Raw genomic sequence first — 72,089 nt, 5'->3', positions numbered from 1 at the left:
GATCTAAAACTTTTCCCACTTCATTTTATAAACCCTAGCCGACCCATTGACATTACAACACTCTGATTTGTTAGTTTGTACATCAATTCCTTTGTTTGTTGGACTCTGGTAAGTGATCTGCATACCCTATCCTTAGTATGTTCACATTTCCTTTGTTCAATTCGTTTTAGGGCTTATGTATCCATGTTTTCCATTGTTGTGTGAGGTCTTAAGCATACCAATTCTGATTCGCCTCGTTCTTGGATCCATGTGATGTTTTATCCGCTTATCTTCGTCGGTAAGTGCCGAATCTTGTGTTTTAAGGTTAAACCTATACCTTGGGTGTTGTGATGATTTGATTTACTGTTTTGGCATGCTTAGAACTGATTATGTATAGTTAGCTTTGGTTTAGAGTGTTTGTATTGGATTTTACCTTGGGTATTATGAATTGAATTGCTAGGTTAAGTGCTAGCTTGCTTGGTATGATTATTTCATTGCTTACCTACTGTTTGAATGTGTTGATAGTGGCTGGAAATACATGTTAGGGCTGTTTGTAATGTCATTGGCATGATGATATTGTTCAAGATTGTTGCCCATCGATTCTTGATTGTTTGTACACGAGTTATGTTATGTATGCCATAGTTATTCGATTGATATATGGTTTGATTGTTGGTTCATTCTGAGTAAATGATTTAAATGTGTTATGCAATCCTTATTGGATTCATTTAAGTGTTATAGCATGCTTGTAATGTTGTTGGCTTGTTTATCCAAATTTTTGCTAAGTGTTAGCATCGTTTAAATTTGGAAATAATATTCTTTTTGATGTTAATCGAATTGGATAATTTCAATCTGAATACGATTTTTATTTTATAATCTTTAATCACATAATTACTTGGGTAATTATGGGTTTTGAAAATATTGGCTTGATGTGCCATTTTGGATAAAGTTACGTTTTGACATAAAACGTTTTCTTAAACTTTATTGTGGTTAAGTTTTTGTTAGTAACTAATGGTTACTTTTGTTTAAAGATATTGAGTTCCGCTTTCAATTATAATTTATTATTTTATCAAATCATTATTCTTGGGATTATAAACTATGGTTTATATTTTGATAAAATGATTGGGTCGGGTTAGACTTGGGTCACCTGACATGAGAGGTTAGTTTGGTAGTTATCAGTAACTCGGCTAACCCACTATTTGGAGATTACTTGGTTTATTATTTAACAATTGCTTGAAAAAGTATTTTATGAAATGGATTTTAAAGCGGGAACTCAATAGACTTGACTTGTGTGGTTTATTAATTAATTGAGTATTGTGTTTACTCTGGTTGGTTTTACCTTGACTTGTTGTTTGTGCTAGTCCTATGTGGTGTCTAGTACTCTCTAGCTGTTTGTATTTAGACTCGTCGATTGTTCGTGCTTTTGAGGCGAACCGAGTCTAGGTTGCTTGCCAGGAGTTTTTCACGTGGATTCGCAAGGAGTGAGTTTGTACTTACTATTTACCGCTTTATTAAGTAAATTGTTATTTTAATATCTATATATATATTGTATACGTACAATTGCGAACTGTTTTTCCATTATGGCTCTTAGTTGGAACATGCTACCTAATGGGCATCATTAGGACTGCGTGCGCACCGGTATTGATCTAGATAAGGTATGTGATATGTGGTGGTAACTCGGTGTGAGCATAGCTCTCGGGACCAGTAAAGTAACTCGGTGTAGCTCAGCTCTCGGGACTCTGGTTATGGATTAAGAATGGTCGGTGGTAACTTGGTGTAGCTCAGCTCTCGGGACCAGGCCTATCGGATTATGGTTATATTTAGTATTGTGGATTAGGGTTCCAACTATTATACGTAATGTTTATATTAAATGTTTTAAAAGGGTTTTAAAGGTTTTCCACTTGATAAATGTAAATAGTGGTATGAACTCATCTCAGTATATCTGACCCCGTTGTTTTCCCAATTTTTCCAGGGTTATGATTTGAGCGAGTCAGCTGCTCTCCGATTCTTTATTTCCTCGGAGGTTTTACTTTATTTAATAAAGTTATTAAAACTGATTTTATTCTTAGACCGCAGTAGTGATTAGAAGTCTTATATGTCTAATACTTGTTATAAACTTATGCAATGGATTATTGCTGTATTGGCATTCTTTAATTGACTTGGGTTAATATGTACTTTTTCCATGTTTAAGACTTAGAGTTGGCTGAGCACTTATTAATAAATGTTGTGTATTATGAACTGCTAGAACTAGGCTGAAGTCTCGGTTGCCCCTGAGCATTGGTTTTCTTGCAGGTTCATGTATTTGTTGGTTATCCGCAAGGCTAGCTACGGGTTTTGGTACAACCATACCCACACCCTAGCGCCGGTCGCGATTCATGAAAATGGGTCGTGACAAAAAACCATGGTTGTCAAACCCGAACCGGACCGGCCGGTTCGACCGGAAAACCTTCGAACCGGTCATATCAACGGTTCGGGTTGCAATAAAAACCCTTATAATTACAAACCCGCGGTTTTTTAATCGAACCGGCCGGATAACCGCTGAATTGGACCAATTAACCGGTCAAATAACCGGAAAATCCGGTCCGGTTCGGTCAATCACTTAAAAACTCAAGCCCTTATTAAAAAAAATAAGGAATTTAAATATCATTGCTGGGATTTGAACCTTGGTTGTTTAGTATTTTTTGTGGAAGCATTCAATACCACCAAGCTAACTTACTATTTGTGTTTATGTTTCTTATTATATAATATATATATGATTATTAATAGTTATAATTTTTTATTTTTTTATTTTTATAATACGGGTTTAATTCCGGTTGAATCCCGATTGAACTCCGGTTGAACCTTTAACCCTTGACCCTCTAGTCTCACCGGTTTTATCACCGGGCCGGGTTTAACAACCATGATAAAAACTCTCCTCCCACTTCAACAGTTTTTTAAAATGAATATCTTCTCCTCCTCAATACGCAAGGGTTTAGAAGCTTCAATTGAATTTTATTCTGAACCTCATCTAACATCTTTTTAGAATTCACAACTCTAACAGAGATATCACTAAAATTAGACCTATTTAAGCTTATTTAAATCTGCCTTCAACAACTTCAATTTCTTAACAACCTAGTACATTTTAAAGCCCTAAACCGTAGAGGTATGCAAAACTCGACCGAAACTGAAAAATCAAATCAAATGAAACTTAAAATCATGGTTTTGTTCGGTTTTTAAAACTTTTGGTTTGGTTTTTAAAGTGGGAAAATCAAACAAATCAAACCAGACAAAACTTTTTATATATACTGGACATTGTGTTTAAAATCATAGGTATATCAAGTAGCCTAGTGGTAGTGTGTGTTTTGTGTCGTCTCAATATGTTAGGTTCGAATCCCAAAACTTCACTTCATAGCAATTTTACTTCTTTTACTATTTGATTTCAAAACAATATTATAAGTGAGGTTTTTTTAACTCAATCCCGAGATGTAAACACCGCGAGAGCACGTCCAAATTCATTGAGTTAGAGGCGCTTTGAGAAACAATTACACACTAAGTAGTATATATCGGTTTTTGACTGAACGGAACCAAATTTTGAGCTCTATTTTGGTTCGGTTTTCTATGGAGCAAAAAATCGATCGGATTTGGTTGCAAAGGTTGTTTCGGTAATCGAACTAACCGATGCACACATCTGCTCTATAGGTATATTCCAACCACGTCTGACAATCTCCATATACTCATCACCCTTAGTCCACATATTAAAAAACCTAAATGGTTTAATCTCATTATTGTAAACAACTATAATATGAGTATTGATAAGAAATACCTTGGTTTGAACTTTGGCCTCTGAAATATCAAATCTGCTCATCCACATTTTATCCACTGGCAATTTGTCTAGCTTCCTCCAAACTCTATTGTTGTCCATCTGGTTATTTGTCCAGGTGAAGAGGTTGCCACTCCGCTTCACTCAATTAGATTAGCCTCATCAATTCACTATGGGAAGTGCTCACAATCATTACTATTTGCAATAACTCCACCACTTCTTTCACACTCCCTATGGATAGCACTAAAATCCTCCATGACTATCTAAGGCTCATTAGCTATACTAGTAATCGTAACCATAATTATCCATAGCTTCTTCCAGTTTATAGCTTCATTTTCACCATAGATGAAAGTACAAATGAATTTGTATTCACCAAAAGAGACCATACAATCAATAAAAAAATTATTTTTCCGGTTGCCACATCATCGATCAAAAGTGACCGGAAAATGTTTAAAAAACCATTTTAATACAAACATTAGAAGGTTGGGTACCATTTTGATACTAATTAAAGGTTAGGTACCATTTTGATACAATGTGTAAAGGTTAGGTACCATTTTGGCTAATAACCCACCAATTTGCATAATCACTGTATTATTTTCTTTAGTATTAAGAGTGCTTCTACCCTTTTTTAGCATTATATACATTAGCTTCAACATTCACAACTTTATTAGGAACTTTCATAACTTCCTGTACATTAACATTCGCTTGTTTATCACTAACATGAATCACTTCCTCTATTACTTTTGATTTTCAAACTTTTTGGATTTGCTTATCATCTTTACTCTGCATGTGAACCTAGAGTCATGAATTTGGTGCAAGCTTGAGGTTTCCATTCGTATACAATTTTCTGAACAAGCTCTTTTTCCAGTTCATCTTCCATGATTACATCTTGGGGGTACTCACCAAATACATCCATTTCAAACCAAAATCCCGAAAAAAATTTAATTTCAAAATATCATTTGTGCACTAGTCCGTGTACATAGGCATGCCACACACACTAGCCATCTTTTCCAACATTATTGGAGATCAAAATTTCCATGAGAGATCAGGAAATTGAATCCACACAAGGATTTTCAGGATCTCATTTACCATGAATTTTTCATTCTTCTCTACCATGCTTTAATTACAATTAGTCTTTTATAAAAATAATACAAGTCCATCGTATAAAGCTTTTATTTTCCCTTTTTCACAATGAAACTACAACATGAACATTTTAGAGTTTATTTGAATAACCTTTAAAACTCCAACATTCCTCCATCTATTAATTAGGAAACCTTTTAATCTAAAGTATCTAGGGTCCGTACCAATTGCTGAACAAACTAGATCATATTTTTTTCTCTTCCTTCACCTCAGTAGAATGGAATTTCAATACTTTTTTACCATTGCTCGTTGAAGGTTGACGATATTGCAATTTTGCCCGATTATCTTTAATCCTATTCGAGATCAGTAGAGATTTACACAATCTATCTTCTACATTAGGAACTTCATCCTCTTCGCCTAGTTTCTCCGCTAGACAAAATCTAGTTTCAGAAGCTTTCATTCTATTACTCTTCAAACTCCTTTTACTAACAACAAATTTAACACTCTCCACGTCGTCCCTTCCTCCATCTTCAAATTTATCTAATGATTCTTTCTATATACTTTTTATAGTTCGATAACCGTTTTTAACCTTTTGTTAAAATACACGACCCTCTAATAGTTAATATTCTATAAATTAATAATTCTAATAATTAATAGAAAATTGAGAGAACCAACTTCGTTCCACGTCGGATAATTAATAATTATTATTTAATGATTAATAAAATTTAGAATATATTCTACATGAATATTAATTACTAGAGAGATTTTTTTAAAGAAATATATAACAATTGATGATTTATTTGAGGCAATACTAACCTTAATTCATAAGGTGGAAGTTAAAATACCATCAAATTATAACTTTTTTATTCTTTTGAAAAATTTTAAAAGAAGTTATTAGATAAACAAATTAAAGTAAGTAAAGTATCTCTAGTATAAAAAATATTAAAAATTATTTTACTTTATGAATACAATTATTTTTTGGTTTGATATCAATTGATATTTTTTAAATTGAATATAAAATTATTATTTTTAAATTGAGTGATTGTAAAGTGTATTTAGTTAGTTTTTTTTATAATATAATATTAATATTAGGTCTATTAATGTAGATGTTTTAAAATATTTTTTATAATTTTTTTATACAAATTTAATAAATTAATAATTCTAATAATTAATAAATTTTTGATCCACCATATGTATCAATTATCAGAGGATCGACTATACTATAGTTTTGATTAGAGTAGAAATATATAACATTATGCAAACAAATTCTAAAGGCATACTGTCATTAGGACCGAATCCAATGAACTTTTTGGCGTCTAATGCTCGTACTAGTAATCCAAGGAGATATGGAATTGATGAATTCAATAGTCACCAAATATACATAATTAAAAGACAAAAAAATAACATAAAATTAGGTCTATCTCCCATCTCCATAAAACAAAGCACTTCCAGATAAACAAAAACACAAATGAAAGTCATATCTAATACTACAATGAAGAAGACGAAATTCTTTTCCATCCGTCACAAATCCGTCACTAGAAACTTATTTACAAGATTTAATAATGAAATGATGAGAAATCAAGAATTAAAATACAGGAACATTAAGAGGAACATAAGCAAATCCAGAAAGAGGTGGTAATTCTTGATTACTTTGTTGGGCATTGAAATCAAATGAAATTATGTGAGGAGAAGTTAGAAAATGAATTGATGAAGAAACTATAAAGAGGAAAAATCTTGTGATGGGAACCATTTTTATTTTTTTGATTTAGTGTATAATCCATCACTCTTCTCTTTCTATTTATAATATGTAGATATACATCATTTATTCTTATTTTAATATTATACAATGGGCAGGTGTTCGTTTATTATTAGAAAAATCATAATGGCTACCTAGGCTAGTGGACCTACTGAAATGAAAATAAAAATATATAAAAAAAATTAAGTGCTAATATGGTTGTGCTGTCTGTTAATTTGTCACTTTAAGATTGCCGTCTTGATTTATAATGCAATTTCTTGGTGGAAGCCACTTTTACCATTTATGCATGTTCTTATTCTTTTTTCTTGGAATGCTCCGAGATCTAAGATTTGTAATTGATTTTAGTTTAATTTATTGGCCTTTAATTTTAATTATGCTCTGGTTTTTATGTTTCAGGTCTACAATTTTTTTTAAAAGAGAACAAGATCTATTCTTAAAAAAAATGGAAATTAACGATATTATTTTAATTTATTATTGATGTATTGTAGAAAATGTTATAGAAAAATACAAAAATGAATTCATCTATTATAAATAAACTGTTTATATGTATATAAATATTATTGTTGTTTCTTCTCATTTAGATTTCTTAGATTTAAATTTCTTTGAGTTAGATTTGTTATTGAAATTTTGTGTTTATGCTAACCCGGTTAACTGGTTAGCCGAATCAAACTAAAAATAGACTATTTCGATTAGCCGAACCAAAAAAATCCAAAACTATATTTGTAAATTTGATTTTAAATTTTATAGGGGTGGTTTAGTTTGATTCTCTTAAATAATTTTTAAGAGAATCGATGAATTACATTAAAATAAATTATTTTATAAATAATTTAATATGGGATGTGGTCTATTATTAAAAAAAATTAATTAATCGAGATTGTAGAAATGAAAATAATAATAATTAATAATTTAAAAAAAGAAATAGTAAAAAAATCGTAATTAATAATGAATTTTGATTGGTTATTGAAATTTAGCGTATCAAGATATAGCATATATTAAATTTAACTTTAAATATAGAACTGCATTGTAGAGAAATTTCAAGACTCAATGTTAAATTATATAGAATGGTAATTTAACATTGTATTATGACTATTCTGACAAACTACTTATTAGAAATATCGGAGTAATTAATTATAAATTAGTTGGTGGGAGTAATTAATTATAAATTAGTGAGAATGTGATAATCCACCCACATGCTTATGAGAGTGTTTAGGTTCAACCATGACCTAATAACTAGAACTAGTTAATAGGTGGTTGAACCTTTACACTTATAAACTCCTTTATATTTGTTCTCCTAAGCAATGTGGGATTATCTTTAACACTCCCCCTCAAGTGCAACCGGGACTGGACATCCGGTTGTCACTTGAAATTGACTCCCCCTGAAACTGAAACTTTTTAATTTAACAAGCAGCGGCAACACCGGATCGGGCCGCTGGGAATGAACATCCAGACGGACAACCGGCAAATTAAGAATCTGGGCCAGACCCACTGAAATTTTTGATTTAATACGCAGCGGCAATACCGGACCGGGCCGCTGGGACTGGACATCCAGACGGACAACCGGCAAATTAAGAATCCGAGCCAGACCCGCTCTGATACCATATTAGCAATATTGGTGTGAGTAATTAATTATAAATTAGTGAGAATGTGATAATCCACCCACATGCTTATGAGAGTGTTTAGGTTCAACCATGACCTAATAACTAGAACTAGTTAATAGGCGGTTGAACCTTTACACTTATAAACTCATTTATATTTGTTCTCCTAAATAATGTGGGATTAACACTACTCTTCCCAAAAATTAGTAAATATGGCAATCTCCTTTTTTTTTTAATTCATGGTAATCTCCTTATGATCTCCTTTTATACCATTTGAGAACTTTTCATATTTAGTGAGTTTGCGGTTATTTTTAAATCTGATCTTTAATAAGAATAATTAGACTCTTACAAACGTTAAAAAATATCTAAAATTATAAATACAAAAACGCCCTTCTAGCTTGACTTATTTCTTTGATAAAAAAACATGGCAGCTAAGTCAAGTAAATATACAAAATAAATAACACAATGAGATATATACTGGTTCGGCTTTGTAGATCTATTTAACCCAGTCAAAGTTTAATGCTAGAATTACACTTCCAGATTTCCCGAAAAACTATATCTAATTTCTCCAACTGCCTTTGTTTTAAAAGCTTCTAGGCTATAATATTTTTTTATATCTAATTTATTCTCAACCAAACATTAGATGAATACTTATTTTAGACTTGTTATGATCTAAATATTTAGAATTAGATTATTCAGGATATTTAGTCAACACTTAATTATAAACATAGTGCCCTCTTGTTTGCTAAACTCTTGATTTATATTTTGAATTTATCATAAATTGTAGCCAACACTTAATTTATAAACATAGTGCCCTCTTGTTTGCTAAAATCTTAAAATTATTATTTAGAATTTATCATAATACTTAATATATAAACATAGTGCCCTCTTGTTTGCTAAAATCTTAAATTATTATTTAGAATTTATCATAATACTTAATATATAAACATAGTGCCCTCTTGTTTGCTAAAAATTTAAATTATTATTTGAATTATCATAAATTATACGAAATAATGTCTACATTATTATTTAATTCTTTTCAGTTCTATGATCGTAAAAATATATTATCTAAATTTAGAAGTTATTTATTTAAATTTTTATGTTGTAATTAAGAATACATTATAGCATATTGATTAGGTTAAGGCATGGTTACATAAAACATGGTGTGCATCAAAACGTTGACATGTTTTAATTTATTTTGTTTAATTATACTATACCAAATATTCCTTTGGCTCTATGGCAGCACTCGTATGTACTCAGTACTCAACTTATAAATTTATAATACAAGATTTGGTACAACTAACTTGAAAAGTCACTCATAAAAAAAAAAAACTTGAAAAGTCACTCATAAAAAAAAACTTGAAAAGTCAATTAAAGGATGACTAATTTATTTAAGCGCATATATCTGATAAGAAAGTAAATAGGTTGCCCAAGACAATTGAAGAAGGCCAAATGTCATAAAAAGACCAAATTTTTCATAAAAGTTTCACAAAAGTTCTGACCTTTCAATTTTGTCGATTTTGGCCAAAAACAAATTATTTGGTTTCAATTGTGGCCAACTCTCAATTTGATCGCCTATGTGGCATGCATATATATTGAAAGGTCAGAACTTTTGTGAAACCAAATAATCCATTTTTGGCCAAAATCGACAAAATTAAAAGGTCGGGACTTTTGTGAAACCAAATAATCAGTTTTTGGCCAAATTCGACAAAATTGAAAGGTCAGGACTTCTTTGAAATTTTTATGAAAATTTTGGCCTTTTTAAACATTTGGCTATTGAAGAAACATATAAAATGGACAATATTGATGTTTTTTTTAAGGAGTGTAGCTTTAAGCTTTGTGTTAAATCCAAACCAACTTACCGACTAAAAAAATTAATATCCGATTAATTTGAAGGAAAATTTGTTTAGCTAAACTTTTTTTATCATTGGATTAGGAGAATGTTTTACTATCGTCTATCGTAAGAGAATTTAAAAACACAATTTTAACAAAATACTACTTGGCGTACCTATCCCCAAAATGTTTAGCTCTTTGGAGGTTAAACATTTTTTCAGAAAGTTTTTTTATGTTGCATGAACAGGTTAATTTTTTTTTCATGAACCAGATTTAAATAAAAAATTTATTTTTACGTTTCATTGAATGTTATAGTAATGTTTGTAGATATGGTATTAATACACTGTCAATGTTAATTTGTCATGCATCCAATATAATTTGTTTTTTTAGATTTCAAATCATGAGTTTGGAGTTTTAGAATTTAAATATTGAATTTTAGGTTTGAATTTTGAATCTCTGATTTTTTTAGCATTCGATTCAAATCATGATTTGAAATCTTTTGTGGGTTTATAATTGCTAGTTAAAACTTTTGCGGATTAGACGATTAGCAAACTATGTCTAGAGAAGGTTTAAGAAAATTGAGACATAATTTTATAGCGGTTTGGTGTAAACTCAATGCCTTTATCCACTTTCATCCAACAAGAGTTTTCCACAATTGGGAGTTTTTACTAGCTCATTTTCGACTTAGATGCAACTCAAACTAATACATTCGGTTAGTTTTTCAAAAAGGAAAAACTAACGAACCAACAACAACCTATTTTTTCCATTAAGGCAAAACTAGAAATCAAACGACAACTATGAGTATCAAGGGATTACTCACAACCAACAATAATCAAGGGTTTTTCACACAAAAATTGAAGTTTGCTTAAGCATTTTAATACTGAGTTTGTTAACCTTGACACATACATGATGGTACCGTATATATGGCATTCAAAGAAAATCTTCACGTTGCTCCTTTTGTATGGATAAAAAAACTAACAAAAGTTGCATTCTATATTAGTATAATCTAGCAAAAGTTCACATCCGCAAACTCCAAATGAGGCACAGCCTCAATTGTCTCTTATTGATGTGTCAAGCTTTTATTGGAAAGGTTAAATGCTCGTTGCATTTATCCTTTAGTTCAAACGCACTTCCCACTCGCCAAGGTCAAAGTTCGCATTATCAGAATTTAAACCGAAAATAAAATCTATATATTTATTGAACCTTGAAGATTACTAGATTAACCATTAACAATAACCTAAGTCTCTATTCATAGACAATTGAATAACCGTTTTACATATGAAAATAAGCATGTTACTGAGCTGGATTCCAATTGTTATACAACTGTTGATGAGCTGGATTCCAGCTAGTAATGAAGGCGACAGCTTGAGTTGCATTTGTTTCTTCATATTCTGTGTTACCCCCCCCCCCCCCACCCCCTCAAGCTAGGCATAGGTATCAAACATGCCTAGCTTGATAAGGAAACACATAAGCAGCAGACTTAGCCCCTAAATTAGCAATTCCTCATCCAACATATATAGGTAACACCAAAAGCGGAAACAGCATTAGCAGCAAAAGAATAGCTAGCAATGAAGGCAGAGCACCAGTAGAAGAACAACAACACCAGTAGAGCATCATCAATATAAGAATATCCATAGCATACTTCACAGTTTTATGCATAAAACTAAGCATCATAAACAGAATTTAATGAAGCCTTAATTAGTGTTGGTCATTTACCGCAAGTATACACTATCACAACTAGTAATAAAATGGACTAAAGTCCGGGTATCGAATCCCATGAAGATAATAGTGTTCAATGAGAATGATTTTAAACTAATCGTTCATTCGGTTAGCAAAAATCAAAACAAGAATCAGAACTTTAAACAACAAAGCTCAACTTAAACTGCAATTATCAAAACAATAGAAGACAACTAATATTATTATGCAATTAAAACCTAAACAAGTAACAGATAACACAATAAGACAAAGACGCTTGGAGATTGATACGATCAAATAAATGTTGCATAATCGGAAAGGTATATCATGGCATATACACGAACCGAGGTATTCTTGGAGCGCCGTTCCCGCTCTCTCGAGCCTCAAAGAACGACAAAACCGGCAATTGAACAACCAAACATAACCTAACTCACTCTCATGATCATAGGGACATTCAATTAGGTGATGTACAATTAATCAATTAACTCGCGGCTACCTAAACCCTAACCCGCTCTCACGAAATCAAACTCTAAGTTCTAATCACATAAATCCATTCAATCAATCATTTCTCAATGCATCAATTAAATGTATATCATACTTAGGATAGCTAAACCTAATCAAGAATTAGGTACTATGATTAGAACATGTAATGAGCCACAACCCACAAAACCAATTCAATACAACATCTACAATCTCATATCAACCACCAAACATGGAGGTTTAGCTAACTATACTAATCATTATGCTAATAATCGACAAAATATTAAAGGAAGGCATAAATGAGGAATGATTAATTAGAAGAAATAGATCCAAAAGAGAAACTTGCATTAAAAGATAAATCTTGACTAATATTCAATAAAATACTTGAGAACTTGAAGAGCACCACCAATGGTGGAATATCCAAAAAGGAAAATCTTTATTACTTTAATCCCAACAACTATGAACTATGCTAAAATTATCAAGAACAACTAATAGAATATTCAAAAGCAATAACTAATCTATGATGCACAAAGTGAAAGTCAATAATAATGTGATAAACCCTAAAAATAGGATAAAGTGCCTTTTATATGCCTTACAAAAAAGGTAAGTAGAAACATCCTAGTACAAGTCTTGTTTAGCCAAAAGCGAAAATAAGCCTTGAGCCTTGTCTCTTTTTGTTTGAATTACCTTGTTCACGATCGAGACATTCATTTAAAATGAATGTCTTCATCAAGACATGCTTTAAAAAAGCATGCGTCATGATCGACCAAAACATGTCTCGATCCTTAAGACTTGCTTCAAAACCCTCTGCCTAAAAAGGCCTTCCAGTCTCGATCGAGATCCTCATTTAAAGAGTGGATCTCGATCGAGACAAGAGCAAAACACCCAATTCAGCTCGTTTTTTCACTTCACGACTTCGCCATATCGTTTTTTTTTGTCGAATCTTCACGCTTTTAGGCCAAATAAGCTCTGCAACGCTCCAATGTTCCTGAGATACTCAAGCATGCAATAAGACATACAAAACCCATATTTGCAGTATAAAAATACATTAAAATGATACAAAACCGATTCTAAGACATAGGAGTATTCTACTCCTATCAATTAGTCCAACTAGTTGACTAAAACTCTTATGACGTTGGAAGTAATATGAGTCTCATGTTTATATGGTCCATAGAGCATATAACAGAAATGCCATAACCTCTTGCACTAAGGTGAGCATGAACAAAAGTTCTTGTACTACTCAATGTATTGTTTTTAATTCTAGCATATATAGATGCATTACCTTGTTTCGACTAACAAATTTTGTTGCTACGTCTGCTCTTGATTTTTAAAAATTATTTGGAAAATCTTGTATTCCGTACAAAACTTTGGTGGCTCAATCATCATCCAACAAGAACGGTTGCATATAGATTGATGCAACTTAAGAAAAATTCTGTCAACAAACGACATTCGAATAGCTGTAGCAGCACTATCAATTACAGCTCCAAAAAAATTCAATATAGCGCCAAATAACATAGCCAATTTCATAGATTTTGCTGAGGAATTTTGTCAAACACATAATGAGCAAACTGAAAATAAAACCATTTATCTCCATAAATGAAGAATCTCAAACTAATAATTAAATTACCTCAAATCATTTACTTCTTGAATCTGAAATTATTGAATTCAGAAAATGCAAAATTAAATTGACAAGAACTAACTCATTACTTAACCAAAAACTTATTTCTTCATAAAATACAAGAAAAAAAAAGAGAAGAAAAAATCAGGATATATCAGAATGCGAAGAGAAAATGAAGAATCAAACTGAAATTTGAACTGAATTGAAACATCGATAAATCACCGATAGCGATTAGTTGAGAATGATAGAAATTGATCGATAACTAAACAAATCAGATACTGAATGAAACAAAAAATTATGAGAAAGAGCCTGGAATTAAGATTGAAATCATTGATAACAATGATTCAACGGAGAGCTTGAATGTTCAGCACCGGTAGCGATGAACTGAAACGGTAGTGATGATCAACAACAAATTGAAACCGAAATTAATCCGGACCGCTGGGGCTGGACATCCAGTTCAGTACAACAAAAAATCAAAATAACAATCAATTGAACCAATATGGTTAACTTGGATACAACAAAGAAGAAACGAATTACGCGGCGGCCACTCCAGCGGCTCCGGGCTCGGACACGCTCTGATACCATATCAGAGTTCAAACCGAAAATAAAATCTCTATATTGATTGAACCTTAAAGATTACAAGATTAACCATTAACAATAAACCCAAGTCTCTATTTATAGGCAATTGAATAATCGGTATACATATGAAAATAAGCATGTTGCCGAGTTGTTGAAGAGATGGATTCCAGCTAGCAATGAAGGCATCAGCTTGAGTTGCATCTGTTTCTTCATATTATATGTTACGCACCACCAAACTCTTGGTCTTCACTCTTCAAAAAGTTGGCATTCGCAAAGTCTTTTTTATCCTTCCTCGGCTATTAATTCGCTCCCGCGAAGTACCTGCGAACTTCACTACAACTATTACATACGAAATTTTGAATTTTTTTACTAGATGATTGGAACATTTTTGTTGATTGTCAGTATTAAAATTAAAGAGATATTGAATTTATAAAAATCCAAAATTTTTAGTTCAGTTTCTATTATAACCTAACTGAATATTTTTAAATCTAAAATCAAACTGAACAAAATAACTGATCTTTTACATAGATCGAACTGAATTTTTACGTTTGATTTGGTTTTGCAAATTTATTCAGTTTTTGCATGCCCTAATAGAGGGTTTCAAATTATGGTTTTATGTCTTATAATTTGATTTTTGATTTTTGAGTTTATGGTATGATGTTCGATTTTTTGTGTCTCGAATTTCAAATTTTGAGTTATAAATTTTTTATTTTTTTTGTTGGGATTCAGGGTTCCGGATTTTAGAATTTTAGCTTGGTATTTCAAATTCCAACTATTAAATTTTATGTTTTAAATTTTGGGTGTTAAGTTCAGACTTTTTCTTTTTAATATTGAGTTTCAAGTTGAGATTTAGGTTTTGGTTTAGAATTTTAGGTTATAGGACATGCATTTGGGGTTTCAAATTTAGAAAATAGTATGAGATTGATTACATTAAATTTTTGTTTTTCAATCAATTTTTTTACTTTTTTGACAAAAATTAGTAGTAGTTGATTAGTCGGTTCAGTTTTAGTTGACCAATGAAAATCGATATAAATGCAATTTTTAATTTTTTTTTCCTTTTGAAAAGGATCATCCATTGATTTTTGACCGAACTAGTTAAACCAGTAAATTTTAAAAATATTATAGAAAATGAATGAGAATTTGAAATAAAATTTTAATTTCTATATTTGATTTAAGTTGGAGAAAAAATAGTTCGGATTTATGGTATAAGTTCGGACTTTTTGATATTGGGTCTCAAGTTGGTCTTAGGTTTTTTGTTTCGAATTTTAGGTTACGAGTTGTGCATTTCCGGTTTCAAATTTAGAAAAATAGAACGATCTTGGTTACAATAGTTTTTTTTTATTTTTTGGCCACTTTTTGTATTCTTTTGATAAAAATTAGTAATACTTATTTAATCGGTTCAATTTAGTTAGATCAATAAAAATCATTATAACTGTAATTTTTAATTATTTTCCCATTCCGAATAGGAGCATTCATCAATTTACAACCAAACTAATTGAACAGGTACGTTTTTTAAATATCATAGATAATGAATGAGAATTTGAAAACAAAATTTAATTTATATATATGATTTAAGTTGGAGAAAAATTAGTTCGGATAAACTATTTTTAGAAAGTTTTTTTAGGTATTAATAATGTTATAAATATTTGTGGTAATTTCGATACATATGACCCGTACAAGAAAATGAATTACAATAGCTGAATGTTGGTGTGCAATATCTGGCAGCCCTCAATATCTTTCAGCCGCTAAAAAGTATATTTTTTGGGGGAACCTATAAAGACTTCTTCTACAAAAAAAGGTTATGATATAAAAAATGTTCATTTTTTCGTGAAACAAAGAATCAATTCACCCTCTCAACCAACGAGTTATAACTCAAATGGCATGAACGCTAACAGCGTTCTACTAGGTCGTGGATTCAATTCCTCCCACAAGTACTCTGTCTCCCCATTTATATATATAAAAAAAACATTCCCCTACCTTGGCACAAAATATCAAAAAGCAAAATTGTCGAAAAACCAGACAAGAAAAACATAAACTTTTGCCAAACTATTTCAAAAACTCCCCTCCGATAAAAAAAAAGGAAAATGGAGTTTTCTAATTAAAAAGATTAATTCTACTAAACCTAATTAATTTTAATTAATCCTAATTAATCTTATTTGACTCTAATTAATCCAAATTAACCCTAAGTCACCTCCTGCTTTAGTATTTGCATCAACGTCTCTTTCCCAATTCTATAGCCGCTTGTGCTTCCTTCTTCGGAAGCTTCCAATCATCCTCTTCGCGTTTTTCATTCTTCATTATTGTCGGCGCTGCTAAACTATTTCCTGCCACTGCAAAAAACAACAAAACAGAAACGACTACCACCACCACAAGATTCTTTTGAGCTGCAATTTTAATCGGTGAATAAAATTACCAGTTGCGATTACTACTAGAAAACAACATTTTCGTTTCAAAGTGAATGAACTTAAGTTTGATGATTGCTCTTATTTAAGGGTTAATTCCACACAAAATCACGAACTTTAAATGAAGTTTCATTTTAATCACGACTTTTAAAAGTTGTCATATAAAACCATGACTTTTTGTTTTTTTTTAAATCTATCACCGATTATTTTCCGGTGTATTTTTACCTTTTATTTTTCTTCAAATCAGCCGGATTCCGGTTGCCACGTTAGCACAAATACACTAAAAATCAATTTGGTGATAGATAAAAAAAAATTCATGGTTTTATATGTCAATTTTTAAAAATCGTGATTAAAATAAAATTTCGTATAAAGATAATGATTTTTTTATGAAATTAACCCTTTATTTAATGATTCATATACCTTCGTGCATTAGGAATTTAGGATAAAAGGCTAGGTTGCTGTAAAGTTACACATATCCAAAACTATAAGCCAAAATTATTGCTTATAAACCCATGTGATCGTGGGTTCCATTTCCATAAATAGGTAATAAGTTATTAAATTTTATAGGTGGTCTGATAACTTGCTGATAGTTTGAAATTAAAAAAATTTCAAAAAATATTAGAAATTAAAAACAGCAATCATTTCTCTCAATACTCAACTCCGTATAGATAAATAAAAAAACAGAAAAAAATAAAAAAAATTGAGTGTAAAAATAATTTATATAAAAGCTAAAAATTGAATCGGAATGTAAAATTAAACAAAACCAACCAAAATTATAATTACGGTATAGTTTTTTAATGAATACAGTTTTGTTTGGTTTGTAATTTTATAAAAGTCCGGTGTTCGATTTGATTTGGTTTGGATATTTCGAACACCAAAAAATCAAATAAAAATAGGTAAATATCGTTTTAAGATATTAATATAAACACATATTTATATATATTTCCTTTATTCTTTAATATAGTTGACAGATAAGTTAATAAATTTCATAAAATATATAAATAACCTAATAAATATATTAAAAATATTAGATATGTATTTTTTAATGTTCAAATTAATTTTAAGATAAAATTAAAATTTCAGTTCTCTAAATGGAACTGAACCGAACTTTTTGGTTTTAGTATAATCCGAGGGTTTGGTTTTGCTTGGAAATTTATCAAACTTCGGTTGATCGGTATCGGCTGATTCCAAATCAAATCAAATCGAGCCTAACCGGCTGATGCACAAGCAATAAAATTTATAATTAACATGTAGGATTTTTCTCCCTAATCCTTATGCTTATATTGAGCTGTGCAATTGTGAGAAAAATCCTACATTTTATAAAAAAATAGGCTTAATTATTTAAAAACACTCAACTTGTAATATTTTTACATGTATGTTCTGACCTAGAAAAAAGTTCAATTGTACCATATTTTGGGTCATCATGTTTCACCTCTAACTCGAAGTACTAAATTGACTTTCTTTTTTTTTAGAAAAAAAAGTTAAAATAGTCCTTCATTTTAAACCTATATTCTAATTAGACATTAATGATATTAATTGCACAAAAACATCTTCTTCCTTGAAAATTCAACTAACAATACTTATTTAATTTATATTAATTATCAATAATATTTTTTTAAATCAAAAACCGTAAAATAAATAAAATTTATATAAAATAAAATATATTAAATTTTTTAATTTGTTTTTCGATTCTCCCTACGAAGGAGGTGTACGAGTTGCTGCTCCTCCTTCCATCCATCAAGAAGGAGCAGATCTGCTCCTGCTGCTCCTTCTATGGAAGGAAGGAGCACAACCTGCTCCATTCTTCCATGGAAGGAGCACGACATGTTTCTTTCTTCCATATAAGGAGCAGCTCGTGCTCCTCCTTCCATGGAAGAAGGAAGAGCACAATGACCGAAAAAAATAAAAAAAAATCAGTGACGGATTTATAATCGGAGGAGTATGATGGTACGTCGGAATTTTTTTTTTAAATAATTTAATTTTTTAATAAAATTTGTAAAAATAATTAAATATGATTTATTTGAACATTTTTAAAGTTGAAGAATTTTTTTGTATTTTTCTAACTAAAAAAATATGATATAGTGCTTCTATTTAGTTGTTATTAACGTGTTTATCCTTAAATTATTTAAATCATCAATCGTATTCTTGGTGGGGGTAGAAGTGACACATGATAATTCAAAATAGGGTACAATTCAACTTTTTTCTATATCAGAGTATATATGCAAAAATGTTATAAGGCGGGATGTTTTTAAGTAATTACACTGAAAGAGTATGATGGATTCAGTTCAGATAAAAACTGAAAATACTATAAATTTTATTTTATTTTTATTTTGTATTATCTTGGCGGCCGATCACAGTATTATAAGATAAGTATATGAAATTAGAATAGCAATTGAATAATAGAGCACTAACATGTTCAAAACGTGCAATAATTTCTACACTGTACTATAAGAAAGTGATGCAACTGATCTCTATTATTGTTTTTATAGTTGTTCACCGGGTGACTGTATAATTGGCATGCCATGCCGCATGCTTTAAATGATGTATATTTTTTAAATACAATGAATATTTATTTCATTATAGATAGACATAAGGTCTAATGATTTCAAAAAAATCAAATAATTTGTAACACTAATAAACAAGAATTGTTTTATTAATTACAGTTTAATTTCATAAACTTAGTTAAATATTTTCAATTGAATAGATTAAGCATTGATTTTACTTGCTATCCATAAAACTACCTTAATTAATCGAATATAGTACTGTATAAACCTCTTTTTCAAATAGCTAGAAAAACAATTAGGGTTTAAAACGTCCAAAAATAGATTTTAGAAAAATATGTTCAGAGCTATATATAAATTCATTTGAAAAAAAAAAACTAAAGGACTAGATCGACGTGTAATATAGATTTGAAGGGTTGAATCATAATTGTCGTGAATAAACTATAAAAAAATCAAAAGAATTATGGATATAGATTCGAGAATCGAGCTAATCCAAGAATCTTAGAGATTAAATGAGATGATGTGCGAAAAATTAAAATTTATAACTCAACTGATGGCGATTCTTATGTTTAAGAAAAGTATCACGACGAGTAGAGTTTTAATTATTTCAACTTTGACCATAACCACGACAATGACTACAACCGCGGCTAAAATTTATATACAGTCGCATTAATTCACTTTAGAAAATAGAACAGAATTAGAGGGTCGAGCTGCATGATTTTTATTAATAACTTGTTATTTCTCAGCCATAAGAAGACAAGAGTTTAGTTCTCAATTTCTCGGACTCATCATGCAAACAAATTTTATGGTCAACAAAATATGGAACTCAATGGTCACCAAATGTACATAATTAAAACAAAAGAAAATAATTTTACAATGAAGAAGATGAAGATTTCTTGCCATCCATCACAAATCCATCACTATAAAGGCTGAGTAATTTTACAAGTTTGATGAGAAAAAGGCATGAAATGATGAGAAATCAAGAAAAGACAGGAACACTAAGAGGAATTGAACCAAATCCATAATGAGGTGGAAATTCTTGATTACTTTGTTGGGCATTGAAATCAAATGAAATTATTTGAGGAGAAGTTAGAAAATGACGGCTTAATTACTTAAAAACTACCCACCTTATAATTTTTTTCATTTATACCATGACCTAGGAAAATTTTCAATTGTACCCTATTTTTAATTTTTATGTTTCATCTGTACCCTAATGAGTTGAATTGACCTATTTTCTTTTAAAAAAGAGTTTAAATTAGTCCTTCATTTTTAACTTATATTCTAATAAAACGTTAATGTTAATCATTTATGTATCTTGTTTTTAATATTTTCATCTTTAAATTAATTAAAAAATTAAAAAATTTACTCTTGGGGTACAAACGAAACATAAAAATCGAAAATAGGATACAATTGAAAATTTTTCTAGGTCGTGGTATAAATGAAAAAAAATTATAAGGTGAGTGGTTTTTAAGTAATTACGCCGAAAATGAATTGATGATGAAACTATGAAAAGGAAATTTCTTGTGATTGGTACCATTTTTTTGTTTTTGATTTAGTGTGTAATCCATCACACTTCTCTGTTTCTATTTATAGATGTAGACCACTTTTTTTGTATTAAGATTAAGCCAAATTCATGTTAAGGCCCCTATATTTTCACCATTTTATTTATCTGGTCTTTTTATAAACTTTTGTATACATTAAGTCCATATACTTCACGAATTTGATTTTATAGGTCCTTTTTTTGACGGAATATATATGCGTGTGTTCTATTGTCGTTATCAAGTGAGTCTGAATTAATTGTTCAAACTCTTCATGGTATCGAAGAATTACTATCTCTAGTAGTCGAAGTTTTATTCCTTCCGTCAGCAAGCGCCTATGCCTATATCACAGGGGTTCATTGCTTCCTAATCTATTTCTTTGTTTCTCTATTATATTTCTTTTTCTTTTTTATTCTATTGTAACACCAACCTCCAATTTCGAGAAATAAAACAATATAAACTCTACTGGTGGAAACCTAATATCTTTGCTACTTCTTATACACCATTCAAACTAGTAAAAGGTGGAGTTAATAACTCCTCTTAGAAATCTCAAATGACCAATTTTCTCTTGGATATAATCTCTGAGGTTATGAGGATGACTCGCATGATTATCCTCCAAATACATAACCTGATCATCAGTTATGGCTTCAACAAGACGGATTAGTTCTCTTGCGAATACAAGCCATTGTTCACAGTATGGGAACAATTGCTCATCATTTATTGAGGTATGGGAACAATTAGAGTTCAGTTTTGCCAACAAATCCAACATGCAAAGTTCTATTAACTCACTATAATTTTTTTTGGTTGATCAAGACTCACTAACCGAAATTCAATATTATTGTCAAACTTGAAATGTGAACCGCCCGCAAGCCCATGTGCCTATTAATTCCGGGCGCTAATGACCAGCAACGCAATCTCAACTGCTCCATATTAAAAAAAAACATAACCAGGGTTCGAACTTTTAGCGTCCAGATGGCTGAGATTTAGACTATTAGACCAAACTCGTGCTGACCTCTTCTTACTACAGTTATAAACACAAAAAAGGACAAGTGATGATTACATGATAAAAATCAAAGTATGGTGGATTATCTAGCATCGATTAGTCATCCATTAAGTGACTCTAGAATCATAGTGCATACTTTGAACAGTCACTGCAATGAATTCAAAAAATTAAAAGTTTCTGTACATGTTCGAGACACTCCGATGATCTTTGAAGATCTCTATGATAAATTACTAGATGAGTAATTGACTCAAAACCAACAGATATAACTAACATTGAGTCTGAAATCTTTTTATATTTAAATCTTTTTGTTCTCTTTTTTTAATAGATAAAATTTTATTTTTCTTAAAATTTTGAAAACAAATTGTTTTAAATATTGAAATTTCTCTAATTAGTAGTGTTCCTAAAAGTTTTTTTCCCTTCAATTTATTATAATTGGTCTACATGCCGTTCTAATGTTCAAAATTCAGTCACAAATAATAGTTTAATTAACTCAATGAAAAAGATAATTTACACACTTTTAAAACCCTAAAGCACATAACAGACGTATTATTAAAGAGTGAAAAATGTCATCAAAGAGAATGCAGATTTGAAGATTATCACAATTGCATCACGACCTTCACCATGGTCGTGATCTAGGCAATGGTGGCCTCCAAATTGTCATGAAGGCTCTCTATTTATTCAAGCGGCTTAAGATCGATATGGGAAGATGTTTCTCACTCTATTGTGGCCTGTACCACGGCTGTGATCTTCCGGTTGTTGAGTTTTATGTTAATTTTTTAGACTTCGCAGTTTGAATTTAATGCAGTTAGAATTATAAACATTAATTCTTTTACATCACAAGCAGATACTAGCAAAACTATCGCTTACCTTGCCAACTTTGCACTCTAATAAAATTGCTACGGTTGACGAGAAATTATTGCATAGACATAGTCTATCGTATCATCCGTGAGCTGAGACAATCACATTATAACATATCATTAAAATAATAACATTATTGTAATTTCTACGATGATTAACAAATTCAAAACAAATTCAAAAATGTATTGAAGATGTACAACTCAAAACGACCATTGAATTTTACATGTTTACATTCCTTGGCCCAGGAAACTTTTCAATAAAACAAAGCGCTGCTCATATAAAGACTCAAAGAAGATCGTATGGAACTCAATTGTCACCAAATATACAACTGAGGATGCATAAATTATTAAATAAAAGAAAGCACTTCCAGCTTAACAAAGTATAAATGGAAGGCTTATATGATAATACAATTAAAAAGATGAACATCACATTAATTAACTCAATCACAAAAAGACGGGAACATTTAGAGGAACGGAAGCAAATCTAGAGAGAGGTGAAAATTCTTGATTATTTTGTTGGACACTGAAATCAAATGAAATTATGTGAGGAGAAGTTAGAAAATGAATTGACGAAGAAACTATAAAGAGGAAAAATCTTGTGATTGGAACCATTTCTACTTTTTTTAGTTTAGGGTATATAATCCATCATTTTGCTCTTTCTATTTAGGCCTAATGTCTTAAAAAACCCCGACCTTTTAGCCCCTTTTCAATCATACCCTGACGTTGAAAATTTGTCAATTTTACCCTATTTTGCATTTTTGTGTTTCAATTGTACCCTGAAAAATTAAATTAACGTCTTTTGCGTTTGGAAATTTGTTTAAAACATTCTCCTTGTCTCGCATATATTGGTTGTATATTTTTAAAATTTATTTAAATTTAGTTAAATTAATTAAGAATTTAAATTAGTGTTAATTTGATTATGGTTTTTAGTTAGTTTTTAAAAATAAAGGACTTATTTGTACTTTTTTGAATAAAAACGAATTTAATTTCATGTGTAGACTTAATTAATTGAATGATTTCATCATTTAATTAAAAAAATTAACAAAAATTAAAATATTGGGGTACAATTGAAAACGGAAAATTCAAAAGTGGGTAAAATTGACAAATTTTCAACGTCGGGGTGGAATTGAAAAAAAGTTTAAAGGTGAGGGGTTTTTGAGTGATTAGGCCTTCTATTTATACATTACTTTTCTTATTTTAATATTTAACAAAAGTAGGTGTTAAATTATTATTACTATCGGAATCTTGATGTTTCATGCTAGGAAATGTGTTAGAATTCTCAACTTGACTTTCTTTTATTTCCTTAAATTAAATTAAACCGATAATTTAGCCGTACTTAAAAAAAATTCAAACTTATCGAATTGACGTTTGTTCAGTTAAATAAAATTAATTTGGTTTTATTTGGATAAGCCAAATTATTCAAATAATGTCAACTCGAATCATACTTCATCCGTCTTATAAAGATGGACAGATTTAAAGTTGGAGAATCGACCTTTTTTATTAATTTAATTACTTTTATTATGTTTTTATAATTATTAATTATCATTTTATTAAATATGAAAAATTAATAACAATTTATGTTTCAAGTAGCAATTTATGTTTTTAAAATATATAATTAATGATATTTAAAATATTTAAATTATAAAACTAGGATATAATAATTTCAAAAAAATAGTTAAAAGTATAAAAAAAAGTTGGTGAAAATAACTAATATAACTATTATTTTTAATTCTATATAAATTAATATAATTTTGTCTAATTTTAATAGAATGGATGAATGGAGCTATTAAAAACATAAATTGAATTAAACAAACTAATTTAATTGAAATAAGCAAACTGCCATTTTACCGGATCATGAATCGGTTTGGTCGGATTGAACTTATATTTGTCAACCCGATAACTAGCACCAAGATATATAACAAAAATAATACTCACTCCATCCCGTTTAATATACTTTATATGGATTAAGAAAATACAAAGATACCATTTGAATTGAGGGGTTTTGAAATTAATGAATTGTATTAAATCGATAGATTTTAAATGCATGGAATGTAAAATCAATGGATTTATGAATTACGCGGTTTGAATTAATTATAAAATCCATGGATTTATAAAAATAAATTTGGAACATTTAAATTGTGATAAAATCCATCATTCATTAAAAATGATGGATTTCAATTTTCCCACCTAGAAGGTGGGAAATTAAACCATGAATTTTGGAGGATGAGGGATTGTTACGATCCATTAACTCTCATGCTATTTTTTTTTTGAGCAAATTACTTAGAAGCCACTAAGGTATACCATAATTAATAGTTTGGTACCCCTTATTTCAAAAGTATACTTAATGGTCTCTCAGTTTTAATTCCGTTAACTGAAAGATCATTCTGTTAATTTGAGGGACCAAATCGTTCAACGGATTGACACTCAAGTACTAAATTGTTTAAAAGTGAGGGACCAAATCATTTATAAAATTAAAAGTGAGGGATCAAATCGTTCACAAAATTAAAGGTGGGGTAACAAATCGTTTGAAAATAAGTGTCGTAATTAACGAAGGGACCTAATAGTTAGCAGAATTAAAACTGAGGGACCATTAAATATACTTTTGAACAAGAGGTATCAAACTGTTAATTATGGTATATCTCAGAGACCTTATCATAATTTGCTCTTTTTTTCACCAAACGATGGATTTCTTAAAATCCATGAATTGTGCAAAAGCTATGGATTTTGCTTCTCCAAAATCCCTCAATCCAAACGGTATAGTATTATGTTTGCTCATTTTACTCCTATTAATGCATGGTGGTATTGTATGTTGTGTTTATACTTATAGCATTATTTTTATTATAATTATAGCCATTAAATAGAGAAATGAGGGTAAAAATAAAAAGACAATATAAATTAGGACGAAAAGCACGATATAAATTTATTATATAGAATATTTAAAAATATGATATGTCTCTATTTAAACGGGATGGAGGGAATAGCTACCTAAGCTAGCTAGTGCACCAAATGAAATGAAATACATATAAAAATTTAGTGGCGCTAGCTGCATCTTTCCATTTTTGATTTGCAATGGTCATCGCGGACGAGGAAGAGGTCGGCTTTCGGTGCCAATATAGTTGCGGTGTTCATTAACTTGTAACTTTTAGAATGCCGTTTAAGATTTTAAAAAAATGCCGTTTGAACTTAAAATGCAATAACTTGTAAGTAACAATTTATAATCTATAACGTGAAAAAATCAATTTAGAAGGACCCTTTCCAACTTAATTAATTAATCAATTTGAAAAGAACTTCAATTTCATTATTAATTGATATGTCAAAATAATTATTTTATTTTTCTGTAAGCCATTTGTTGGATATTGTAATGTGATGAAAATACCACATAAAAAATAATGCTAATTGCACATTGATTAAGTTAAGACATTTGACATAGAACATGGTGTGCATCAAAATATTATTGACTACTTTTAATTAAATTCATATAATTATATCTTACCAGGCAGTCTTTGACTTTACGGTAACACTCATCTATACAATATTCAACTTATATTTTTTGTTTTAGTTCTCTCATAATAAAAAAAATTGGGAAAAGGCTCAAAAATGATCTTCATATTATTACTCAAACTCTTAGAGTCTCTTCGGCACCGTTTGGATTGAGGGTTTTTAAAATCCATGGATTTTAGCAAAATTAATGGATTTTAAATCAATGGAATTTAAATCCATAAATTTTAAAATTCCATCGTTTGGATTGAATATAAAATCAATGGATTTTTAATATTATTTATGGAAAATAATAAATAGCATAAAAATGGTGGATTTGGACTTTCCCACCTAATAGGTGGGAAATCAAAACCCTCAAAAATGATGGATTGTAGAAAATGAGGGAATTTATAAATCCATGGATTATATTAATTTTTTTTAGGCAAACGATAGATTTTGTCCAAATCCATGGATTGTTTAAAATCTATCGTTTAGAATCCATCAATCCAAACGGTTCATGTATTTTGAGACTCAATTACGACCCTAATGTTAACGAAATCTACAATTTGTATCCACCTTAAGGCTCAATTACACTACCACATAAAGGGGCAATGGCAACACCAACTAAGTAGCAGTTTTAAAACTGTTGCAATAGAATATATAAGGCAACAGAAAGGTTACGATTTGAAACCGTTACAAACAAATTAATAAAATTGCACATTTAATAACGTAAAGCAACAGATATGTAAAACTATTGCATTAGATATAAAATATGCAGCGGTTTGACTGAACATAGCAACACTTTTAAAACTGGTACTTTAATTTAAATATAAAATATTTAAAAAATCAATGTATGCATCTTCAATTTGATGTGTGCGTTATTTATTTACGGTTATAATTTTATAGAGTTTTTTTTATTTTGATCAGTTCACTCACTTCCTTGTATTTCAATAAAATGCTTTTTAAACACTAATTTGTTCCAGTTGCTCTCTTCTAAAATCTAAACTATCTCGAAATTTCAACAGATTTCCTATTTCTAATTCTCTCTCTCTCGCTCGCTCTCTTCTAGGGTTTCAACAGCTGCAACAACATTCCTCCGCCTCTATTGCTGTGAAATCATCGCTGTTACCTGCTACTTCAACGGAGCAAGTGGTTCAGCTCTCGCGATCACTGAGTTGTTCTTCATCGATCATGCCTCTTTGGTTCCAAAATTAATCATCAGTTAAGTTTCTTTATTTTGTTTTTTGCTTTCATGATTTTCATTTTGAAGTTTCTTAAAAGTATCAGTATATGATTTTCATTTTAAAGTTTCTTAAAAGTATCAGTATATGAATGATTTTCATTTTGAAGTTTCTTAAAAGTATCAGTATATAAATGATTTTCATTTTGAAATGGAAAATGTAGTTAAAGAGAAAATTATGAATATAGACAGTTGTGACAAGAAAAATCCACTTGCAGTTGTGGAATACATTGATGATATAAATGATCTCTATAGGAAAACTTAGGTAAGGAATCTATTCAATTTTTGTTGATAAGTGATTGTTGATTCTGAATTAGTTAATTGTTGAAATTCTATTGCAGAAAAGGTATATAGTTCATTGGGAAGGAAAAAATGGATTTTAAAATCTATCATGGATAAACGGAGAGTATACAAATGCAGATTAAATAAAAATGTTATCTTTTGGTGTTTCGAGTGATGTCGTTTTGTTGTGACTTGTGATTATAATCACCGTTAGGTGGTAATTTATATTTTAATTAATTGTGTAATTTTTATAGTTTTGTATAATTAATTGTATAACTTATTGGATCTTTTTTCTGTTGAACTGATGCATAAAGCTAATTATTGTGTTGTGTTTTTCTTAGATGACTATAGCTATTGCAATTGAAGATGTGAGAAGGGAGGTTAAAATATTAAGAGCGTTCACTAGACACAACAATTTGGTACAGTTTTATGATGCATATGAAGATCATGATAATCTGTACATAGTTATGGAGTAAGTTTTACAATTTATGAATTGCGCGCATTGGATACCGATATGATTTGGTAAGCCTTTATGATAAGTTGTTTGATTGTGCAGGTTATGTGAAGGATGAGAACTTTTGGATAGAATACTTGCAAGGTGATTTCTTGGTATTACATTTTATTAAGGAAGTTGGAAGATGTCTAAGTTTATAATTTTTTCATTCAAATTGGCCAATTAGATTCATTATTTTTATTGATTGATGTCAATGATTTCAGAGATAAATCCCATGGGACAAGTACCGGCTATTGTTTTTGGAGATTTTAAACTATTTGAGAGGTAAGCAATGATCTTAATTTTTTTTCCTTCTGCACAAACAGATTTGATTTTGTTTTTGTTAATATCTATTGACAATAAAAATTAAAGGAATTTAAGAAGATTAAAGTTTAGGATAAATCTAAACATATTCCACCAAAGTTTAAACCTAGGTGATTTCTTTGATGCATTGGTGAGTATGATTGTGAAAGACGTCATAGATCGAGATAGCTGACACACTTATGTTCTGAAAATGAAACATAGACTTGTGTTTGCAGTCTGTATGATAATCTGTTTGATTTTACTATAATGAAACATAGACTTATGTTTTCTCATGAATTTGCAATGGAATTAATTACTTACACATCAATAACACATCTCTATCTTTTTCATTCTTTTTAGTCATGCAATTTATATCTACCTCGCCTCTGTATTTGGAGTTGCAGATCACTGGTAAGCAGACTTTCTAATTCGTTGCTGTTAGTTTTGTTGTAATGTCTTGAGTAGTTGACAATAATACATGTATACGTGCACATCTAGTTGCAACGTTATTGTTTTGGATAAGAAATTTCAAACTAATGCTCATCTCTGGCATTTAATTTTTGACAACTTTCCTCTGATTTTAGGTATCCAAGTGATCTTCAACCACATTGGAACGCATTGAAATGAAGCACTGTTTACAAATACAAACTGATTGCAGGCCTCCATATTCACATCAGAAACAATATAAGGCTCAGTAAGTAAAAACCAACTTAATCAGGAAAGCACAAAGATAAATTGTTGTTTTTGGAATTTTGAGTCGTTTGTTTATGATTCCAAGAAATCGTATGAGCTTCGCCCCAAAAACTCAAATTCGATTTCTATAATTAAAACGTTAAAGACGCAAAACCCGTTTTATAGAGTAATGGCAGCTGATAGCAGATCTCCTAGAGATGGCAAACACATGGAGGTTCTTGGTTATTATAATCCCTTGCCAGGTAAAATTAATCTTCAAGCTTTTAATTTTTTAGAAATGGACGCAATCTGTTTTTTGTTATTGTACCCTAATTAATTTCTTAATTAAATTATTCAGGTCAAGATGGAGGCAAAAGAATGGGTATTAATTTCGACAGAGTCAAGTAAGAAATTTATAATGTTATAACTGCTCTTTTTTTTTCTAGGGCTTATTGTGTTTTCATTTATTTATTTCTATGATGGTTTCATATTTATAATTACATAATGTATCAAATAGATTATAGATTTCATCGAAAATATATCATAATTTGGTATATTTTCCTAAAAGAACAGTATATAGTTTTAGTTCAGAGTAGGAACAGCGAAGGACGATGAAGAATTAGGGTGAAAAGCAAAGGGGGAAACTAGGAAGAGTGGAGAGAAGCTCGTGAAGTAGTTTCAAATTACCTTCGTTGCTACAGAAGAATTTTGCCTGCAAAGTGAGGAGATAATAAGTGGTAGAACTTATAATTTAAAGGAGCTCCAAACAGTGGAAGTGATGCTTTTTCCACTGTTATAGGCGAGAGGCCTCCCGATCGTGTACTTTTTTTTATGAAAGAGGGGTTACGAGAAGCAATTTGAAGAACATAGAAGGAAGTAGTTCTTCAACAATTTTGATGGAATATTTTCCGTTTTTTAATTTTGGTGAATATTTTTTGTTTGTGATGTAATGGATGAAATATTTTTATGATGTAATAGATGAATGGAGTATTTTTGTGATGTAATGGATGGAATATTTTCCGATTTTGAATTTAATAAATATTTTCCGTTTTCTAATTTTAACGAATATCTTATGTTTCCAATTTGGTTCTAAATTTAGCGAATAATTCGGTTTTTAATTTCCGTTCCTCAAATAAAAACCGTTGTCTTTTCTATATAAACTGTTGCTTAAAGTTTTAGTCAAACCATTGCAAATAGTATATATAGTGTTGCCTAAAGTACTATATAAACTGTTGCCTTATAAAAAGAACTGTTGCCTAAACTACATTATTCAACTGTTACATAAGATGATTAAAACCGCTGCCTTTGCTATTAATTGCAACGGTTTTATTTCTATTACTATAGATTAAAAAACATGTTGCAATAGCTATTAAAACCTATTGCAGCGGCCGCAAATGTAGCTGATTTAAAACCGTTGCAGTAGACTTACGGCAACAGTTTTTGTACATTATGCAACAGTTATCCACTGTTGCCGAAAGTGACTTATGTGGTAGTGTTATGACCTTCATGTTTTTAAAAAAGGAGTATGAATTTTAGATTTTGTTAATATGGGGGTTATATTCGAGTCTCGAAAAACATGAAGGGATCTCAAGAACCTGAATGAAAATATGAGGATCATTTTTGAGCTTTTTTGTCTAAAAAAATTAAAAGTTAATATTTGATAGATATAATTTAAAAAGTCAATGAAAGGACGGCCAATTTATCAAATTGCACATATCTGATAAGAAATTAAATAGGTTGCCCAAGATATAAAAAAACATAAAAATTGGCAATTTCAGTGCCTATTTCAGAAAATTTCTTATACATGAGATTTCCACCTACCATGACTAAATTGATATATCATTAATGTTGTAGATGGAAATACATAACTTGTATTGAAATTTAATCCCAATTATCCAACAAAATTTTTCTAAATTCTGGAGACTTTTCATCATATGTCTAGAATGCTCATTTTGGACATTGTTTGAAGAAAAGCTTGTTGAGCCGATGCTTTGGTGAAGCAGTCTGCCAACTGGTTGCTAGAAGTGGCTGGTGACAAGTGAATTAAACCAATGCTGAGCTTTTTTCGTACCACATGACAATCAATCTTTATGTACTTTGACCTCTCATAAAAAAACAGGACTACGAACCAATTATATGGCTGATTGACCATCACAATATACTGAGACAGGTTATGTAATATTCTGCTGTAAATTATCAAAGAGGTATGCAATACATCGTAGTTCGCAAATTAAAGCAGCAAGGGCCCTGTATTCTGTTTCAAAACAACACCTTGAAATGTGGTATGTTTTTTAGATTTTCAGGATATCAAGGACTTGCCTAAAAACACACAAACTCCTGAGATAGACTTTCTAGTATATGGACATGTTCCTCAGTCTACATTTGAGAATGTTGCAAACTTTAAATCAAAAGAAGGTGATTAATATATACCTTTCTTTGGAGCTCCCTTTAAGATATCTTAAGACTCTATAAACAACAACAGGATGAATCTCTGTTGGACAATCCAAGAATTGATAGAGTTGCTGCATTGGTCTTGTATTGCATAAGTATATTGCCTATGAGTTTTCTGTATGCAGAATTTTCTGACAACAGATATTATAATTTTACAACTAATTACAAATCCATAGGCTCAAAAAGGGGGTCCCAATTCCAAATTTAAACGAACCTGAAAACACGAAAATAAGGTCGATTGAAGTCTAGAGGATTTAGAAAGCATTTTGGGATAGGAAAAGGGAGGAGCACGGCGCCAAAGGAAGTGGGTCCTCAGAAGTACCATTCTGAGTCCTTAACTCGTTTTTTGGTGATTCAGATGTGGAATCCATCTTTATATCAGTGCACAGCAGGGCGTTCTTAAGTAATTAAAGCGTAGAAGCTTGTTTTCTACACTAGAATCGACCGGTGTGTGTGCGCACGCTTTGGTGTTGTGTGGTTTGGCCAATAGGGGAAATTTAGGGTTTCATTATGCTTTTCTGTATGTGTTGATGTCACCCTAGGTCAGTTTATTAAGAGGTCTATTTATAGAGGTCGTTGATGATTATGTTAGGTCTATGCAAATGAGTAAAGTGGTGAAATTAGGAGTGTGAACTGATGAGATGGGTGAGATCAAAACTCTTAAATTGATAATTACAATAGACCCTCTAATAGTTAATATTCAATAAATTAATAATTCTAATAATTAATAAAAAAATTGAGGAACCAACTTCGTTCCACGTCGGATAATTAATAATTATATTATTTAATAATTAATAAATTTTAAATAAATTCTATAGAAATATTAATTATTGGAGATATTTTTCTAAATAAATATATAACAATTGATGATTTATTTGATACAACACTAACCTTGATTCATAAGGTGGAAGCTGAAATACTATCAAATTATGACTTTTCTTTTCGTTTGAGAAAATTTTAAGAAAAATTATTAAATGAACAGATAAAAATAAATGAAGCATCTCTAGTACAAAAAGATATTAAAAATTATTTTAATTCATAAATACAACTTTTTGATGATTAATTTTTGGTTTAATATCAAGTTGATGTATTTTGAATTGAATACAAAATTATTATTTTTAGATTGAGTGATTGTGAAGTGTATTTAGTTAGCTTTTTTATAATATAATATCAATATTAAATTTACCAATATAGATGCTTTAAAATATATTTTATAAATTTTATAATTTTTCTATATAAATTTAATAAATTAATAATTCTAATAATTAATAAAATTTTGATCCAGCATGTATATTAATTATTAGAAGGTCAACTGTACAACATTAATTCGTATTAAATTATTAATTAGGTGATAACTATGGCTAAATGGTTTATTTGGTGCCTAAAATTGTCAAAAATGGCTTCTAGGACCATATGGGTTTGGTTATGATCGATTTAGTCTGTCAAACTTGCAAATTGACCCATAAATTTTTAAAATATTGCAATTAGTCTAATTTCTTAAACTTAGATTACAATTTCTTTAAATGTTTGTAGCCTATTTTCGGTTAATTACATTTTAATTTCTCAAGTTCGCAATTATGTACTGATCACGCCTGTTTGAATTCAAATAAATGAATCGATAGCTTGTCATCCCGACGAATTAATCTGAAAATTATTGGACGCTTCAGTCCTTTATCACTTTTTACCAATCCGGAAAATAGATGTCTACAATAATCAAAAACTTATCATTACATTTTATAAAGATTTATATAGTTCATTCTTTTAATTGTTTCAATTACTTAACAAGAAAATATTAATAATAGAAAATGAATTTTTTATAGAATATTTGAACATTTTTAATATAAAGAGTATGCAAAAATTTAGTTAAAAATCTTATCATAACTTTTACATTCTTTTCGTAACCATAAAATAACCTTATCACAACCTAATCATTAATCATATCATACTTTTTTTTATAATCTTATCATAATATCATATGATAATATTCTCACAGTTTTACTTTGTAAAATTTTTATTCGTACTTTATCATTAATTTATCATATTTCTATCGTGATTTTTTTTGACATTAACCCTAATATTATCATATAACCTCATCATAATATTTATATAACCTCATCATAACTTTTGTATAAATCTTTATACAAAATGTATGCAAAAGTTGTCATTTAAAATCTATGATACTCATCTTTTAATTTCATTAAAATCATTAATTTATAACAACGACACTGATTTCCAAGCTACATTAATCTGCCTATTACAATTATAAAATCTCAATATCACACTATCATTTAAGTAATTTATACACTTGATTACTATCAGGTCTGCTCTGTCAAAAAGAAAAATCTTCTTCCATGTATCTCATAATTCATAAACTATTACTGTAAATATAAAATGCATATAAACAAACTACGTATCATATTGTTTTCAAACCAGTATTATAATATTATCATAACAATACTATGATTTTCTCATAACTTATGAATAAGAATTTTAACAAGTTTCATGCATCTAACACTTGAGAAATACACATATAGAATAATCATAACATTATTCTAAAATCGTTATGAAATACTTATAAAATTATTATTATTGGGACATTTTATTGAACACTTTGTATGCCAAATAAGTATATGAGTGATTATCAATTATATATTATACAATAACTTATGTATCGCGAACAACAGTAGAAATTCACCAACCATGCAAAATTAATCTAGGCAAAAAAAATAACAAAAAATAATTCAAAAATAAAACAAAAACAAAAACACGTACATTCATGAATAGAAAAAGGAAATAAAAATGAATGAATAAAAAACACATAAAAAATTGTTACCGCCAAACAACAAAATGGTCAACGTCGGAAAAGCAAAACTGTCACCATCGAAATAAAATAATCAGCGTTGAAATAAAAATGGTTTAAAATAATTGAAATTTGAAAAAAAAAATCTTTTTTTAGAGGAACAATAATACATATTTGAAAGAAATAAATAGTGAAGAAGATATGAAAGAATTGAAATTTGAAAGGATAAAGAAGTATGGACTAGAGAGTAGAAAGTAGAAGTTTAAAACCATTTAGTTAAAAAGGTTTAGGTGTTAATATTAAAAAAAAGTTTTTTTATAGTAAAAACATAAAAACGCTAAAAAAACAAAATCATTTTTTTTAGTTTTTTTTTTCGTGTTAAGGTAAGAATTGCAAATATTTTTAAAAAGGTCAAATAATCAAAAAAGGACAAACTTTTTATGAAAGTTTCACAAAAGTCCAAAATTTTCAATTTTATCAAATTTCTCCTGAAACGCATAATTTCGTTTCAATAATGTTCAACCATTTAATTTTACTCATGTGGCGCCTACGTGGCGCTGATGTGGCATGGCATATATCAGCACCGCATCAATAAAATTGTGTAGTTGGACATAATAGGAATGAAATTATGTGTTTCAGGACACATTAGATAAAATAAAAAAGTTTAGACTTTTTTGAAACTTTTTTTAAAAATTTGGCCTTTTTGGTCATTTAGCCTTTTAAAAAATAAAGTCTTTTTTATGATAATATTAATAAAAAGTGTATAAACAATTATCTCCAATATCTACTGCTAAGTTGATAATCGGTTCTAAAATATTATAGAATTTAATAAAAGAAGATGAATTAAATTTTGGAGACTTTTCATCATATGTTCTAAAATATTATAGAATTTAATAAAAGAAGATGAATTAAATTCTGGAGACTTTTCATCATTAATGTTGTAGATGGAAATACATAACTTGTATTGAAATTTAATCCCAATTATCCAACAAAATTCTTCTAAATTCTGGAGACTTTTCATCATATGTCTAGAATGCTCATTTTGGACATTGTTTGAAGAAAAGCTTGTTGAGCCGATGCTTTGGTGAAGCAGTCTGCCAACTGGTTGCTAGAAGTGGCTGGTGACAAGTGAATTAAACCAATGCTGAGCTTTTTTTGTACCACATGACAATCAATCTTTATGTACTTTGACTTCTCATGAAAAACAAGATTACGAACCAATTATATGGCTGATTGACCATCACAAAATACTGAGGCAGGTTATGTAATATTCTGTTGTAAATTATCAAAGAGGTATGCAAACCATTGTAGTTCGCAAGTTAAAGCAGCAAGGGCTCTGTATTCTGTTTCAAAACAACATCTTGAAATGTGGTCTGTTTTTTAGATTTCCAGGATATCAAGGACTTGCCTAAAAACACACAAACTCCTGAGATAGACTTTCTAGTATATGGACATTTTTCCCAGTCTACATTTGAGAATGTTGCAAACTTTAAATCAGAAGAAGGTGATTAATATAAGATTTACTTCCGTGGAAATGATGATTCATTCGGATCGTTAAAATCCGATGGTGTTTTTCGTAGCAGTCCAAGGGGTTGGTTAATTCCATATTGATTCGATCAATCCATATGCCCCCGTTTGTGAGTACAATCATGATTTATTTATTTATTTATGAGTTTGTTACCTTTTCCTGGAGCCCCCTTTAAGATATTTTAAGATTCTATAAACAACAACTAGATGAGTCTCTGTTGGACAATCCAAGAATTGATAGAGTTGCTGCACTGGTCTTGTATTGCATAAGTATAAAAGCTTGCCTATAAGTTTTTTGTATGCAGAATTTTCTGACAACAGATATTATAATTTTACAACTAATTACAAATCCATAGGCTCAAAAGGGGGGTCCCAATTCCAAATTTAAACGAACCCGGAAACACAAAAATAAGATCGATTGAAGTCTAGAGGATCTAGAAAGCATTTTGGGTTGAGGAAAAGGGAGGATCACGGCGCCAGAGGAAGTGGGTCCTCAGAAGTACCATTTTGAGTACTTGGCTCGTTTTCTGGTGATTCAGATATGGAATCCATTTTTGGATCAGTGCGCAGCCGGGTGTTCTTGAGTAATTAAAGCATAGAAGCTTGTTTTCTCCACTAGAATCGACTGGTGTGTGTGTGTTTTGGTGTTGTGTGGTTCGGCCAATAAGGGAAATTTAGGGTTTTATTATGCTTTTCTATAGGTGTTGGTGCCACCCTAGATCAGCTGATTAAGGGTCTATTTATAGAGGTTGGTGATGATTATGTTAGTTCTATGCAAATGAGTGAAATGGTGAGATTAGGAGTGTGAACTGATGAGATGGGTGAGATCAAAACTCTTAAATTGATAATTACAACATTAATTCGTATTAAATTATTAATTAGGTGATAACTATAGCTAAATGGTTTATTTGGTGCTTAGAAGTGTCAAAAATGGCTTCTGGGACCACATGGGTTTGGTTATGATCGATTTATTTGTGAAAGTTGCAAATTGAGTTATAAACTTTTAAAATATTACAATTAGTCCAATTTTTTAAACTTGGATTACAATTTTTTTAAATTTTTATAGGCTAGTTTTAGTTAATTACATTTTAATTTCTCAAGTTCGCAATTATACACTGATCACTACTGCTTGAATTTAAATAAATGAATCGATAACTTGTCATCCCAATGAATTAATTTGAAAATCATAGGACGGTTCAATCCTTTATCACTTTTTACCTATCCGGAAAATAAGTGTCTACAATTATAAAAAAAAACTTATCATTACATTTTATAAAGATTTATATAATTCATTTTTTTAATTGTTTCAATTACTTAACAAGAAAATATTAATAACAGAAAATGAAATTTTTTATAGAATATCTGAATATTTTTATACAAAGAGTGCAAAAATTTAGTTAATAATCTTATCATAACTTTTATATTCTTTTCATAACCATAAAATAACCTTATCACAACCTAATCATTAATCATATCATACTTTTTTTATAATTTTATCATAATAAATTAATGGTAAAGTACGAATGATAATTTTACAAAGTAAAATTATGAAAATATTATCATAATATCATATGATAATATTTTCATAATTTTACTTTGTAAAATTATTGTTCTTACTTTACCATTAATTTATCATAGTTCTATCATAATGGTTGCATAAAATTAAGATAATTTTTGTATAAATTATTTTACGTTATTTATGCAGAATTAGATAATATTTTTATAACAATATCATAATATTAGTATAATTTTATCATATCTTATCGTAATATTATCATATAACTTTATCATAATATTTACATAATCTTATCATAACTTTTGTATAAATCTTTATACATAATGTATGCAAAAGTTTTCATCTTAAATCTATGATACTCATCTTATAATTTCATTAAAATTATCAATTTATAACATCGACACTGATTGCCAAGCTACATTAATCTGCCTATTACAATTACAAAATCTCAACATCACACTGTCATTTAAGTGATTTATACACTTGATTACTATCAGGCCTGCTCTCTCAAAAAGAAAAAAAACTACATATCATATTGTTTTCAAACCAGTATTATAATATTATCATAACAATACTATAATTTTCTCGTAACTTATGAACAAGAATTTTAACAAGTTTCATGCATCTAACACTTGAGAAATATACATATAGAATAATCATAACATTATTCTAAAATCGTTATGAAATACTTATAAAATTATTGTCATTGGGACATTTTATTGAACACTTTGTAAGCCAAAAAAATATATGAGTGATATCAATTATATATTATACAATAACTTATGTATGATAAAATTAAACTCGCGAACAACAGTAGAAATTCACAAACCATGAAAAATTAATCTAGGTAAAAAAATAATTCAAAAATTAAACAAAAACAAAAACACGTACGTAAATGAATAGAAAAAGAAAATAAAAATGAATGAACAAAAAATACATAACAAATCGTTACCGCCAAACAAAAAAATGGTCAACGTCGCAAAAGCAAAACTGTCACCGTTGAAATAAAATAATCAACGTTGAAATAAAAATAGTTTAAAATAATTGAAATTTGAAAGAAAAATAATAATAGAAATTTGAGAGAGAAATAATAATACATACTTTAAATAGTGAAGACGATATAAAAGAACTGAAATTTAAAGGATAAAAAAGTATTGACTAGAGAGTAGAAAGTAGAAGTTTAAAACCATTTAGTTAAAATGGTTTAGGTGTTAATATTAAAAAAAAAGTCTTTTTATAGTAAAAACATATAAACACTTAAAAAACAAAAGTATTTTTTTTTCGTGTTAAGGTAAGAATTGCAAGTGTTTTTAAAAAGGTTAAATAATTAAAATGGCAGACCCTTTATGAAAGTTTCACAAAAATTCAAACTTTTCAATTTTATCAAATTTCTACTGAAACGCATAATTTTGTTTGAATAATGTCCAACTATGTAATTTTTTTTCATGTGGCGCCTACGTGACAATGATATGGCATGACACACATCAGCGCCGCATAAATAAAATTGTGTAGTTGGATATAATTGAAATGAACTCGTGTGTTTCAGGACACATTGGAAAAATGGCTTAATCACCAAAAATACCCTCACCTTTTAGCCTCTTTTTAAATGCACCCTGACGTTGCAATTTTGTCAGTTACACCCTAATTCGCACCTTTGGTTTTCAATTCCACTCTCAAGTACTAAATTGATCTCTTCTCCATTTGAAAAAAGTTAAAATAAGTCGTCCATTTTTAACTTTTGTGTGGAAAAGAGTTCAAACAAGAATTTTATAAGGGTTTTTATGAATTTTTTTCGAATGAAAACGAGTCCAATTTGATTTTGAGGGTGGAATTGAAACCTAAAGGTGCAAATTAGGGTGCAACTGACAAAATTACAATGTCATGGTGCAACTGAAAAGGGGCTAAAATGTGGGGGGAAGGGGGGGTTGGTTTATGATTAAGCCTTGGAAAAAATTAAAAAGTTTAGACTTTTTTGAAATTTTCTTAAAAGATTTGACCTCTTTTAATCATTTGGCCTTTTAAAAATAAATTTTTTTTTATGATAATATTAATAAAAAGTTCATAAACAATTGTCTCCAATATCTACTGCTAAGTTTATAATCGGTTCTAAAATATTATAGAATTTAATAAAAGAAGATGAATTAAAAGATGTTTTGAAAGAGTTTCTTTATGACTATACAACATCATTTTTCAGATTTTATCATTGCTAATAGAGCATTTTAGCCCCGAAATTTTTGAACCTAAAATTGCGCGGGTTCCAGATGTGAAATGGGAAATAAATTTCTTTTTAACCATTTTTCTAATATATTTGACTAAGTAACTCTGCAAAATAAGAGTTACAAAGAGTTCCTAGCCAAAGCTAACAGAAGATACTCATTAACTCCTAAAAAGGGGATGAATATAAGGACTTTTTAGCTATTTCATGAGCTATCCAACTACACATTCGCTTAAAACGTGAAAATTCGCAAGAATTAAACGATGATGATAAATGAACCGTATCAAAAATTATAACTTCAATTGTTGTTGGTAACTCTTTATTGCCTTGCGCTGCAAATATCACATTTAAACTGTCTCCTTCAATAATTATATCACCTAATCCTGGTTGAGAAGTTATCATAATGGCATGACGTATACCAAGTGTCTCGACAATTTCAGGTGATGTTATACCCGAAAATCAATGAAAACTGCAATAAGTAATAAAACCCAAAAAATTTGTGCAAACCATATCAACGAATATAATGCAATTATTAATATTTAAAGCCGCATCAAAATTTAACTTGATCAAACTAGTCGGTGGCGGCCGCCACCGCTGCACCTGCAGAGTCGAGCTATTAGCAACGAAGTAGCCTTGGTTTATTGTAATCTGAGATGATGAATACTCATGTAACTGAGCTGATGCTTTAGAAATCACATCTAAGGTTGTCCAAATAACATTGTCATAGGGGAAATAGACCACAAATTCGACAAGTATGGAAATAGAAGGACACCGCACATGTAAATTTACACCCACTGGTACTTGATTTAACAATAATTTCCAAATAAAAGTACGAACTTTTGGCGGAACTTTAAGACTCCATATCTACTCGTACTTGATTTAAATGTTCTTTGAATACCAATTGAAAAATTCTAAACAAGTTCAAAATACTTCGAATTTCTCAACTCAAATGACACTAAATATAGATCACTTAAATCATCGAATCAAATGAATTTCATTAACAAAGCAAACATACATCGTATGAATTCTGAAATAAATTCTTTAAAAACATAGAATTTATTTGAACTAAATACACCCGAAATATAAATCACCTGAACCATCGAATCTTACATGTTTACATTAATTCCCCGGCGCAGGAAATCTTAGGACTATGTCCGACGAAGCTCATACAAAGAATCGAAAGAAATCGTATACAACTCAATTGGCACCAAATATACAACTGAAGATACATAAATTTTCAAATAGAAAAAGCACTTCCAGATTAACAAAAACATAAATGGAAGGCTAGTCAAATCAGATTACAATTGAAGAATATGAACATCAAATTAATTTACAGAAATGAAATGATGAGAAATCAAAAAAAGACAGGAACATTTAGAGGAACCGAAGCAAATCTAGGAAGAGGTGGCAGTTCTTGATTACTCTGTTGAACACTAAAATCAAATGAAATTATTTGAGGAGAAGTTAGAAAATGAATTGATGAAGAAACTATGAAGAGGAAAAATCTTGTGATTGGAACCATTTTTGGTTTCTTGTTTTTGTGTACAATCCACTACATTTTTGTTTCTATTTATAGATATACATCCATTAAGTTATTAATTTATTATTATTGGAATCTTGACGTTTCTTGCTAGGAAATGTGTTAGAATCATCAACTTGACTTTCGGTTATTTCTTTAAACTTAATCAAACCGATCATTTTGCCATACTTTATTAAAAAAAATAGACTTATCAAAATGACGGTTGGTTCTATTAAATAAATTATAAATTACATGTTCATTAAAAAAATTATATATTTAGTTTTATTTGGATAACCTAAATTACTCAAATAATGTCAAATCAAATCGTACCCCGTCCATCTTATAAAGATGGATATTTTAGGTGTCCGAATATATAAATAAATTTGCTACTTTTATTTTAAAAATGAAATTGGCAAATTACTTTTTCATTAATTCAACTACTTTTATTATATTTTTATAATCATTATTAATTGTAATTTTATTAAAATTAATATTAATAGTAAGCTTAATTTTTTATAATTTATTTTAATTTCAAATAGCAATTGATGTTTTAAAAAAATATAACTAGTTGTATTTACAATATCTAAATAATTAAATTGAGAATATAAGAATTTACAAGAAAGTAATTAAAAAAGTGTAATAAAAAGTTGATAAAAATAAAAAATGTAATAATTATTTTCAAATTATCTTATAAATTTAATATATTTTATATTTGTACTGCGGATGGATAGAGTAATTAAAAACATTAATCGAATTAAACAAATCGACTAAATTGAAATAATCGCCATTTAACTGGAAAAAAACAGGTTTGATTGAGTTGATTTGTTTTTTTTTTTAATCGATATCTTGCTCACGAAGATAACGAATTGCCACATTATAGTTGCGGTGTCCGTTAATTTGTCACTTTCTGATTGCCGTTTGAATTTAAAATGCAATTACTTGGAACCCACTTTAACCAATTTATGCTTGTTCTTGTTGAACTTTATAATCTATAACGTGAACAAATCAATTTAAAAAGACTTTTCTGTCTTAATTAATTATATTGGATCTAACTTCAATTTCATTATTATTTCATTATGTCAAAATAATTAGTATATTGATGTTATGTAAGTTATTCATTGGATAAAATGTGATGGAAATACCACATTAATAATAATAATAATAATAATAATTGCACATTGATTAAGTTAAGACATGATTTATATATATATAGAACATGGTGTGCATCAAAATATTTAACGTGTTTTAATTTATTTTGTTTAATTGTACCTTACTAAACATTCATTTGGCTTTACGATAGCTCTCATCTATACAATAATCAACTTATACTTTTTGTTTTTGTTTTCTTATAATAAAATTTTCTTTTTTATACTTTTATAATTTAGTAATTAGTATATATAATTTAAAAAGTCAATGAGAGGACGGCTAATTTCTCTAATTTATATTTCTGATAAAAAAAAAAGGTAAATAGGTTGCCCAAGATATAAGAAACATAAAAATTGACAATTTCATTGCCTGTTCCGCAACATTTCTTATACATGAGTAACATGACCACCTACCATGACTAAATTGGTATCGTTATTTATGTTTTTGATGGAAATATAACTTTCTTATGTTGAAATCCAAAAACATGAATTATCCAAACAAAATTTCTTCTAAAATCTAGAGACTTTCCACCATACGCTACTTAAAAATTGGCAAAAGGTATAAAAAGAATTTGACTTTTCTTTCAAAAATACATATCAGTTTTTTTATTTTTATGGGCACAATTAAACTCTCGTATTTTTATAATTGAATAATTCAATCCTCATTATTTTAAAATCGAATAAATAAATCTTTTTAACTTACTTTTTGGACATTTATCCCTTCAAATATTTGGTAAATATTTTAAATATTAAAATTATTTTTAGACTTTTTCGCTACATGATTATGAGAGACATGTCATCCATTAACGAGGTTGAAAACCAGGGGTAGACCTAATAAGACCTTATGATAGGTAATTGTCCACCTTATTATTTTAAATTTTTAAAAATAAACATATAAAATTTAATAATATTGTTTTTCTACTTTAAAATTTAATAGTATTGTTTTTCTACCTTAAAATATTATTGAAACAAATTGAAAAATTATGGTTGTTTTAAAAAAATGATTAGCAAAAATTGAAATGTACTAATCGATAATTAAAAAACTTGATTTTTTAAAAAGTTCTGACTAGCATTGATCTCACACATAGGAAAATTTGGTATTTTTAAGATATTAAAATTAAATAAAATTGTACAAAACTGATTTAAATTAATGATAAATTAGTTTGATTGAACTTTTAAGATATATTTAGTTTACCGCGTTTAGTAAATAGATAAAAGTTAGAGAAAATTAGACAGAATACTATTATTAGACCCATATTTGGATATTTTGAAAAAGACCACAAATAGAAGACCAAGCCTATTTTGTTTCTACGAAAAAGGGGCGCCATGATTCGGTCCAAAATTCAGGAATATTATTTTTCAAAAAGTTATGAAAGTGGACGTGGAATAACTTGATAAAACTCTATATTATTAATATATTTTTTTGAAAGATCTATATTATTAATATATGCAAGCAAAACCCCTAATGAATTATTACTGTTATTATAAATAGATCAATCTTTATAAAAAAATAAATATTCATAAAACCTCACATTCCTAAATATTATTATTATTTTTGATTTTATATCATATAATCTGTATCCTTTTATGTTAGCAGGATATCTCAAAAAAATACATAGCTATTGATGAGAATTTATGTCTAACATAATTTAAATTTGATGCATATGCCATGCAACCAAACACTTTCAAAATCAGTAAATACAGATTGTTCTTTGTGCAATACCTCATAAGGTGTTTCATTTTCAATGATAGGTGATGGAATTCTATTGATTAAAAAAACAGCATGAGCAATACAATCAGACCAAAATCAAAGAAGAATTGATGACTGAAACTTTAATACACGAGCAACATTCAAAATATGTTGATGTTTTCTTTCTACTACAGAATTTTATTCTGCAGTATATATGCAAGTGGTTTAATGTACTACACCTTTTGAATCAAAATATACAGGCATGTTAAACTCTTGTTCATTCTCTTATCTAAAGCACTTAATCTTAACATCAAACTGTGTTTCAATATAAGTATAGAAATTACGTACTAACAACCTAGCCTCTGGTTTTGCTTTTAAAAGAAAACGTCAAGTATATCTATTTTTATCATCAACTATGGTTAGAAAGTAGCTATGACTATAAACAGAAATTGTTCGTGCAGGTCCCTAAAAATGTGCACATGTTCAAAACAAGATTGAATAATAGAAGTACTTAAAGGAAATGAACTTTTATTTTGTTTTTATAAATGGCAAGTGTTACAATGTTCATTAACAAGAATACTTATTGAAGAATATATCAATTATAAAGACTTTAATCTTGTATTTGCTAAATGAACAAATTTATTGTGCCAAAAAAATCATTATTAACAGAAGCAACACATGTAGTTACGTCATTTTTATTTGAAAAATTTGATTTATCAAGTTGATAAAAGCCTTGAACTTTTCTAAATAATTTGATCCTCCTCCTAGCAATAAGGTCCTGTATGATACACAAATCTTTATGAAGGATTATACAATAATCAAAATTTATGGTTAATTTACTTGTTGAAATTAAGTTAAATAAAAAATTAGGTATGTATAACATATTATATAAAATAAAAAACTTTACTAAATTCTATTGTACCTGTATATGCAACTCTTATTCTTTGTGAATTTGGCCAAGTCACAAACACATTTTCAATAGTCTTATTAGAAGTTAAAAATTTCAGATCATAAACAATATGATCAGTGGCTTTAAAATTAATTATCCAAACACATGAGTTTCGAGGAGTTCCACGAACCCGGTCTTTTGGTCGATGCACAATAATCTTAACGGAGGCGAGTAAGGTTATCTAGTCGATAAAAAAAAGGTATTTCTTAGTTGAATTAGGTGACGACTTGTAATATCCCGTATTTTTTTTTATTATTTTTAAATTATTTCAAATTTTATTTTAATTTTTGCATTCCGTCAAGTTTTAAGTAATTCATTATTATTATTATTTTATATTTTTATTTAATTTTATTTGAGTCGTTCGTTGAGTCGTTCGTGGTTCGATTCGTATCCGGTTTGTTTGATTAATATAGCTCATGCATTTTTAGCAATTAAGAACCACGCATGCTTTATTAATTTCCCATGCATGCTTTAGTTCTTTTGGCCCATATTTCTTTTGATTTAACATTGAGTTAATTAGACAAAATACTACAACTTATAAACTTAATTAGATAATTACGTCCATATCTTTTGTTTTTGAAAAATATAATTTGTTCTTTTCTTTTTTGATTTCTATACTTTTGATTTTACACAAATATCAAATACTCCTCTAATCCTTTCATAACCTAATTTCTTCAAATCAAACTTAAAGCCATAACAGCAAAGAGTAAATAAGAGGGGAAGCAGAGGAAGCAATTGTTGACGCCGTTCGCCGGTGGACTTGAAGCCGCCGCCGTTCATGGGGCTCATGACGCTGATTATTTCATGTTCGATTCTTCATCTTCTAACCGGACTGATTGTCTCTGCTACTGGATTAAGTTTATTGCCGTTGCCGAAGAAATCACCGATCGCCGCTGTTAGTTAAAAAGACGCATAGCCTCCACTGTCGACGATGAAGATCCATGAACCTCCGCTGCCATAGAAAAAATAAATTGCTAATCAAAGGATAAAAGTTGATTTTCAAATTTTTGGTTTTAATCTCTTTTCAATTTTTTTTTCTAAACTTGTTGATATGTATAAGTTTAGATGGTGATTTGCTTAACTATCAAATTATATGTTTTATGGTTGCTGGGTTCGATTTACTGGTGTTGCACAGATTTGCATTCTAGGTGTTTGAAGAAATGCTTATGAGAATTGTAATATTTTTTGGGTGTTGGATAACCAGTGGTTAATATTGGGTAAACCATTAGATAACCTGTAATTTTTATTTGCGATATATCATTAATGAAATCGTTAGTAAACACCGTTACTGAATTTTATGTTTCTGGTTCGATTTTTTGTGTTAAACAGCATGTTGCACTCTAGGTGTTTGAAAAAATGCTTGTGAGAATTAAGTGATATATTTGGGTGTTGGCTAATCAATGGTTAACATTAGGTAAACCGTTGGATAACTTATAATAAATGTTATTTTGAATATATTATTAATAAAATCGTTAGTTAACTGTTGTTGATTTTTTTTTGTTGCTATTTAACCAATGGTGTACTAAAGGTACACCAACGACCTTTGTTTTTAATACATTGTTGGTTAACAAATGATTAAATGGTTAATCAATAATTTTAGATTTTTAAAAAAGACGATTTAGGTTTTATTTGCTGATTGCTCTTGCGGTGATAAATGCGGAGGGGTTTATAATACAATTTTCAACTAGTTTAATAAAAATAGAGGTTTGAATTTGTAATAGTTTTTTTTGTTGGTTAACCAACAGTGTTAGTATACCGTTGGGTAACCAAAATCGTATTCCTGAGATTAAAAAAGATATTTATGAGAATAATAAAAGCCATTTTTGCAAAAAAAAAGTACAGATTGTATTTCTCAAAAAAAAACTGTGAGGTAGTATTCTTGAGAATATTTTATCTTTTTTTGGTATTTATCTAAAAAACCCTTTAACATTTCCGTTTGGTTGGCCCATGTTCTCTTTTATCAACATTTTTCTTATTTAGAGCCCATGCATTTAAACTTGGTTTCTTTGCCATGCAATTGTTATTTCTGGAAACAGGTTTACTGTGCGCGTTCTTTTCATTCCTTTTTTTTTCCCGAAGGTACAAAAAATCCCTGAACTTTCTAAGAAAGTGCAAGACAATCCTTTTACTTTTTCCTGACTCAAATCGACCCCTCAATTATTATTTTTGAACAAAAAACCCCTTCTGTCCCCTTTTCTCCGTTACCTTGCTGACCTGGCCGTTAAACTCGTTACCCACTCAGCTAACCATTTAATTTTTTGCTGACAGGGCATTAATTACATTGCCCTGTCATCAAAATATTACCGTTTGGTAATGAATGAAGAAAAATCCAATCTTTCCCCTTTCTAACATCAGAAAATCCTAAATTCCTCTTTGAATACCCTTAATTTCTCTCTTTTTTATCTTCTTCGTCCATTTAGTAGCTCTAATTAGGTTTTGAATTGGGTAACTTAGGAATGGCAAGCTTGAATTCCACAGCAACTGTACATAGCAGACACGAAGAAAGTACAGGCCTTCGTGAACACAGACCTCAGGATCCCATGTGCAACTGCTGGGAAATAGCCAAAATTTACATGTCATGGAGAGAGACTAGTCCAGGAAGAAATTTTATGGTTGCCCTAATTAACATGTAATTTTTTCTTACTGCTTGTGGTTTAAAGTTCAGTCCATTTGTTTGTCTAACTCCATAACCTTTTCCTTAATGTTTGCACCATCTTGATTGTGTTTATTTGGAAATATTTTTTAGGCTGGTTGAGGCTCTGGTTTCTTTAGGTGGATTGATCAAGAGACAGAGGACAGAGTTAAGCTCTTATTGAATGAACTGCACATTAAAAGAATGAGGCTGAAAAGGGATAATAGAAGGCTTATGGAAATGGAATTTGGATCAAGTGTGAAATGCATTATTGATGACTTAAGGGGAATAATGAAGGAGAAAAAGATGGTAGAAGAAGAACTTGAAATTTGTAATAGGAAGAAACAAATGTACAAATTTGGTTTTGTGCTATCATGGATTGTAATTTCATTTTTGATTATAATTGCCTTGGTTTGATGAAATACACCAGTTTGATATTCCAAATGTGATTGTAATTTGTGTGTTTTTTTGCTTTGGTTAGTTAATGCTTTGGTTAGTTAATGCATATGTCATTGTGTTAATGATATCTGGAAAATCTTTACAAAAACATCAACTGTATCAAAAGGAGCAATTTGACCCCTTTACAAAATAACTAAACCTGATAAGCACATAGCTGTTTGTAATCATATCATAATGCTAACTAAAGGAACAGTTTTTAGCCCTTTACAAAAATACTGCATAAAAAAAGTATGCCTACTACTATATGAAGACTGTTTCTAAAGTTTAGCCCTTTACAAAATGCAGTATCCAAAATATTTCATAAAAAATGGCAGCCCTTATGCAGTGTTTTCTGCTTGAACTTGTTGCTTCCTTCTGGTCACAATAGGTTGAGATTGTGGCAACTGCTCACTGCTTTCTTCATTTGTTGTAGATGTCTTCCTTTTTTGGCTTGGCTCTGCAACTGGGTTAAGGTTACAGCATGATTTCCCTTGTATGTCACATCTGTGAAAGGCAAATTCACTGGACCTTGACCATCTGGAGTGAAATTGATTTTCCTCAACCCTTCTGTGCTTGTTCTTTTTGTTGGAGCCAACAGTGGGTTCCTCTGCCTTAGTGCATACCTGAAGGACCAAGCATCCGTGTGTTGTTGGGCAGCTGCCACATTTCCAGGATCAACAACTTGGAAAGCAGTGGTTGAGCCCTGCATAATAAAGGGAAAATATGTTTACAAATACCCCTGAACTTTGCTATTAGGTTTAAAAAAACCCTGAACTTTTTAATTTGGTTTAAAAAAACCCTAAACTTTGCTATTAGGTTTAAAAAAAACCCTAACAGTTAGTGAAAGAATTCTCACTAAAAAAGAAGTCTTGCCAGTTGGGGATCATAAGTGACCCCAACACCACTGTTGAGCTGTTCTTTGCCCACATTCTTTGCATAGTCTCTGGCAAGTGCTCTTCTCACTTTGAGTTTTTGCCTTGCATTTTTCCTGGAAAGTTCTTGGAAAGCTCTACAAAAGGCAGAAAACATTGGGTTAAATTTGGAAAACTGGACCAAAAAAATGGAAAGGCAAATCACATACCGTTGATTCTTGAGTTAATGGTGGTCCTCCAGTACCAACATTGACAGTACTAGGTTGTGGTGCTCCCTCTCTCATAACTGTTGGGGCCTCTTTTACCACTGCTGGTCCCTCTCTCACAACTGCTGGTCCCTCACTCTCCACTGCTGGTCCCTCACTCTCCATATTAGAAGGACTAGCATTTTTGGTTTTGCAGGTTTTTTTATTGTGGCCTACCATATGAGAAGTTAAGGATTTGATATAGGTAAGGGAAAAACGGTTTTTCTTCATTTATTACCAAACGATAATATTTTGATGACAGGGCAATGTAATTAATGCCCTATCAGCAAAAATTAAATGGTTAGCTGAGTGGATAACGGGTTTAACGGCCAGGTCAGCAAGGTAATAGAGAAAAGGGGACAGAAGGGGTTTTTTGTTCAAAAAAAATAAATTGAGGGGTTGATTTGAGCCAGAAAAAAGTAAAAGGGTTGTCATGCACTTTTTTAGAAAGTTCAGGGGTTTTTTGTACCTTCGGCCTTTTTTTTCTAAACCTATTCTTTTCCATCATTTTAAAACAAGGCCTAATGTCTTAAAAAAACCCTGACCTTTTAGCCCCTTTTCATACCCTGACGTTGAAAATTTGTCAATTTTACCCTATTTTGCATTTTTGTGTTTCAATTATACCCTGAAAAATTAAATTAACGTCTTTTGCGTTTGGAAATTTGTTTAAAACACTCTCCATGTCTCTCATATATTAATTGTATATTTTTAAAATTTATTTAAATTTAGTTAAATTAATTAAGAATTTAAATTAGTGTTAATTTGATTATGGTTTTTAGTTAGTTTTTAAAAATAAAGGACTTATTTGTACTTTTTTGAATAAAAAAGAATTTAATTTCATGTTTAGACTTAATTAATTGAATGATTTCGTCATTTAAGTAAAAAATTTAACAAAAATTAAAATATTGGGGTACCATTGAAAACGAAAAATTCAAAAGTGGGTAAAATTGACAAATTTTCAACGTCGGGATGGAATTGAAAAAAAGTTTAAAGGTGAGGGGTTTTTGAGTGATTAGTCCTTAAAACAAACTCTAGCCGCCATACGCTCTAAAACGCTCTGAGATATCATTTTCTTTATTCCTTTCTTTAGCTCTCAATCCGGTAAGATTCATGTTACTTTCTTCATTATTCTTTTATTCGATATCGTAACGCCGTTTAATAACTTGGGTTGTTCGTTATTCTAGAATCAAGCTGAGGTCATCCTCTTCGTTTCATCCGTCTTATCATTCTCGACCATCCATACGCCTTGTAATCGAAAACAGTACGTGAAACTTATTCGTTTAAGTGCCGCTACGGTTCATCGATTCAATTGTTCTTTTATGCCTTTCCTTCCTTGTATTTAATGCCTTAGTTAATGGGTTTTTGGGTTGCTTTATTGCTAAGTAATAAGTTCAGTAATAGATGGAGTCCATCAATAGTATTGTTCTTGAGTTATTTATTCGGTGTTGAGTTTCCTGATTCATGGTCAGTGTAAATTGTTTCTGTAACTTTGTATATGATTTGATTAAAGGTTAAAGATGGTTTATGGAATTGTTTAAGTGGCGGAAAAGTTGGTATTATAATGATTTTTGCCAATTTTATTTTTGTTCTATTAATGGAGGCTTTTAATTAGTTTTCGTAATGTTTGATTTGAAGAAATGATTTATGCTTTGAATTCGACGGTAATTGTTTCTTTCATTTTAATGGGCCACTTTGTTTTTTTTTTCAATAATAGGCTTTGTAAATTTTTTAGGGCTTTTAGTTTGAATTCCAGATGATTGGGCTAATGATTGTTGAGTTTGTGTTTTAATTTCAAATTTGGTTTGGGCCTAATAACTTGGATCACTCGATTTTAATTCTTTTGGTTCGATTTTATTAATCAAAGGTTATTAATTAAATATCGATTTGAATTCAGATTTTTAAATTATCGTTTTCATTTCTAAAATTCTAATTGATAATATTATTTAAATTTAAAAACATTGTTAGTGTCGATTCTAATATAGATTGTATCGATTATATTAATTTGAAAACGATATTTATTTAGAACCTTAAATTTTATAATTTCTTGGGTAATTATTAATTGTTTTGGATTTTGGCTTGGCGTGTCGGTATGGCCAAATTACATTTTTAATTTTAAAATATTTTCTTAACTTATTTTAGTTAAGCACTTTGTTGTAACTTGGATTACTTGAATTTAAAGCTATTGGTTTCCGTTTTAAATTTTGATTATTATTTTATCAAGTTGTTTTTATAATTATAAGTTATGGTTTATAATTGGATATCATATATTATTTTATCAAAGTTGTTTTTGGAATTATAAACTCTGGTTTATATTTGATAAAATATTTGGATCGGGCTTGACTTGGGTCGCCCGACACGTGAGGTTAGCTTAGTAGTTATCGGTAATTCGGCTGACCCAGTATTGGATATTTGAAGTGTTTTATTATTTAATAAATATTTAAATAATATTTTCTGAAACGAATTTGTAAGCGGGAACTCAATAAGTTTGTCTTGTTGTTGACTTTATAATTGTTTGAATATTGCGTTTACTCTAATTAGATTTACCTCAACTTGTTGTTTGTGCTATAACTATGTGGTGTCTAGTACTCGATAGAGTTAGGGTCCATTTTTAATAATTATTTATACGTCTAGACCCGTCTACTGTTTGTGCTTCAGAGGCAAACTAGAGTTAGGTTGCTTGCCAGAATCACGTGGATTAACAAGTGGTGAGTTTATATCTCTATTTACCTCTTTATTAAGCAAATATTATATTTTGTATATATATATATATATATATATATATATATATATATATATATATATATATAAGCAGCTTTTCGAACTGTTTTCGACATTGTGGATTGATTTGGAACGTGCTACTCGATGGGCATCATCGGGATTGCGTGCGTACCGGTAATGATTATTATGGTATCGAGGTAGGTTTGAGATGCGTCTCACCTTAGTAAGCGCACCGATGGAAGATACGTCTCATGGGCTCTCTATATTATTAAATGGTAGTTGGGGATCGGTTATTGAGATAAGTCTCACCGACACAATAATGGATTTATAATTGTGGTTTAGGGTTTCTTTGATAGTCCATAATGAACAAATGTTTTATTAAACGTTTTAAAGGTTTTTCAACTTAATAAATGTAAATGGTTATATAAATTTTACTTAGTAAATCTGACCCCGTTGTTTCCCAATTTTTCCAAGGTTATGATTTTGAGCGAGCCAGCTGGTCTCCGATTCTTTATTTCCTCAGAGGTCTTATTTTATTAAAGTTATTAAACTGATTTTATTCTTACACCGCAGTAGTAATTAGAAGTCTTATTATTTTAGTACTTCTTGTGAGATTTATTCTAATGATTTAAATTGATGTTTGGACATTATTATATTAACTTGAGTTAATAAAAAAATTATGCCATGTTGGAGATTCGGAGTGGTCCGAGCACTTATTATATAAATGTTGAATAATATGAATTGCTAGAACTAGGCTGAAGCCTCGGTTGCCCCCGAACATTCGTTTTCTTGCAGGTTTATGTATTTGTAAGTTTATCTGTAAGGCTAACTACGGATTTTGGTACAACCATACTATTAATAAACTATTGGTAAACTAGAGCCAACACCATTTCAAATGCACAAATTTGCTTGATAAAAATAGTCCCATTTGATAAAACCACTAAACAAATTGAAAAAACAGCACGGTATCACAGACAACAATAGTAGCTAAATTCCTTTGTCTTCTTCATGTTATCAGTTCCTATTTCTGCTCTCTGTAAGGTTACAGGTAAGAAGATGCAATGGAAATTTGGAGGATTAGTAGAACAAGTCTGTCAGCTAGCACATGCAGAGGTGGGGATATGAGAGAGGGGGGAGGCATATAGAACATGGGTTGGGGTCCGGTGGAAATCACCTCAAGTAACTCAAGTCAAGATGACATATTAGCGGGATTTCGACTTAATTTTTCTTTTTCGATTACTATTTTTTACTTGTATTTTTATTATTTCATATTTAAATGTTGGATTTGTTATGAATATAATGTGAATATGGTGTATGACAAAATTACCTATCCAATTAGGTGAAAAAATTTCAACCCTCCATTTTTGACATGCATGTAAATGCATTAATTACATGGTGGGTGAAATTGCCTATAAATAGGTTTCCATCCATGTAAATTTCACAATTGAAAATACTCATCAAAAAAAGTAAAATTCCTCCCAAATATTTGCTCTCTTGTTGCATTATTGAGTGATCACTAATTATTAATTAGTTTAGTCTATAAGCATTATCTATATTATCGTTAAGTTTATAACACGTTATCAGCACGATCGTTCTATTAGTTTACGATTCCCTAATCCAAGAAAATTCGGTAAAGTATTCCAAAGGTAAATCTCTAACCTTAATACTTGTCTAATTATTTAATTAATGGAAGGTTATACCTCCTATAAATTTTATTTGCTTAATATTTAATTTATTATGTTTATATCTATGTTATTAATTTTTATATGGAAGGCTAAGCCTCCTATAAATAATCATTTGATACTTTAATTTTAATTGTTGATGCTTGAGTGGTAATCCCCTTGCTATAAACGATTTTATTTAGTTGGCACTATTAGTATAAATATACATATTTTTATATCATAATTAATTTAATTCATTGTTGTCTTCATCTAAATAATTTTATTCAAAAAAAAAATATAAAATAACCTAACGGCTACATAACGGTAACAAACGGCTATATAACGGTAATAAAACGGCTATATTTTTCTCTATATATACTCACTTTACTATTTATTTTCAGTACACAATTTTTCATCTCTTAATCTTCAAAAATTCAAAAATGAAGCTATTTTGCATTATTATTATTATGTTACTTAGTTTAATACTCATCGGTATATTTAATCTTCCGTGGGAAGAATTTTATTTATATTTAGGTATTTTTGTATTTATTGATCTACCTTTATTAGTTGCTGCAATAATTGTTGATTATGCATATTTATAAGCCAAAATATGATGGTTGTACTTGTTTGTTTAATCTTGAAAATAAATGATTATTATTTCTATGTTTTTATCGCATAAATAAATATTACTTCTAATTATATTTATTTTTCATGTGATAGTTTAATCATGTCAAACCTTACAAAACTTGAATTTACGGCACTTGATGTATCTGGAAAAAATTATCTGTCATGGATACTAGATGCAAAAATACATCTGCAAGCCTCAGGTCATGAGGACACTATTAAAGAGGGAAATAATGCCTCTACTCAAGATCGTGCAAAAGCAATTATCTTCCTTCGCCATCATCTTGATGAAGGATTAAAAAATGAATATCTCAGTGAAGATAATCCACTTGTTCTCTGGAATAGTTTAAAAGAACGATTCGACCATCAGAAGACTGTAATTCTTCCAAAAGCTCGTTATGACTGGATGCATTTAAGATTGTAGGATTTTAAAAGTGTTAGTGAATACAATTCTGCAATATTCCGAATTAGCTCAAAGCTAAAATTGTGTGGAGAAACAATTACTGATGAAGATTTATTAGAAAAAACATTTTCCACTTTTCATGCATCTAATGTGGTACTCCAGCAGCAGTATCGTGAGAGAGGCTTTAAGAAATATTCAGAGCTAATTTCTTGCCTTCTAGTGGCTGAGCAGAATAACGAGCTGTTAATGAAAAATCATGCGGCACGACCCACTGGTTCTGCTCCATTTCCTGAAGTAAATGCGAGCGCATATAGATCTCCTCGTGGTCGTGGTCGTGGTCATGGTTACGGTCGAGGTGGAAATAATTACAACCATGTCGGTTATAATAACTCCTTTAAGCATAAGAATCACCACCAGAAGTGGGATAAGAAGGAGGAGAAACAAGAAAACAGGAACAGTGGACAATACAAACATCAAGTGAAAAATGTCGATAGTAAATGTTATCGATGTGGCATGACTGGGCATTGGTCGCGTACCTGTCGTACGCCCAAACATCTTGTTGAGCTTTACCAAGCTTCCCTCAAGGAAAATGGAAAGAATATAGAAATAAATTTTGTTTCTGATGATGATTTTGACCACAGTCTGATGCATAATGACTCTATAGACATGACACATTTAGATGTTTCTGATTTTCTTGAGAACAATAACAATGAAAACTAATCCAGCATGTATTGTAATGTTTTTATTTACTTATGTATTGTTATGTTATTTTATAATTTCTTATGGTGAATTTTTCTTTGTTTGAATTAAGAAGCATATGGATAATTTTCAGCATATTGTTTCGTCCAAGTTCAATAATGAAGACATATGCCTTGTGGATAGTGCGACAACCCACACTATACTCAAACACCAAAAATATTTTTCAAATCTTAAAAGATGTCAGACAAATGTCAGTACAATATCTGGTAAGGTAAAATTAATTGAAGGCTCCGGAAGAGCTATTATTCTATTATAAGGGGGAACTATACTTACCATTAATGAAGCATTATTTTCCCCCAAGTCTCAAAAAAACTTGTTAAGTTTTAAAGATATTCGTCTGAATAAATTTCATATTGAGACAGAAAATGATGATAATATGGAATATCTTCATATTACAACAAATGTTTCAGGTAAGAAACATGTAATTGAAAAATTACCCACATTTTTTTCTGGTTTATATTATACATATATAAATGTGGTCGAGTCACATATGGCTGAAAAGAAAAAGTATTGCGATGCTTCAATACTAAAATTATGGCATGAAAGATTGGGTCATCCAGGATCAATAATGATGCGGAGAATAATTGACAGTGCACAAGGACATCCACTGAAAGGTGAAAAAATTCCTCAAGTAAGTAATATGTCATGTACAGCTTGTTCTATTGGAAAATTAATTGCGAGACCTTCACCGGCTAAAATTGAAAATGAATCACCTTTATTTCTTGAAAGAATTCAAGGTGATATATGTGGGCCAATTCATCCACCATGTGGACCATTCAGATACTTTATGGTATTGATTGACGCATCCAGCAGATGGTCACATGTTTGTTTATTATCAACTCGCAATGTTGCATTTGCAAGATTTCTTGCTCAAATTATTAAATTGCGTGTTCAATTTCCTGATTACACAATTAAAAGGGTAAGACTTGATAATGCTGGTGAATTCACATCTCAAACATTCAATGATTATTGCATGTCTGTTGGAATCACAGTTGAGCATCCTGTTGCACACGTACATACACAGAATGGTTTAGCTGAATCTCTAATTAAATGCCTTCAGCTTATTGCTAGACCATTAATGATAAGAACTAAGCTACCTATCTCTATATGGGGACATGCTATATTGCATGTTGCATCATTAATTCGTGTTAGACCTAGTGCATATCATAAATACTCCCCATTACAATTAGCATTTGGTCAAGAACAAGATATTGCCCATCTTAGGGTTTTTGGTTGTGCTGTATACGTGCCAATTGCACCACCGCAACGCACGAAAATGGGTCCTCAAAGAAGATTGGGAATATATGTTGGTTATGTGTCCGCATCCATAATTAGGTATCTTGAACCTTTAACAGGTGATGTTTTTACAGCACGTTTCGCCGATTGTCATTTTAATGAAGAAGAGTTCCCACCATTAGGGGGAGAAAATAAACAATCAGATAAAAATATTGCATGGTGTGAACCTTCATTATAGCATCTTGATCCTTGCACAAAACAATGTGAAACAGAAGTTCAAAAGATTGTGCATTTGCAAGCTGTTGCAAATCAATTACCTGATGCATTTACAGATACAAAAAGAGTGATTAAATCATATATACCAGCAGTTAATGCCCCTGCTAGAGTTGAGATTCCAAAAGAGAATTCTGAAAATAAAGTCGCTCATGAATCAAAGACACGCCAGAAGCGTGGAAGACCGATCGGTTCAAAAAATAAAAATCCTCGGAAAAGAAAAGGAGCAGACAATCTCGATCATGCTAGCAAAGAGAAAGGTGTTCCTGAAGAAACACAAGATAAAGAAAATACTCCAGAAGAGGAAATAAATGAGGTTAACCAAGGCAATGCCCCAGAAGAGGATATGAATGTAATTAATCAGGACAGTACCCCAGAAGAGGATACAAATGAGAATAATTAATTACAATAATACAAAGATTGTGTGGAATCGAGACACAATGGAAAATATTGACGAAATTTTCTCTTATGCTGTTGCATGTGATATCATAAATGGAAATGAGGATCCCGAACCGAGATCGGTTATTGAATGTCAAAATAAACATGATTGGGATAAATGGAAAGACGCTATGCAAGTTGAATTAGAATCTCTTAACAAGAGAAGTGTGTTTGGACCTGTTGTCCTCACACCTAAAGATGTGAACCCGGTAGGTTACAAATGGGTCTTTGTACGAAAACGAAATGAGAAAAATGAGATCACAAGATATAAAGCTAGACTTGTTGCTCAAGGCTTTTCTCAAAGACCTGGAATTGGTTATGATGAAACATATTCTCCTGTCATGGATGCAATTACATTTCGATATTTGATCAGTCTTGCAGTTTCTAAGAAATTAGAAATGCGTCTCATGGATGTTGTAACAGCATACTTGTATGGATCGCTAGATAGCGATATTTATATTAAGGTCCCTGAAGGATTTAAAATGCCTGAAGCATTAAATAGAAAACCCAAAGAAATGTATTCAATCAAATTGCAAAGATCTTTGTATGGGTTAAAACAATCAGGACGCATGTGGTATAATCGTTTAAGCGATTATTTGATAAATAAAGGCTATGTGAATAACCTTATTTGCCCATGTGTTTTTATCAAGAAATCAACATCCGGATTTGTGATTATAGCTGTTTATGTTGACGATTTAAATATTATTGGAACAGACAGTGAGATCAATGAAGCAAGTGTGTACTTAAGGAAGAATTTGAAATGAAAGATCTTGGAAAAACCAAATATTGTCTTGGTTTACAAATTGAACATATGCACAATGGTGTATTAGTGCATCCGTCAAATTATATAGAAAAGATCTTAAAACGTTTTGGTATGGATAAAGCAAATCCTTTAAGTACTCCTATGGTTAATCGATCACTGAATGTTGAAACTGATCCATTTCGTCCTTGTGGAGAAAATGAGGATATTCTTGGTCCTGAAGTACCATCTCTCAGTGCAATTGGAGCACTTATGTATCTCGCTAATTGCACTCGTCCTGACATATCCTTTTCTGTCAATTTATTGGCAAGATTCAGTTCAGCTCCCACGAAGAGACATTGGAATGGAATCAAACATATATTACGTTATCTTCGTGGAAGCACTGATCTTGGTTTATTTTATTCTAACGATTCAAACCTAGAATTGATTGGTTATGCAGATGCAGGTTATTTGTCTGATCCTCATAAGGTTAAGTCTCAAACTGGATATGTATTTACAAGTGGAGGTACTGCAATTTCTTGGTGGTCACAGAAACAAACAATTGTAGCCACTTCCTCAAATCATGCTGAACTTATTGCATTACATGAAGCAAGTAGGGAATGTGTGTGGCTTAGATCAATAACACAACACATTCAAAAATCTTGTGGTTTTCCAGTCCATAAGAGTCCAATTGTTCTATACGAAGATAATGCTGCATGTATAGCACAAATCAAGGAAGGATACGTCAAGAGTGACATAACCAAACATATACCTCCAAAATTCTTTTCATACACTCAAGAACTCATAAAGAATCAAGAAATTGACATCCAGTATGTTCAATCAAATAACAATTCATCTGATCTCTTCACGAAGGCACTTCCTACAGCAATATTTAGAAAACATGTTCATAATATTGGAATGCGCCATCTGCGAAATACATGAAGAATAATCTATGTTGCAATGAGGGGGAGAAATTACGCACTGCACTCTTTTTCCCTAACTAAAATTTTTATCCCATTGGTTTTTCTTTAGTGAGGTTTTTAATGAGGCAGTACGACATAGCGTACTTTGGAACAAACATTTTGTCATCCAAGGGGGAGTGTTATGAATATAATGTGAATATGGTGTATGACAAAATTACCTATCCAATTAGGTGAAAAATTTCAACCCTCCATTTTTGACATGCATGTAAATGCATTAATTACATGGTGGGTGAAATTGCCTATAAATAGGTTTCCATCCATGTAAATTTCACAATTGAAAATACTCATCAAAAAAAGTAAAATTCCTCCCAAATATTTGCTCTCTTGTTGCATTATTGAGTGATCACTAATTATTAATTAGTTTAGTCTATAAGCATTATCTATATTATCGTTAAGTTTATAACAGGATTAGAGTTTTCGAAAGATCATATATTTACTTGTCGTTATATGGCTTTCATGTTTGTATTTTGATCTTCTTTTTCAATGAGCCTATTTCGGTTTAAAAAAGAAAAAGAAAAAAAGGCTACAAAATGTCGGGTGCAATTTGTAAACGATGTACATAAAAACAACTAGACAATTGTAAATTGTACTTGTAAATAGTAGATATATACCTGAGTTATCTTGGCATGTAATGATAATTGTAAATGATAAAATGGAATTTTTTTCAGAGACATATTCAAATACATTACCCTAACTTTTCATACAAGCATAATGATAATAAAGCATAATAATTTCTAATATTTCCATAATCCTCAACCAAATTCCCTCATTTTTTTTCCTCAATTTCCCTTATTTGTTTTTGGACAGAATTAATTAGTAGGGTGACTCCTGAATGATCCAAGAGCCTTAATAGCTCCTGCTCTCAATATGAATTGGTGATAAAATGCTGCAATGGCTGCACCAATGAAGGGTCCAACCCAAAATATCCACTGCAATAATTAAAAAATAAATTAACATAATTAAATACCTATTAATTATTAATTAAACATAATTACTAATTAATTAAATAAATGAGTATATAATACTAACTTGGTCATCCCAGGCCTTTTTGTCGTTAAAAATGACGGCAGCTCCTAAACTCCTGGCTGGGTTGATGCCGGTGCCGGTGATGGGGATGGTGGCCAAGTGAACCATGAACACAGCAAATCCAATTGGAAGTGGAGCTAACACCTTTTGTCAAAAATTACACATAAATATTAATTATTGTTTCAACATACATAAAAAAAAGTTAATATGAAACTTTCAGATTCAATTATAATATTTTTATCACTAAATTATGATATAATAACTTCAAAAGACTTTGTATTATGGTGGAATTTTTAGATATATTATTTTAGTAGTTGAAGTTTTACTTTCAAAAATTAATATTTTATTTTTAAAATAATATACTCCTTATTTTTCTATCACCAAACTATCAATAAAATTTAAAACAAATTTTATATTTATTAGTATCCACCTCACAATCTTTTACTAAAAAAATCACACATTAAAATAGTAAATGCAAAAGATATTTAGAAATCACTAATAAAATTACCTGAATTTTAGTTAATGACTAATAAGTAATAATTGAAAAAAAAAATATCTAATTTGGAAAGAATAAAAGACAATTAACTAATAGCTGTTAAAGGTCAGAAAACACATGGGCAATGGGGTAAGATTTGGCCAAAAAAGAAGGCTTTGGGGCACATGAAGATTGTTTTCAATGTTACCAAATCTTAGATAATTGTTGCCAAATCTAGGAAAACGACAATCAATAAGAAAAACAAATGTCGTTTTGCTTTTTCCAATTTACTACTAAACATTGCACAGAAACCCATTTGTCACACGTAAGCAACACAGTAGCAATTCAGTTTCTTTATAAGAAAAAAACAAGAAAATTATGGTGGTCACCCATCACTTTTGAATCACCTTTTAAGATCAATTGCATCCACATACACCTAAAAAAATACGCCTTTTACAAAATACAAAATTATTATTATTATTATTATTAGTATATATATATATTCAACTATTTAATTGTACTTTGTTATCAAATATAATTAAGAATAATTACTACTCCGTGTCAAAAGCCATTTGATCCGACTTATATATGGCTTTTTTTCATAATTAAAAAAAGAAAGAGCATATAGAAAGAATTGAATCTATGAATTTAACAAAATATTATTTGACGTTTATATCATACAAAGTATAATTTCTAATGTAAACGCCACAAAAGCAAAAACAAGCACAAAAAAATTTTCAACTATTAATTAAATTAGATGAATTATTAAATTGACTCGGTCTATCATATTATTTGTGAACCGAGTTTATATAATTTTGATATACGTCATCAAAAGATGACATTAATGTATTTTTGTTTGTTATTTTTTTTACACTTTTATTAAAATGATTGGTAATAGTAGTAGAATGAACTGCCATAGAAAAAAAATAATACAAAAGGTATTATTTTTAAAATGTAATTTATGTTGTTAATTGACTATTATTTCTATTAGATAAAATGACTATTAATAGTAATTAAAATGACAATATAAGAATTTTAAATTAGGCCTAATGTCTTAAAAAACCCCGACCTTTTAGCCCCTTTTCAATCATACCCTGACGTTGAAAATTTGTCAATTTTACCCTATTTTGCATTTTTGTGTTTCAATTGTACCCTGAAAAATTAAATTAACGTCTTTTGCGTTTGGAAATTTGTTTAAAACATTCTCCATATCTCGCATATATTGATTGTATATTTTTAAAATTTATTTAAATTTAGTTAAATTAATTAAGGATTTAAATTAGTGTTAATTTGATTATGGTTTTTAGTTAGTTTTTAAAAATAAAGAACTTATTTGTACTTTTTTAAATAAAAAAGAATTTAATTTCATGTTTATACTTAATTAATTGAATGATTTCATCATTTAAGTAAAAAAATTAACAAAAATTAAAATATTGGGGTACAATTGAAAACGGAAAATTCAAAAGTGGGTAAAATTGACAAATTTTCAACGTCGGGGTAGAATTGAAAAAACGTTTAAAGGTGAGGGGTTTTTGAGTGATTAGGCCTTTAAATTAATACAAGATAACTTTTGACATTTAAGTTTAACTATTCAAATCATAATAGCAACTTTATCTAAGCTCAAAATAATAATTTTATCTATTTTCGTGGGACACAATAAGTTATAAATTAATAATTGAAGAGGAAGGATTAGAGTACATACAGGCACATGGGAGTCTCTTGCACTCCTCTTAGGATCAGTGGCTGAGAAGACAGTGTATACCAAAACAAAGGTACCGATGATCTCAGCACCTAATCCGACGCCTGTGCTGAATCCATCGGCCAAAGTGTTGGCCCCACCTCCATATCTCTTATAGTACGCACTGTGAAAGGCCTTCACAAGCCCAACACCACATATGGCCCCCAAACATTGGGCCACCATGTACATTAAGGCCCGTATTAATGATACTTTACGGGCCAGGAATAATCCGAATGTGACTGCTGGGTTAATGTGTCCTCCTGCGTATAGTAGTAAAATCATGTTAGATTCTGCTAAAGTACGCCGTTTCTGTTTATTGACTTTGTTTTCAAAAAGTAGACTTTATGTGTCTTTGCTTAAGAAAAACGAGTATAGAATTTTGTGATGATAGTAAATGTGAAGTGAATCAAGGAGTAAAGAAATAGTGATTCTGTTTGTTTCCCAAGAAAGTAGGTTGAAAAGATTCTTGAAAGAATTAAAATATGTTCAAAACTCTAAAAATGCTTCCCTCTTGCTTGAAGTGGAAAATACAAGAATCAACAAGGCAAAAAACAAGCTTATTACAACAAATTTAAATTTCCATTTCAAGAATCAACAAGGAAAACAATGTTTAATACAAAAAATTTACATTTTAATTTCAAGAATCAAGAAACTAGACCAAAACAAGAAAACAAGAACAAGTAGTATTTTTTTCCATTCCAAGAATCAACTTGGCAAAAACAAGCTTATAAAAAGAGATTTATATTTCCATTTCTTTTCTTTTACGGAGATAAAATCTAATTGTGTTGATAGTAAATGATTAGTAGTTAAATTTTCAAATTATAAATCGGCCTTAAACCTCCAGCTCTTTCAAGACTCGAAACTGTCTAATCGCTCTAAGCCAGTTGTTGAAGTGAGTTAAGGTTTTTCCGAGTTCGGGTTTTCTTGTCGAAAATTCAAAAATGCACTGAATAACCTCACGAATCAAGAAACTAAACCAAAGTATTTCCCATTTCAAGAATTAACAAGGCAAAACAAGCTAATTACAAGAAATTTACATTTCCATTTCAAGAATCAAAACCAAAACAAGAACAAAGTATTTCCCATTTCAAGAATCAAGAAACAAAACCTAATCAAGAACACAACAAAACCAGTAGTATTCATTTTCAAGAATCAAGAACACACAAAAAAAGGAGAAGAAAATTACCAGAAATACCAGCAGTGCAGTAAACAAGAACAAAGATCATACCACCAAAAGCCCAAGCAATACCAAGAATACCAACTCCACCACAAGGATCAGCACCATCAACCTGGCTTTTGTACCCAATCACAGTCAACACAGTGATGTAAAGGAACAGAAGAGTTGCTATGAACTCTGCAATCAAAGCTCTGTAAAATGACCATTTTGTTAGCTCTGCTGCATCAATCAATGGTGCTGGTGGTGGGTCATGATAGTCTTTTGCTGAAAATGAACCACCTTCTGTATCCTTTGCCATATCCAAACCAATAATTTAGCACAAATTTCTCTGGTTCTAGAGAGAGAGAGAGAGAGAGAGAGAGGTTTTGGCTTATAGCTTTTAGAAGTGAGGGTGGAGATGTTGTAGAACTATGGGGGTATATATGGAGAATTAAAGAGCTAGTAGAATTGAGTAGAGCATTCTTTTCCTTTAAACTTTTTTATCTTTTTTTAATTTTTTTATATTTTGCCAATGAATTTTAAATTCAAATAACCCAATGAGGGTTTTCTTTCTAATTTTATATTTCTTGAATTTTGTTTTCATCATTATTATGGTCAAATTCCTAATTTCTTATGGATATATTGAATTACAGGACTCTAAAAATATATACATACACCACATGTTATAATCAATACGTATTTTAAATATTCTATCGCTTTTCAATAAAAGTTTAAGAGACTTAACAATTTAAAAATATGTGTAAAACTATGCTGTGCATAAATATATTTTAATCATAATATGTACTATAACTTTTTAATAAATGTATGAGGGAAATTTTAATTATTTAGGGCATATATCAAATTAAATTTAGCGTTCTTTTTTTCTTATAAATATATAATATATTTTTTTATGACAAAATCATCTATAAAAAATTTGAAATTCGTCACGGCGTCGAGTTATATAATTACAATAACATAGGTTATTTCTAATACCTCAGTTGCCATCCGAAATGATCTAACTAAATGAGCATGATAATTTATAAATCGGAAAAATACAATGAGAAATTTTTAGGTTTATAACAAAATCAGGAAACATAAATAATGTACAAATTTTAGATTTGTAAACTAATTTTTAAAGGATTAATATTTCAAAATTCACTGATCTTTAAACTTTTATTCAATATCCGATGTTGATTTCTTTTATAACACCCTATTTTGCATTTTCGACTTTCACTTATACTTTAAATTGAAAATTTTAGACAATTTTGTTACTACTAGTGTCGCTTTACGTGTTGCACACGTGGCTCGTAGTGTGACTCGTCAAATTATCAAATAAAATTTAAAATAATAGTTGATTTGAAATAGTTTATCTTATTAAATATGACAGTTTTAATTATTTAAAAAAATTAAATTGGTACTCAAATTTTATATTATAGATAATTTTAATAGAAAATATAAAATAAAAATAAAAATAGTAGTTCATTGAAATAGTTTATCTTATTTAGAATTCTATACAATAAAAAATAATTAAAATAATAATCATTAAACAGTCAAAGTAGTTTATTTTAATTAGTATTTTATACATTTATCTCAACATAGTAGTTTATTTTGGTTAGTACTCTAACTTATCTTAACATAGTAGTTTATTTTAGTTAGTACTGTAATTTTAGTGATTATCTTAATAGTTTTTAATTAATAATTAAATTCTATAAGTGAAAAGGACATTAACGTAAATGTGTCTGTAACCCCCCCCCCATCTGTGCTTTTATATATAGTTTAGATAAGGATGAAAACATTTTAAAACAACTGAATTTAAGGATATATCATATTTTTTTCTATTTTGATAAATTCAAATAAATCCTTTAACCTTAAAAAAGTTCAAATAAGTCCTAAATCAAAATCTAATTAGATATTTAATTAATTAATTTTTTAATTTTTAAAAAAATTAAAAATCGAATACAACGCATATGCTCGTCTTCCATGGAAAACGAGCGGTGACGGAGGGTTTGGAAAGCGGTGGCGGATTCGGAGATGTTTTGGTTTAAAAAAATTATTAATAATTTATTAATATTTAATAAAGAATTATCATTGTTTGTTGAATTTTATGAGCAAGAAGGTTTCTTTGTACTATTTATAACATTAATGTCTATTTATATATGCAAAATATGAAGAATTTATTTTAAATGTTATCTCAGTGAAAAAAGATTAATGTGATGCTCTGGGTGCAATTGAAAGTCGAAAATACGATATAGCGTAAAATTTATGATTTTTAAACGTTAGGCTACTATTGAAAAAAAAGGTTAAAGGTCACTAGTTTTTGAGACATCGAACCTTTTATTAAAATGTAACACGAGAAGATTCTATATTTGACGGCCCACTTATTTAGGACGATTTCTATGCAAATAGAAGACGAACTGTGCGAGTCGGTAATTTTACCGTCGCTAAACGAGTTAGTGACAGGAAAATAATTTGTCGTTACGGGTTAGCTACTGTGATAAATGGAATAGCGATGGACGAGATATTGATTTTAAAAAAAATCGATGATTTAGCGATGGATTACCGACAGATTTTTTTAATTTTTTTTTGTGTTTTTTTTAAATATTTTTAGTATAATCGTAAAAGATATTCAATTAAATCATTATTCAATTCATCAACCAACAGATAAGTCACCTAGTTGATCCACCAATAATCTGATAGGTAATTTATCCAAGAATTTCTCAAACTTTCCAGTAAGTCACTCACCCTACCATTGTTCTCACACTTAACTCCATCTTAAACAAATATGATTTATCTTATATATCTATATGTATATTATATTTAAAGAACAAAAGACCATTTTACCCCTGAACTTGGTACTAAATATAAAAAAAACTGAAGTTCGTGAAAGTAGATCAAACAAATCTACAACTTATCAAATCATATCAAAAAACATCATTAAGAAAGTGGGGATATCCCCCCCCCCTCCCGAAACTATGTAAAACCGGATCAAGTAACCCATCTTATCCCATCGAAAACCTCTTCATTCTGACCGCCGACCGTCGTAGCCACCGGAAACCGCCGACGACTCCAACACCTACTACAAGAAATTTTTTTCTCACCATATACCATTGATTCGCTGCTACCAACCACTAGCGTGGAAAAAATAATTTTTGGTGCGAGAATTATTTTTGGAAACCACGAAGAAGGCCAAACCAAGCTGGTCTTCTCTATTGATGGAGAAGACCAGATTTGTCTTCTCCATCAATAGAGAAGACAGATCTGGTCTTCTCCCATGGAGCTCGTCTTCTACATTGAAGATGAAACGTGGTGGCCGCAGTAGGATAAGGAGGCAGCGGTGGCCGGAGTGTGAGACGGGAGTATCATAATTAAACTTTTGGAATTATTTTTTCGGAATAAATAATTAAATTTGGAGATAAATTGAGATTTAATTAAATCAAATAGAATTTAAATATATTTATCTAATTTAGATTTAATTAAATTTTAAATTTCAGTTTCAATTTAAGTAGATTTTATCTCAGAATAAAAATAAAATCTTTAGATGATTAACGTTTAATTTTAATTAAATATAATTTTAATAAATTTAATTATTTAAGTTATATTTAGATTTACTTAGATTTAAAGATTGAGTTTGATTTTGATTTTGATTTGAGCTTGTTTTTCATGTGGTTTGGTTAATGGTACCTTTGATTTGGCTGTGTTTGTAGATAGTGACGAAGTCAGACCACGATTTCAGGCAGGGCACAATTTAATTATAAAAAAAATGTAATATCATAAAATATATGGTAAAACAATTATTAAAAAATTTATCAACTATTATTTATATTTTTGTTTTAGTTATTTTTATTTTATTTTTTATTGGTTTAGCCAAATTAATCAAAATAACCTACTAATTCGGCTAGTTTAGTTTTCCATTTTCAATATTTTAGTTAATTCAATTATATCAATTTTTAGCTAAAAATAATAATTTGATCAGTAAAAGAGATAATATAATTCAGATTGATTTGGTTTTATCAAATTTAAAGGTTCTTTTACAAATCATTTCATAATCATAAACGATGAATTAGGTGACACAGACACAGATATGGGAAAACAGGACACTCGGACACGGCGAAACAATGTTATTATAAAGTTTCATATGTAAAAAGGGAAATTTCGTGTCTGAGACGTCAAATTTTCGAAACGTTTTTGATACGGTACACGTTATTATATGAAGTGTAAGTGCTACCTAGACATTAAATAAATTCATCAACTAATGGGTTACGGCTATGGCTGAGCAAATGGACAGTCAAATTAAATCATATGGGTAAAGTTTGATTAAAAACTTTGATAATTTATTTGATTTAGTCCAGAAAATATTATGGTTAATAATTGTGAATTTTTAACTAACGGAATTACCTAAATATTTTATTTATTTTATAAAACTAATTAATTTTTTGATTCTTTTAAAAGCAAAATTTTAATTTATTTTTTTGAGGTAGGGCCAGGCAGTAGGCCCTACCTTGTCTGCATCATTGTTTGTAGATGCTGTCAACCCAGCTTCACTCAATGACTTATGCTAATTTGACAGTGATGTGACGGGTCAGAAGACAATTTTTTTGATTTGATTCGTAAATGGTTAAAAATAGTTTAAAATATTTTGAAATTGGCTAAACTAACCGATTTTTAAAAATTTAGATATAATTTATAAAACTCGCAAAGTTTTGGTTACTGAGACTAAACCATAATATTATAATATTTTATCATTCGGCAACTCACACATGAAAATATTATATTCAATTAATTTTGTTAGGTTATTGTTAAAATTAAAATAGTTTTTTAAAAATTAATAAATAATTTGTAAAATTGATTTTTTTTAGTTTTTTTTTACAAATTTTTTTTTTTTGTTAGAATTGATAAAACAAAGGGAAAAAAACAAGCATTTTAACAAGACATTTGACACGTGAAATGCACTATTGAACTTTTGTTTTGATTTTAGTCGGTTTGGTATTAATTGACTTTTTACATAAGCACCATCACCACCTCTCCACTCATGATGATGTGTATTTTATTTACCGTCCAATTTTTATTAAAATTTCCCTTCTCTCTAATTTACATCAACACCCATTTTAGTATTATCAACTTGCTTATGCTGCCAATGTGAACCTAGCCTAAATGGTTAAGGCGTCTTTAAGTGCATCGAGAGGTTGTGGGTTCGAACCACGCCTCGATAACTAACAACTAATATAAGATTTTAAAGAGTCGATTTTCACCTTCGATAAAAAGTAAAAAAATAAAAAACTTGCTTATGCTAATGTCATTAACTTATTCCTTTTTTTAAAAAAAAAAACTTGTTCCTTTGATTTGTTTTTAATACTTAGTTAAGTATTTCGTCCATCTTCAACTTTTTTTTAACAAAAAAAATCTAACAATAATTATTCTGGAAAAATCTATTCCGAATTTAATGTATTTTATTATTCTTATTTAGGAAACTATATTCTACAAAAGTTACCTTTCTATTCTGAACTTCTACTAGTGAGATAAAAAACGGCTGGCCAAATTAACCGATCAAACTGATAAATTTCGGTCGATTTAATTTGGTCAAAACAGTTAATTCAGCCAATTAAATTTTAATATAAAATAATTTGATTTTTCAATTATTAATTAAGTATGAATTTTAAATTATTTAAATTACTCGAACTGGCCGAGTTACCGAAATTTTGAATTATTTTTTATTTTTAAATTTTTTCTCATAATTTTATCGATTTAACCGAACCGACCGAATTAACCGTAAAATTTTGTTATTTTGCTTCGGGACGTGGCCTTTTTGTGTTATTTATGCTTTTTTCTTGATCGATTGTCACTTATATTTTAGTTGTTACCTTTTGTTATTATTTTCTTATTGAGAAATGTTTCTCAATAAATTTGGCTATTGTTTTTCAGAAATGTTTCTCAGTAAGTTTGACCGTTGCCTTTAAAAAATATTTCTTAATAAATTACGGGCGTTGTCCATTTGTAGAATTTTTTTTTTTTCATCGAGTGTCGCTTGTATACGGGACGTTACCCGTTTGTAGAATTTTTCTTTTTTTTCATCGAGTGTTGCTTGTATACGTGACGTTGTCAGTTTGTAGAATTTTTCTTTTCTTCATCAAATGTCTCTTGGAGGGGCGGCACTCTTTCCATTCTAGTATTATCTTATATGAAAGTGTAATTCATCAATTAACCTCTGTTTCATAGATGATTAATTTGTGTAAGAATTCAGGATAAGACATTAAATATATTTGCAGTTTTTAAAATGACCATCACAGACACAACTATAAAATGAGATTTACATAATATATTCTTTACAATAAATTATATTTTTATACCTATATAAGGTACTCCGTGAACAGATGAAAAATATAAATGAATAACATAATATATCATGGATGCATAACTAGTATGACATTTGTACTCCTATACCTTGATCTAGCATTTAAAATATACATGATCCATGCTAGTAAAGACTTTTTAATCTAATGATCTAATTTATCAAATTAAGGCAATCACTAGGCTATCATGTTACTATACACTGATTTACTTAAGGAATTACTTGATTAAACCTACTAACCTCTTACCGCTTGTCGAAAACTTCTGAAAGATGTAGATCTAAAAACGAATGCGAACATTACAAATTTATTTTTTTTGAAATTTAGTCGTTCCCATTAACGGCGCCAAATGATGGATCCTTTCCAAAATCGTCTAGTCTTCCGGGTCGCTTTTATAATAAACCTGATATTTAGGTGAATTCTGAGCGGCATCCTACAGGACAAATAAGGTTAGATAGAATTTCTAACAAAGGGGTTCAAAATCCATTTTGAAATTTGAGTCAGTATTTATTTCCATATAATATAAGAAAATACTATATAAAAGAGGTAATAAAACTTAGGTTGGTTTGCCTTTATATAGACACTTGTTTAGTGGGCTTCCTTCTAAACTAACAATGTGAAATTTTGGTATAAAATGACAATGTGAGGTTTTATCTTATTCCATCATGTGAGATTTTATCTTATTCCATCATGTGAGATTTTATCTTATTCCATCAAGTATGATTAATTTTTAACGATATTTTAAGTTGTTTATTTTAAAAAAAATAGTTTACTATAGTTTAAATGTGAATAAACATGTTTATGATCATTTGATTGGCATTGGTTTTTCATATTCGACTATCTTTTGATTAGTTGAATTGATCATACTAATAAAATTAGACTGGATCAGATAATTCAATTTGTTTGTAAATCAATATCAGCTCAATTTAATTCTTTAAAAAAAATATATGATTCGGCCATAAAAAACATACGAACTTTTGAACTAAATTGACCCGATTTATTCATAAAAACTAATCAATTTTTATAAATTTAATTATAACTTATTTATTTCAATTGACAAAAGTTCATATATATATATATAGTCTAATTATATCTCTGTTATTGTTTTAAGAGTGTCTTATATATAATACATTTAAAGTTATCAATTTTTTTTGTTTAAAGGTTCAACCGATGATTAAATTGATCGAATCGATTGAACCATAAACCAATGATCTAACTTGCATATATTCATGAAAGAAAATTAATTCGTTTTTTTCTGTGACATAAAGTCGTGCCTTATCCGTCTTACACTTAGGTTGGACGATAATTCTAGGAGATAAATTCCTTATTCAAATACACTTTATTTTTTTAAAATCGCTCGTCATACCGGTCCGACTAACTGTTCGATTTTTAAAACATCAAAACCAACCAATCTATCCTATTTTAAATCAGTGACTGAAGCATGGGATCACTGTTAAACTACCAATAGCTGGATCAATAAGAAAGTCCAAAATAGTTGCCAACCAATCAATATCTGAAAAGATTAGCCGGTGGATTGTAACCTAAGGATGTCTAATATTTTCTTGCCACGTCCTCTTTGACCCATTTATGACCCGAGTGTTTGTGCCCGATCAAATTGGACATTTTAGAGCAACAAAGAAACCCTAGATGATTAGTGCCACGTGGATGAACTGTAGCCAATGGCTGACCAGTAAAGAAATGCTTACGTGGCATAATATATGGCTTGAGGTGGCCTGACGGTTTTTACGGAAAATGAACGTTGTTGGTGTTGGAAAGCGTGAAGAAATAGTGGGACCCGAAAATGAAAATTGGTCATCATAGTTTTACTAGCATTTATAATTAGCCTGTGGTGATTGGTCATGTCATGGTTTTTGTTTTGTATTTGGACAAGTACTACCTTGTCTTTGTATGAAAATTTATGTCGACGATTGATTATTTTAGTATTTTTGATTTTTAATTATAAAATTTATCAAATATTAATTTCTAAAACTATAAATAGACCTAAGCGAGTTTTCACAATTCATGTATGTTTGAACTTTAAATAAAATGTTTATGTACGTTTATTTAAAATTTATAGTATTTATATTCAGTTCGTATTCATTTGTTTAACTGCTAAATGAACAAACTCGCGAACAACTCGTGAGAGTGCTAAATGAGCTTGTTCAAAATGAACGAATACGAATCGGAACTACGTAAATTTTTTTACTATCAAAACTATGTAATGTTGTTTAAAATAATATAGTTTTAATATAAGCATGTTCATGAACTCTCTATCCACCTCATATACGAGTTTGTTCACGAACTCTTAATCATACTTGATCACGAACAGTTAATTAAG

The 72,089-nt window shown here is 29.8% G+C and overlaps 1 protein-coding gene, 1 long non-coding RNA gene and 1 pseudogene across 3 annotated transcripts; 2 read left to right on the top strand and 1 right to left on the bottom strand.

Annotated features, from left to right (window-relative positions):
• The first annotated feature begins 28,118 nt into the window (after positions 1-28,118).
• On the top strand, positions 28,119-29,211 carry LOC126660568 (uncharacterized). 2 transcript variants are annotated; one of them, XR_007635384.2, is made up of 5 exons: positions 28,119-28,183; positions 28,268-28,309; positions 28,429-28,489; positions 28,868-28,918; positions 29,092-29,211. It is a non-coding gene; the product is annotated as an uncharacterized LOC126660568 (long non-coding RNA). The 2 variants fall into 2 exon arrangements; XR_007635383.2 differs by having other exon boundaries at positions 28,148-28,309.
• A 24,977-nt stretch (positions 29,212-54,188) lies between these two features.
• LOC126661982 (uncharacterized) lies at positions 54,189-55,304 on the top strand (annotated as a pseudogene).
• A 4,504-nt stretch (positions 55,305-59,808) lies between these two features.
• Positions 59,809-63,831, bottom strand: LOC126660567 (aquaporin PIP2-1-like). The gene is made up of 4 exons (XM_050354133.2): positions 63,438-63,831; positions 62,216-62,511; positions 60,042-60,182; positions 59,809-59,941 (listed from the first exon to the last, which is right to left on the bottom strand). Exons 1-4 carry the CDS (start codon positions 63,724-63,726, stop codon positions 59,822-59,824), a joined length of 846 nt encoding a protein of 281 aa, XP_050210090.1. The 5' UTR covers positions 63,727-63,831; the 3' UTR covers positions 59,809-59,821.
• Positions 63,832-72,089: the final 8,258 nt, after the last annotated feature.

This window comes from Mercurialis annua, linkage group LG8 (assembly GCF_937616625.2).
Source record: "Mercurialis annua linkage group LG8, ddMerAnnu1.2, whole genome shotgun sequence".
In the NCBI taxonomy this organism is placed as follows: Eukaryota; Viridiplantae; Streptophyta; class Magnoliopsida; order Malpighiales; family Euphorbiaceae; genus Mercurialis; species Mercurialis annua.
Note: the sequence above shows the minus strand (reverse complement) of the source record. Positions and strands in the feature narration are given on the sequence as shown.

Excerpts from the sequence above, each read along its gene's own strand:
- LOC126660567 (XM_050354133.2), bottom strand. The coding sequence starts at position 63,726 with ATGGCAAAGGATACAGAAGGTGGTTCATTTTCAGCAAAAGACTATCAT. Across the intron at positions 62,512-63,437 it reads CTGCACTGCTGGTATTTCTG|GAGGACACATTAACCCAGCA; the intron begins GTAATTTTCTTC and ends TACTATACGCAG. Across the intron at positions 59,942-60,041 it reads AAAAGGCCTGGGATGACCAA|TGGATATTTTGGGTTGGACC; the intron begins GTTAGTATTATA and ends TAATTATTGCAG.